Genomic DNA, 62,878 nt, shown 5'->3' with positions numbered 1-62,878 from the left:
TGGTGTTTACTAGCGTTATAGAGCAGTTGGAGGCCACGGAAGGAGTGTTGTATGGCATTGAAGCTCGTTTGGAGGTTAGAATAGGCACAGTGTCCAAGGAAGGGCCGGAAGTATATAGAATGGTGTCGTCTGCGTAGAGGTGGATCAAGGGACGCCCGCAGCAAGAGCAACATCATTGATGTATACAGAGAAAAGAGTCGGCCCGAGAATTGAACCCTGTGGTACCCCCATAGAGACTGCCAGAGGACCGGACAACATGCCCTCCCGATTTGACACACTGAACTCTGTCTGCAAAGTAGTTGGTGAACCAGGCAAGGCAGTCATTAGAAAAACCGAGGCTACTGAGTCTGCCGATAAGAATATGGTGATTGGACAGAGTCGAAAGCCTTGGCCAGGTCGATGAAGACGGTGCACAGTAATGTCTTTTATCGATGGCGGTTATGATGTCGTTTAGTACCTTGAGCGTGGCTGAGGTGCACCCGTGACGACTCGGAAACCGGATTGCACAGCGGAGAAGGTACGGTGGGATTCGAGATGCGTCAGTGATCTGTTTTGTTGACTTGGCTTTCGAAGACCTTAGATAGGCAGGGCAGGATGGATATAGGTCTGTAACAGTTTGGGTCCAGGGTGTCTCCCCTTTGAAGAGGGGATGACCGCGGCAGCTTTCCAATCCTTGGGGATTCAGATATACGAAGGAGAGGTTGAACAGGCTGTAATAGGGGGTGCGACAATGGCGGCGGACAGTTCAGAAAATAGGGGGTCCAGATTGTCAAGCCCAGCTGATTTGTATGGGTCCAGGTTTTCCAGCTCTTTCAGAACATCTGCTATCTGGATTTGGGTAAGGAGAAGCTGGGGAGGCTTGGGCGAGTAGCAGCGGGGGGGGGGCTGTTGGCCAAGGTTGGAGTCGCCGGAGGAAGGCCAGTGGCAGCATTGAGAATGCTTGTTGAAGTCTTCGATTATCACGGATTTATCGGTGGTGACCGTGTTACCTAGCCTCAGTGCAGTGGCAGCTGGGAGGAGGTGCTCTTGTTCTCCATGGACTTTACAGTATCCAGAACTTTTGGAGTTAGAGCTACAGGATGCGAATTTCTGCTTGAAAAAGCTGGCTTTGCTTTCCTGACTGACTGCGTGTATTGGTTCCTGACTTCCTGAACAGTTGAATATCGCGGGGCTCTTCGATGCTATTGCAGTTCGCCACAGGATGTTTTTGCTGGTCGAGGGCAGTCAGGTCTGGAGTGAACCAAGGGCTATATCTGTTCTTGGTTCTGCATTTTTTGAACGGAGCATGCTTGTCTAATATGGTGAGGAAGTAACATTTAAAGAATGACCAGGCATCCTCAACTGACGGGATGAGGTAATATCCTTCCAGGGTACCCGGGCAGGTCGATTAGAAAGGCCTGCTCGCAGAAGTGTTTTAGGGAGCGTTTGACAGTGATGAGGGGTGGTCGATATTGACCGCGGACCCGTGGCGGATACAGGCAATGAGGCAGTGATCGCTGAGATCTTGATTGAAGACAGCAGAGGTGTATTTGGAGGGCAGGTTGGTCAGGATAATGTCTATTAGGGTGCCCATGTTTATGGATTTAGGGTTGTACCTGGTGGGTTCCTTGATGATTTGTGTGAGATTGAGGGCATCAAGCTTGGATTGTAGGACTGCCGGGGTGTTAAGCATATCCCATATGTTACTTGCCTCGAGGCGAGCATAGAAGTTATTTCGCGCGTCTGGTAGGCTCGTGTCACTGGGCAGCTCTCGGCTGTGATTCCGTTTGTAGTCTGTAATAGTTTGCAAGCCCTGCCACATCCGACGAGTGTCGGAGCCAGTGTATGACGATTTGACCGTAGTCCTGTATTGATGCGGTGCCTGTTTGATGGTTCGTCGGAGGGCATAGCGGGATTTCTTATGAGCTCTCCGGGTTAGAGTCCCGCTCCATGAAAGCGGCAGCTCTACCCTTTAGCTCAGTGCGAATGTTGCCTGTAATCCATGGCTTTTGGTTGGGGTATGTACGTACAGTCACAGTGGGGACTACGTCCTCGATGCACTTATTGATAAAGCCAGTGACTGATGTGGTGCACTCCTCAATGCCATCGGAAGAATCCTGGAACATATTCCAGTCTCTGCTAGCAAAACAGTCCTGTAGTTTAGCATCAGCTTCATCTGACCATTTTTTTAATAGACCGAGTCACTGGTGCTTCCTGCTTTAATTTGTGCTTCTAAGCAGGAATCAGGAGGATAGAGTTATGGTCAGATTTGACAAATGGAGGGCGAGGGAGAGCTTTGTACATGTGGAGTAAAGGTGGTCTAGAAATGTTTTCCCTCTGGTTGCACATTTAACATGCTGACAGAAATTAGGTAAAACTGATTTAAGTCCCCGGCCACTAGGAGCGCCGCCACTGGATGAGCATTTTCCAGTTTGCTTACGGCGGAATACAGCTCATTGAGTGTGGTTTTAGTGCCAGCCTTAGTCTATGGTTGCATGTACAGTCGTGGCCAAAAGTTTTGAGAATGACACAAATATTAATTTTCACAAAGTCTGCTGCCTCAGATGAATTGATCAGTGATCAGATGAATTGCAATTAACTGAAAAGTCCGTCTTTGCCATGCAAATCAACTGAATCCCCAAAAAACATTTCCACTGCGTTTCAGCCCTTTCAGCCCTGCCACAAAAGGACCAGCTGACATCATGTCAGTGATTCTCTCGTTAACACAGGTGTGAGTGTTGACGAGGACAAGGCTGGAGATCACTCTGTCATGCTAATTAAGTTCGAATAACAGACTGGAAGCTTCAAAAGGAGGGTGGTGCTTGGAATCATTGTTCTTCCTCTGTCAACCATGGTTACCTGAAAGGAAACACGTGCCATCATCATTGCTTTGCACAAAAAGGGCTTCACAGGCAAGGATATTGCTGCCAGTAAGATTGCAGCTAAATCAACCATTTATCGGATCATCAAGACCTTCAAGGAGAGCGGTTCAATTGTTGTGAAGAAGGCTTCAGGGCGCCCAAGAAAGTCCAGCAAGCGCCAGGACCGTCTCCAAAAGTTGATTCAGCTGTGGGATCGGGGCACCACCAGTACAGAGCTTGCTCAGTAATGGCAGCAGGCAGGTGTGAGTGCATCTGCACGCACAGTGAGGAGAAGACTTTTGGAGGATGGCCTGGTGTCAAGAAGGGCAGCAAAGAAGCCACTTCTCTCCAGGAAAAACATCAGGGACAGACTGATATTCTGCAAAAGGTACAGGGATTGGACTGCTGAGGACTGGGGTAAAGTAATTTTCTCTGATGAATCCCCTTTCTGATTGTTTGGGACATCCGGAAAAAAGCTTGTCCGGAGAAGACAAGGTGAGCGCTACCATCAGTCCTGTGTCATACCAACAGTAAAGCATCCTGATACCATTCATGTGTGGGGTTGCTTCTCAGCCAAGGGAGTGGGCTCACTCACAATTTTGCCTAAGAACACAGCCATGAATAAAGAATGGTACCAACACATCCTCCGAGAGCAACTTCTCCCAACCATCCAGGAACAGTTTGGTGACGAACAATGCCTTTTCCAGCATGATGGAGCACCTTGCCATAAGGCAAAAGTGATAACTAAGTGGCTCGGAGAACAAAATATCAATATTTTGGGTCCATGGCCAGGAAACTCCCCAGACCTTAATCCCATTGAGAACTTGTGGTCAATCCTCAAGAGGCAGGTGGACAAACAAAAACCCACAAATTCTGACAAACTTCAAGCATTGATTATTCAAGAATGGGATGCCATCAGTCAGGATGTGGCCCAGAAGTTAATTGACAGCATGCCAGGGCGGATTGCAGAGATCTTGAAAAAGGGTCATCACTGCAAATATTGACTCTGCATCAACTTCATGTAATTTTCAATAAAAGCCTCTGACACTTATGAAATGCTTGTAATTATACTTCAGTATTCCATAGTAACATCTGACAAAAATATCTAAAGACACTAAGGCAGCAACTTTGAAAATTAATATTTGTGTCATTCTCAAAACTTTTGGCCATGTCTGTACTTTACTCCGTTCATCTTTCCCTCAATCCTGACTAGTCTCCTAGTCCCTGCCGCTTAAAAACATCCCCACAGCATGCTGCTGCCACCACGCTTCACCGTAGAATGGTTTTGGTACTGCCTGGTTTCCTCCAGACGTGACGCTTGGCATTCAGACCAGAGTTCAATTTTGGTTTCATCAGACCAGAGAATCTTGTTTCTCATGGTCTGAGTCCTTCAGGTGCCTTTTGGCAAACTCCAAGCGGGCTGTCATGTGCCTTTTGAGTGGTTTCCTTCTGGCCACTACCATAAAGGCCTGATTGGTGGAGTGCTGCAGATATGGTGGTCCTTCTGAAAGATACGTGCCTCGACACAATCCTGTTTCGGAGCTCTACGGACAATTCCTTCGACCACATGGCTTGGTTTTTGCTCTGACATGCACTGTCAACTGTGGGACCTTATATAGACAGGTGTGTGCGCATTTCCAAATCATGTTTCTACAACTTCAAATCCACAATGGAAACAGGATGCACCTGAGCTCAATATCAAGTCTCTTGCAAAAGGTCTGAATACTTATATGAATAAGGTCTGTTTATCTTTAATAAATGTGTAAAAAGAAAGATGTATTTAACCAATTTTAGAATAAGGCTGTGTCGTAACAAAATGTGGAAAAAGTGAAGGGGTCTGAAATCTTTCCGAATGCACTGTAATGGTCTTCAATTGATTATGCAATCTTAAAGCACATGCACTGCACAAATAAACCTTCCTTTGACAAAAGACTAACTTTGTCATTTATAATTTTAAAAAGACAAACAGTTTGTTCAACAATGCATAACAAAAAAGTAATTGAGGGAAACCATTTTAAATCACAGAAATTTTATTTTCAAAAGAATTCCACATCCTCAGATAAAGAGTTGGAAAATAAAGAGAAACTGGGTGGATGAGAGGCCAGGGGGATTTAGTAATACAGCTTCTGCAGAGGGGGCAGTGCTGGCAGGTTATAATACAGAAGGATCAGAAAAGCCACTACAGCACTGGGGAGGAGAACGACAGATCTGCTTTAGTCAAAAATCCAGAGCAATAGCATATCTTGAATCATTACATTTTCTTCCGGTTCATTAGCGTTTTGGCCAGCAGACAGTTTGACAAAAAACAAAACAAATGGATAAACCATGGCACCGAAAAAGCATGAAAAAAGGAAATAAAAAGCACAAATCTATTGGAGGAAAGGGCAGTAGAAGAGCAGCCATCTTGTGAGAAGAGCTGGTACCTCATCGATGGGGAATTCAAGAGACATCTGAAACAGAGGGATTGAATAATGGATGAAAACAGCATGAAGACAGAAATGAGATGACAAGATAATGCATTAGAACTCTGAACAGAGAAATCTATTTTATGTGGCTGTAGGGATTGCTTTGTTTACTCTTCAGAAGCAAAATTGTGTACGGGTAGAAAGTGAAGACTGAAACTCTGATACTTACAACTAGCAGGCCTTGCGCCGTATCTTCGCATGATCTGGTCTTGTGTGAATTTCACAAAAGATTCGTATTGTTCTGTAACAGAGGATCAAAATGGCTGTTGGATTAGTACAAAATTGTGAAGGTGCAGATTCAAGTACCAGATATGTATCAACACATACTGGTGTCCTTTCTACATGTGATGCAAAAAAATATATATTTGGTGCTTCTTTCTTCACTAAACGGTTGATCATTCCAGTCAGAGCAAATTTATATTCTATAAACATTAGCAGTCTTGGCTAGTAGTGTCTAGTCTATAAATCCATATCTGCCAAGAGCAGCCCTTAATTAAACAAAAACAAAATCAGCAGGACATTAGATAAAAGGCATTAAATGTGTTCTGGGGGAGCAGCAAATAGGCCTCTCCTATTGCACACAGGGTGCCATAACATTTAAGATTTTTCGTAAGACAGAAGGAACAAACTAAAGCCATTTTCACACTATCGTGCTGACCCGAACCACTGTGCTAGCTGACATTTTTAGCATGGTTCCAGCATCTACAGTTGATGCGTAACCATGCCAGCTCAGCTTGTTTGGCTCAGTAATGTGAAAAGCCCTTTTGACTGAGGTTTAAGGATGGTGATATGCAATGTGCTATCTGTACCTGCAAGTTTTGTGTTGAGGATCTGTTCATACTCCTCCCGGATCTTCTCCTCGTGGTCTTTGAGCAAGCGCTCACACAGGTAGCTCACCTGCCTCAGTGTGAACGACGGCTGGTCCTTCCTCGAGGCACCTGGGACACAGTGAGATTTTAAATAGGCTGACATTGCCCAGGTCAGAGTTCACAATGTCCTCTCTAGGAATAGATGTCTGCGCAACAATTTCTTGCTTGCCGTTTGTCGCCTTCGACTCAGCAGCAGCCTAGAGCAGTGGTTCCCAACCAGTGTGCTGCGTGCCTTGAACTCAGGTGTTTAGCCATGGGTGGGCATAGGCCCACCCACTGGGGAGCCAGGACCTGCCAATCAAATTGAGTTTCTACCCACAAGAGGGCTTTATTTGACAGAAATACTCCCCAGTTTCAGCTTTCCGGGTGGCTGGTCTCAAACATGAAAATGGCACATAGTTGCATCTGTATCTTGTTTTAAGTCTAGTGCGCTCAGGCTGTTACATTTGTATCACTTGAGGGGCACGCGTCACGAGCAAAGGAATTTGTATCATTTTACGTAGTCTGTGAAAACCATTAGCTCAGGCAAGTCTGATTAGGCCTTTTTTTTTTATATACATGGCTCTGGGTTAGCTATACCAGAGCCTCTGCTATAGAAACAAACTGAACATGACTTTGTGTCTGTGGTTGCACCTTCACAATGTAGAAAACATCTTGACTGTACCCCAAAAAAAACATTATAGTAAAAAAAAACATACCAGAGCTTAATTTCCTTATTTCTTGCGAAGATTCTTGGGACGCTCCTAAGGGGTACAAACAACTTAACCATCATGAGTAAGGAACTATCAAAACTATGAAAATATTTAAAATACACCCTATTTAATCTATTAAAAAAAACATTTGTCACAGAAAATAGATGGTTTGCAGAATGAATCAGATGGGAGGTCATTACCACTAAATGAATATGGACATTTTAGGTGTGCCGCAGAATTTAATATTCCATCGTGTGCCACGGTTCATAAAAGGTTGGGAACCAGTAGCCTAGAGGGTCACATGGCACTAACGAGGCCCCGTTGCCAAAGTCTCCTGACCTTGGAGCTGGATCCAGGGGAATGCTGAATGATTCATACCCTGGGCTTTTAAGTGTACTATGACCCATTCTGAATTTCTGACCAAAGCTTTCTAAAGCTAAATTCCAGGCAATAGTCTCCGAACTAGGAGAGAAAACTATAATTACTAGAACGGAGTGGCAGATATTCGCATTCAAGTCAATGGTCTCCCGAGTGACGCAGCGATCTAAGGAGGAGTCACTAGAGATCCTGGTTCGATCCCGGGCTCTATCACAACTGGCCATGATCGGAAGTCCCATAGAGCGGCGCACAATTGGCCCAGCGTCGTTCAAGTTAGGGGAGGGTTTGCCCGGGGTAGGCAGTCACCGTAAATAAGAATTTGTTCTTAACCGACTTACCTAGTTAAAGTAAAGTAATTGTCTATGTGTTGAGACATCAAAAAGAAGAGGGCACTGACTAGCTATACTTGAGCCAATGGGATCTATAAAAACGTATACCGACTCCAAGCATCATTATGTAACGTCTGTGGCTGAAATGTTTGGGGTTTGTATTACCGCTGCGTGCTCACACTGAACACCACCAGTGGTGATGGGGTTTGGCAGGGGACTCCCGTGTTGCCCCCCTGTGTGTGTGTGTCCCTCTCTCGCATGGTCTCACCTGGCGGGGAGCTGGGGGCAGTGAGGGAGGAACTGGGGGCATCGGTGGAGCTACAGGCAGCCTCACTCTGGTTGAAGGCCCCCTCCAGCTGCCGTCGCCTCTGGTAGCGGCTGTACTCCTGACGGATGTTCTGGAAGATCTGCTCTGTAGAGGGGACAGAACACAGGGGACACGGTCATAAACAGGGCCGGGAACAACCAGCACTCAGGAGGACAAATAATGCCAGGAGTACCTATATGAAAATGGTGCCCGTCTAGTTGATTTTAGAAGACAACAAGCCACAGCCTGCCTTGAAAGCCCAAACATAAAAGGTTTCTTTTTAGATATACTTTGATCATAGCAAACCAGCCATGTCAGATAGTTAGGAACATTCAGCTTCTGAGAATGCCAATGTGTTCCAAAATTGAATGTTGGTGATCACTACAAGCATGCTATAGGCCTAGTAGGCGTAGTGTTCAATGAGAACAGAATGTTTTCCCTCAAGCCTAAATGAAGGCCCACAGCTATGCACACATCCTGTGAGCTGCAGTGTTCAGCTGATGTGGTTTTCAAAACAAAACACACTAACAGGAAGGAGCGCTTTAAAGCTGGGCGAGACTAACATCAGCGACACACACACCAGCTGTGTCAACCCCCACAGCACACTTCCTCAAAAATAATCCACCCCTTCTGAGACCCCGTGACTGGCAAGAAGGGGAAAAGGAGTCAGTTTCACTTCTTCCTTCAAATCGTTCAGGAATTGTGACGAATCCATAGCTGACTAGGAGACAGTCAGGCTTAATAGGTCTTCATGTCTGAGGCAAAATAAGCCAAGACAAAAATAGTAGACAGCTTGTCTTGTACCAGCATGTCCGGCAATAACACAGCAAGAAAACTACTCTAATATTTGACGCACAGGTCTACTTGGCAGTGGTGCTAAAGCTGGAGATCTTTGTTGACAAGCAGGAGCAACAAGCACAAAGCAGAGTGATTTATTTAGATAGATCTGGGTGACATCTGACTGCAATAGAGGGCGGAAAGGAGCATGAAACAGGGCACCGGCCTGCCATGCTACAGCCTCCTTTCCAGAGAAACTGGGTTGGGTTTCATCCTCCAAGGTCTTTGATCACTGCAGAGCTGGGCCTCAGCCAGGCTGCATCCCTATGGCACCCTATTCTCCATGTAGGGCTCTGATCAAAAGGTAGGGCACTACGCTATGAAGGGATTAGAGTGCCATTTGGGATGAGGTAATCTAATGTAGCAGGCGTAAAGAAAAAACACCACAGCAGAGTTCCCACATCCGGTTTTCAGCAGAAAAGGTAGCTAGGTTGAATTAGCATTAGCTCCAAAAAACGGATGCATCCGGTTGTTGGCAACGCCGCTAAGCCTAGGGACAAGCCTAGAGATCTGTGGACAGAGCTAGGCCCTACATGTGCTCAGGCAGTGGTAGTACCCACTCTTTTTAGCCTAAGCAGTGGGACTGCAACTAAAGCCTTTTGACTTAATTTCAGGGCCAATTCCAGTATTCAGCAAACAACCCTGGAGGAAGTACGTAGCCCCTAATCAGTGAAGACTTTTTGTCAAGAGTCCATATCCCACTGGAAACCATTTCAAATCAGATCCACTAAGATCTGGCACCTCACTTGCACGGGTTTTGACTAGGCTATGTTCAATAAGAACATTAGTCAACATACAAAGACAAAACTAAACCCATCAACCTGGTGCTAAACTGAAATTTCACAGATTGGGTGTAAAGTTCAAAGATATATTGGGAACGAAAACAAGAAAAAAACATGTTTAGGCTATGCCGTTCCACTGACCAGTGTTGATAGCCAGAGAGAGAGTGTGACTTAAGTCCTTCACCCTTTGAGGTGGAATAAGGATGTTATCTAGGGAGGCCTGCCTCATTTATCTTGGGTTGAGAGTGCAGAAGCCATATCAAGGTATGAGCAAACATGCATGTCTCTGTGAGCTGTTCTGAGGGGGAAGCAAGCCAGCAGGCCAACATGGCACTTTCTCAGTTCATATTTCTTCACCTCCTCAAAATGCATTGTAAGCAGTAGTCTGAGGGGAGGGACATATTGAATATTTGCGTCCTAATGCGCTCTGAGGCAAGGAGAGAGCGGAATGTAGGCAAGACGAACTGTAAACTAGCCTTTCTCAGATGCCATTTTGAGAGGGAGGTAGCTAGCCATGTGACTGACTGGCCAGCCATGTATTATCAGGCTGGAGGCTTCAAATTTGCAGAGTACACCACCACAAGAAGAGCAGGACAGGAGCAGCAAGGGAGTTGATGAGCTGAAGCCTTCCTGTGTTAACAATGCAGCGCTAATCTGACAGGCTGTGTTTATTTAGCTACTGCTAAACGTTAACGTAATAAAAGCTGTACTTACTCCAGAAACAGGAGTATATGAAAGGGGCTTCCCTTTTGAACAGTTGAGTTTGGAGGCGTGACTCAAATGTTTCACGATGCTGCAAGAACTGACTAGTTGAAAGGCCACCGTGTGAGATCGTTTGCCAACGCTACCCCAAATAGATGTGTGAAATGATCCATTAGCTTGAGCATCACGTTGTTTATCTAAATAGCTTACCTACAATGAGGCTTAAGCCCAAGTCATAAATCACTCCTTAAAATGAAGTTGTCAAAAGGTTTGGTTCTTTATGTCGGTGCCATGACAGCAAAAGTCACCAGCATCTCAATTCCTGTAGGCTACATTTTGAAACACTCCATTTGATACAGGGGTGAAAGTAGATTCCATTTCTTCCCGGTACGGGACCTCCTGTGTGTTCATGAAATTAAAATCATTGAATTAATAGGGATTCTAATCGGAGCTCTGTGGGCCTCGTCGTAAAGATTTATCATTTAAGTTTTGAAATGCATTACCTTTTAATGTAGCATAAACAAGTCATGATATTTGCATCTGATTGTCAAACAAACCACTTTTTAAAAAAGGGCTCCTTTACTAAGCTATAAGGGCTGCAAAGGGTCGTAAACTTTACGGTAAATTTCCATGGGAAGTTAGGCCCAGGAATTTTGATTAAATTCATCAAAAAAACGTGTTTGTGGGACACAAGGCAATTCTAGCTCGTGGCACATTTTAGTTAAACTATCCCCAATTCAATGGAATTGCAACCCTCCGCATGCACAGTGCATTTTTCAATCACATGTGCAGCTGATTCTCAAGATCTTGCACACTAATGAGATGCTATTGAGCCCACACTACTACACTGTCTGAGCAAAGGACTACATGCTTTCTGGTAAGTTTTGATTACAATACTGGGTGGGATGAATATATTTTATGTGACACGATTTTATGTTAACTAGTAAATAGTAGCCTACAGCAAAGTGTGTTTAAATAATTTATAACTTGTTAACAACTTTTGCTAGTTATTTTTTGCTACCATGTGGGTTTTAGCTTGCTTGAGCCTGCTAACTGAGGAGTGTTAATTCACCTGTTCCCATACATGTTTCATTTTAAAACATCTTACAAAGGTGTTTAATTCAACTGTTTATTTATCTGTACATGGAATTGTAGAAGGAAACGCTGTGTACATTTGCAAATACTGTGCCAAATCATGTGAAGAATGCAACAATGATGCAGAACTACCTGGCCAAGTGCATAAAGTTCCCTCAGTGCTCACAACAAGCAACCTCTGACAAAAGTCCCTCTACTTCTATTCGAGGTAAAAAAAAATATTACTCAAGACACCGTATCGATAGCAACAGCTCATGGTCCTCCTGGAATCAGAAGGTTTTTGACTCAATGGAGGAATGTAGTCAGAGAAATGCTGATGAATGTCTTGCTCGAGCTGTGTATGCAACTGGGTCACCTCTGATGCTCACAGGCAATGTGTATTGGATTAGATTTCTGAATGTTCTCCGCTCAGCATACACCACTCCAACCAGACATGCTTTATCTATTAATTTGCTGGATGCAGAGTTCAACAGAGTTTAAGTGAAGGTCAAGCAAATCATAGAGAAAGCAGACTGTATTGCAATCTGATGGGTGGTCGAATGTTCGTAGGCAAGGAATAATTAACTACATCTCCACCCCTCAACCAGTATTCTACAAGAGCACAGACACAAGGGACAGACACACCGGTCTCTACATTGCAGATGAGCTGAAGGCAGTCAATGACCTTGGACCACAGAAGGTATTTGCACTGGTGACAACAATGCTGCGAAAATGAAGGCTGCTTGGTCTACCCTCACATCACAGCCATTGGCTGTGCAGCTCATGCATTGAATCTGCTCCTCAAGGACATCATGGCACTAAAAACAATGAATACACTCTACAAGAGAGCCAAGGAAATGGTTAGGTATGTGAAGGGTCATCAAGTTACAGCAGAAATCTACCTCACCAAGCAAAGTGAGAAGAATAAAAGCACCACATTGAAGCTGCCCAGCAACACCCATTGGGGTGGTGTTGTCATCATGTTTGACAGTCTCCTGGAGGGGAAGGAGTCTCTCCAAGAAATGGCCATATCTGTCTGCCGATATAGACAGCCCCATCAAGAGGTTCCTCCTGGATGATGTATTTTGGGAGAGAGTGGTAAGCAGCCTGAAACTCCTGAAACCTATAGCAGTAGCCATTGCACAGATTGAGGGAGACAATGCCATCCTTTCTGATGTTCAGACTCTGCTTGCAGATGTAAGAGAAGAAATCCGTACTACCTTCACTGTTGCTCCAAGCAGAGGAAACTGCAGTTCTGAAATACATCAAAAAGCGTGAAGACTTCTGCCTGAAGCCCATATAAGCTGCAGCGTACATGTTGGACCCCAAGTATGCTGGCAAAAGCATCCTGTCTGGTGCAGAGATCAACCAGGCCTATGGTGTCATCACTACCGTGTCTCACCACCTTGGCCTGGATAAGGGCAAGGTTCTTGGCAGTCTAGCGAAATACACTTCCAAGCAAGGGCTTTGGGATGGAGATGCAATATGGCAGTCGTGCCAACATATCTCATCAACTTTGTGGATCTGAGGTGCTTTCCCGGGTTGCCATTATCATCCTCCAAATCCCACCAACATCAGCCGCCTCAGAGCGCAACTGGTCCTTGTTTGAACACACACACACCAAAGCACTCAACAGGTTGACCAATACAAGGGTTGAAAAATTGGTGGCCATCAAGGCAAATTTGAGGCTTTTTAAGTCTGACAACAAGGCAGGTCGGCCAATAGGCTGTCAGTCAGAACCGTGCACTAGGCCCATCTATTGGCACTCAAAAGCTGCATCTCGCATTGGAACGCTATATCTTGCATTTCTTGGCTCGCAACTTCAGTAAAGTAGGGCCTATCATCAATGAATAGGCTAGAATATTCTACAAACAGACTGAACACGTTCACATCCCTACTTTTAATACATGTGCTGTATTGTCATGACAGATGGCATCAGCTCAGATGTCTTCAGTGGGTAACCGAGTTGATTTGTTGGATTTGGATCTATGTGCAGAATTTCTTAAGATTACGTTCCAGGTTCTTACCTTAATGGGCAATAAATTAATCTGGTTTGTGTTTGAAGAATACTGCAACCTGACCTACTTTTGTGCTAATGTTCAACACAGCGTTAGCCAAGTACTTCTCGCCAGAATTTTCCTTCAATTCATTATACCCTAACTTCAGTTAGTAAGCCCTGTGGCCAGTTGCCACCCATAGTCATGCTCTAGTAGCAACCAATGATGTCTATACTTTAAGAGGGTCTTTGCTACATCAACTTGGCCTGACCCACAATACAGCCTTCTTCCTGGCGGCTTTGGTGTCTGTAAGTCCCCCCCACTATACTTCAGCAATGGAGGGTGAAATGAGTCAGACGGCCTGTTTTTCCTCTTCACCGCCACCCCACGTACAACTTATCTGGCCAATCTCTTGCCTTGTACACTGTTTTTGTTTGTTCTCTCCCTAAGCTTTTTAGCTGAGGCTTTTCCCTCTCGTAGGAAGTTTCTGTGATTGATTGCTTTGGCCTGGCTGTGGCAGGGTCATTGTTGCTAGGCAACACCCCAAGATCAGTATTCTGGTGGTTGGCAGTGCTGGCCTGACTGGCAGTAGGGGAGGGATTTCACTTGTCACTCAAAAGGTTAACCTGGAGCTCTGAGATCACTCAGCACAGCACACCCAGATGCAGATATACCCTGATTCGGAAAAGGATGTCTCTTGTCAACTTAATGCGTTTGATCAAATCAGGGGTGAAAGTAAAACGGTCCAGTATGGTGTCCCAGCCAAATAAATAGCGGCGGTACACCATACTGGTAAAACATCATCAGCATATCACGATTTAAACAAAATGTAATAAACTAGGCTTTTACACACTTATTTGTCATTAGCCAACTATGTCAGAGGCATGAAAAAGGAGCAAATGGACTTGAAAATGGGTGTGGTATAGCTTTTGCTCCAAAATACAATGTGGTTGGATGAGAACACTGACATTTTGCCAAGGCAGAGATGAATGGCCGACGCGTGTGGACAGCAGTGGATGCATGAATTCTGGCCTAATGACAATCGGCAAAATGTCATTACACTTGGTGGTGTATTGTGTAACCGGTGTCTATTTCCATTCAACAGTGTTTGGATGCTGGAAATATGTTGCAAGTAGATGAATGTGTGTGGGTTGCACATTTTGGGGAATATTCAAAGGTGGAAACTTTCCATGGGAATTAACTGGAATATGGGAATTAATGGAAATATGCAAATTATTACCATTTAAAATGTGATTTTTGCATTGGATATATTTACCATATATGGAGACAAACATTTAACCTTATCATAAGTAGACATGATTAAATCCTTCCAATAGGAAAAAAAAACGATTTAGTTACGAATTGAACATTAATTAAATGAGTTGACTCTTCACATGGGATAATTTCCCTGAACAACAAAAGAAAGGGAGTATTGAATGATCCATCGCATCTCCCAAAAACGTTTTCAACATACATCTGTGAAATGACAGTCTAGAAACTAAAGCTTTGGTTGTCTTCCTCTCAGGCTTCCATGTCTTCTCCCTGGACCTCCTCAATGTCCACCTCTTGAACATCAGACTCTGAGGCCTCATCTTCACTCTCACTTTCCAACCTTGTTGAGAATGGCTATACTGTGTCCCTCGATAGGAAAGAGTTGAGTGTTTGTGTTCTCAGAAGTACGGCAACTAAATCAGTCCCCTCCATTGCAAAAACACTGAATCTTAGGAGTCGATTCCAAATCTTGATACTCAGAAATGGGAGTCGACTTACTGGACGGGGAGAATAGTCATCCATCTATGGAGACAATTTTTTAAAATTAAAACACTTTAGAATTTGAATATACAAATCTGGTTCTCATAAAATGTTTGATCTTTCCTCTATACAAAACAAAAATATTTTGAGTTTGGTGACAAACCATACAAGTTACTGGCCAGACAACTTTGAAATACAGAATGACAATGATTCAAAGTTAAATATGTAACTAGGGAATTACGCTCGTCTCCCAAGGACATCAATGACAGATTCCCATCTAAAGCAGATATTAACCCTTTAATCATGCACAACTTTTTGGAAGACTAATCTCCCTGCCCTGAACCAGGAGGATTCTAACTTCCAGAATAAGGAAATCTGAGAAATTCGAGAAACAATTCATCTCTAAAGAGCGACAAGACCCCGGGCCCAGATGGATTCCCTGGTGAATTCTATAAAACATTCAAATACATTCTCTCCCTACCTGCACAAACTGATTGTTCAGGCCAATGAGGATGGAGCTCTCCCACCTACTTTGAATTAGGCAGTTATTACAGTTATACATGAAAGGTAAAGCTCTGGAAGTAGGGTCATACAGTCCAAAACAGACCAGAAGATCTTTGCAAAAACTCTGGTTAACATGCTTAGCACTTTAGTGGGCAAATTGGTCCAGTCGGACCAGACCGGCATTATCCCAACAGAAACTCATTCTTCAATCTCAGGCGCCTCTTCAACATGATGTATTTCTCAGGTTACCCAACAATGACCTTGCCGTTAAATCTCGACGCTGACAAAGCCTTAGACCAAGTTGAGTGGCCGGTCCTACAGAAATGTAAAATTGGAGACGGGTTCATAAAATGGATCCAGCATCTATATACACGTACCCCATGTGCAAGAATACCCACTAACCAATCAGTCGCCCCGATTTAACCTTTAGAGGAACAAAATATTTCCCATTTAGGAATTGTAGTTACCAAAACACACACTATTTAAAGAGAATTTCCCCCCCTCTGATGCAAACATACACATTTTAGAGAACTCTCCCAATTTCCCTGCTCAGAAGAATGAATGCCCTCAAGATGGTCTTCCTCCGGCAAATGCTTTACCTATTCCAGAACATCCCAGTATTGATATCGAAGTCATTTCATAAATAACTAGACGCAACTATAAATCAATTATAGAAAAATGAAATAAAAACAGGATAGGTAAAAAAGAAAAACCTTTGTAAGTCCAAGATGGGAGGATTGAATCTCCCAAATTGTATATTTTACTATTGGGTCGCTAACCTCCATGCTGTTACGTTTTGGCTGCTCTCTTAGTATGGAGCTAGACGATTGCAGAGAAATAGGAATGTCTGAGCAGAGGGCAAGTGCGTCGAAAGACTTGCTTTCAGTTGCAAAAGCAGCAAGGACTTTTCACAAAACTGCATTCAGCAAAACGACAGAATTGCGAGAGCTAGCTATGTACTGTCCCACAAAATTGCTAAACATAGCAAGTCATTCGCTGAGGGCGAATTCATTAAAGGTTGTTTAATTGACTGCAGCAATACTTTGCCCTGACGAGCGGTTTGAAAATGTTCCCGTCAAGACGGCGCAGTTGTTGATATTCTTACAAGAAATAACCCCAGACTTGGAAATTACAGAGGAGCTTGCTTCAGTGCAGGCAATGAAGAGCGCAACCACATGGAACGATATATTGGAGGAGGTTAATAAGTGTGTGGCAAAGCTGGGATTGAGTTTTGAAAAGTTATGCAGTGTGACCACTGATGGGTGCCCAAATTTGACAGGAAAAAACATTGGCCCTTTGGAAAGGAACCAAGATCAAGTAGCTGAGCTGAACCCAGATGATAATTATTTTCCTGCATTGCATTATTCATCAGGAGGTGCTCTGTAAATGTGTTCTGAAAAATGACCCATGTTGTGGATAGTCACTAAAGTGGTAAACTTCATAAGCTCAAAAACTACCTGTGGTTTAAAGATTATCTCACTGTACGAAGAGACAGTAGGGTCATGCAAATCTCTACCACACAAACGCGAAACGGCTGAGTTTGGGGAAGGTGCTTAAAAGGGTGTGGGACCTGAAGTCAGATTTCTGAGTTTCTGCAAATGAAAGAAAAATGTGGATTTCCCTCAACAGCAAGATAAATAATGGTTGGCTGATTTTGCCTTCACTGTGGACATCATGGCACTCATGAATGAACTGAATTCCAAACTACAAGGGAAAGGTATTTTGCACGTCAGATGTAGAGCCTTGTCAAAGCCTTCAGGGGAAAAATTACTCCTCCTGACGCTCCAAGTAGAAGCCAACAATTTCATCCACCTTCCGACACTACTAGTCTGTTCCCTATCAGATGACCAGCGGGAGAAGTACACATCGCTGCCTCGTGCTTTAAACGGTGAGTTCATCATTTTGAGGATTTCAAAGTGTTGAAAAATGACATGCTGTTGGTTTGATTGAGTAGTTTAGATGTAATGTTGAGCTCTGCGTTTTTGTGCATACCCGTTCACAAGAGATCTGTCCGTGGTGCCGAATGCAGTGTACTTTTCCCTCTGTAGTTCATCGCATGTTAAGTAAAATATGTAGCATATCTGGACGCGATTTATAGTAGATATATCTGTCAGTCATACACATGATGTATAATCCTGTAATATATGTTTCTGGCCCTCAATTGCAAAAATATATTCTAATGTGGCCCTCCATGGAAAAGAATTGCCCAGGCCTGTCTTAGGAATGATATGGGTCTGCTACCTACAGCGATGAATCCCTTCTTTGCCCCCTCTAACCTCGATAACAACTTGAGCGATGGGGAGAGCTAGGGATCAATACCATAAGGGATCTATATATAGAAGGGACCTTTGCCTCCTTTCATTTGCTGAGGGAAACCTACAATCTTCCCAGAAGTAACTTATTCAGATACCTACAGATTAGAGACCAAGTTCTAGAACATCTTCCTACATCTGGAAAGGCTAAACCGTCCATGTTTGACAGTTGCATCAATTTGTCCCACTTTAGGTAAACCGATAACTCGTCTATATGACGCTTTCAAACTGTTAGCGCACCCTCTACAGATGCCCTTAAAGCAAAATGGGAGGAAGAACTAGGCACTGACATTTCTGTACCAGACTGGGAAGATATCTTGGGAGTATAACCACACCTCCTAAATTAACTCCAGACATTCAAGATCTTACACTCTTCCAAAAATGAAATGTGTATAGGATATAGGGGGATGTATGATAAATGTCATGCTGCGGAAGGTACACTACTCCACTGCTTTGTGCTATGCTCTAACCTGCACGATTATTGGTGTGGAATTTTTGGGATTCTCTGAAGTTCTGGAGACTAATTTACCAGATCTACTGCTGATCATCCTGGGAGTCTCAGAAACCCTACACAGATTATCCAAGCCCCAACACTAACTAATCTGTCTCATTAAAAGAATATATTAAAAAAAAAATTGTTTTGGAAAAAGGAGTTCGTACCCTCTACCAAATTATGGCTCAGTGATTTGGCAAACACTTAGGAAAAAAATATATATCTTTTGAGCAATGCATAACCCAAATTTGATCAAATCTGGCAACCTCACCACTCTTATTTGGACCATTCCGGGCTGTGAAATTATACATTACAATGCGCTCTCACCTGTGATCTTTCCATCTACCCTGGGGCAACATGTGCTTGCCCGTTATCCTAGCAATAGGGGGGAGGGGTGTCCTTGTTCAGATTTTTTATTTTACCTATAATTCTGCCTCTTTTTATATCGGTCTGCTCTTTTATGTTTGTATAAGAATTTCACATTTGTCTTCTCTACAAAGTACCTATACACCATTGTTGTGTGTTCAATAAAAAATATTTGCGCAAAGAAGTGGGAGTCGACGTGGAAAGACTCCCAAGGAATTCACTCTCCACCACTACATCATAGTCGCTAACTTCGTAAAAAATGGCAGAGAAAGGCAAGCGACAGCAGCGAAGTCCTGTATGGCAGGCAATACTTTGAAAAGTTAAATGAGAAGGAAATGCACCATGAGATCCAAAACGTTGCTGGCAGCTACATTGTGAATTTGCGTGGAATTTTAAAAGAAAATATTTAAAATGCATTTTATCGGTTAACATTTCTCATTTGTCACATCCCTAAATAAAATCACAAGGTATCTGTGCAGCTTGGATACTGACATACGTAATGCGGGCAAGACTAAATATGCTGTTTTCTAATTCTTGAAAAAACGTTTCAGGTGAACTACATTTATTCATTTGATGGTTCTCCCATCGATCAGGTTCCCGCATATAAATATCTGGACATTTGGATGGACAAAGACTAAAATGTTTTTAAAAAACATGGATGAGCTATTTAAAATTCCAAAATTTAAAGTGGTCTTTTTTTTCTTCTCTCTCTCTTTTTTTTTAATAGATCTTGGCTCTCCCTAAATAGAAAGCAGATTGTACAGTCAACTTCCCTGCCAGTTCTTGACTATGGTGACACCAGATTGCAGCAGCAGCTACTAAACGTAAACCTTTGGATGCCTTCTACCATAGCACCCTTCACTTTATCACAGGTGACAGTTTTAAAACTCACCACTGCATTCTGAATGAAAAAGGTTGACTGGTCTTCATTAAAGTCTCGTAGATCAGTTAATTATTCCAATCAAGTGGGCTGAAGGGGGAGGAGAACCTGTCCATGTGCCCTGGGATTTACAACAAAGGAAACCTGATTGGCTCGTGGGGGGGNACTCCCCACACCTGGTTGTCTAGGGCTTTATTGAAAGGAAAAACCAAAAACCTGCAGACACTAGGCCCTCCGTGGAATGAGTTTGACACCCCTGCCATAGGGGATCTATATATAGAAGGGACCTTTGCCTCCTTTGATTTGCTAAGGGAAACCTGTAATCTACCCAAAAGTAACTTCTTCAGATACCTACAGATTAGAGGCCAAGTTATAGAACATCTTCCTACATCTGGAACTGCTCAACCGTCCATATACACCATTCTTATGCGGGTTCAATAAAAAAATATTTGCGCAAAGAAATGGGAGTCGACATGGAAGGAGTCAAGGAATTCACTCTCTACCAGTACAGCATTGGATTGACAAAGACTTCATGTTTAAAAAAAACATGGATGAGCTAGTTAAAAATCCAAGATTTAAAGCAGGCTTTTTTGTTTTTGAAATAGATCTAGGCTCTCCCTAAATAGCAGAAAACAGATTGTACAGACAACTTCCCTGACAGTTGTTGACACTATTTACCAGATTGCAGCAGCCACTACTCTTAAACCTTCTACCATAGCGCCATTCACTTTATCACAGGTGACAGTTTTAATACTCTGCATCCTGAATGAAAAAGGTTGACTGGTCCTCATTAAAGTCTCGTAGATCAGTTAATTATTCCAATCAAGTGGGCTGAAGAGGGAGGAGAACCCGTCCATGTGCCCTGGGAACTACAACAAAGGAAACTCGACCGGCTTGTAGGGAATGCCAATAAATATGCAGGGGGGGGCTGGACAGAAGAAACTGCCTTCACTGGCAAACCAATGTCTGCAGACACACCAACATCTTACATTCCTTTCCCCTTTGCAGCTGCTATGCAGTATGGAATTTCGGCAAGCGAGGCGGATACTGAGTAAAATGCCAGTGTGCATGAAGCCGGAGGATAGCTGGCCTGTACATACAAAAAAACATTAAAGTGGTGAAAGAAAACACAGCCAATCAAGGGAAAGAGGCTCAAATTCAGAAGGCGATTGCGTGATAAGGGTAAACAGCCGCATGACAAATCCATTGCACACAAAAAGGCAGACAAGACGCCTCTTCCTCCATCTGCCCGTTACACAAGCTTCTTCAGCTGTTGAAACCTGCATGCGTGTGAACCTGCCAAAACCCTTGTGACGTTGCTAGATTTTCTGCTTTTTGGGTCAAAAGTGCCATCAGCCTTAGCTTGTGATGGATAAGAGTTTTTTCTGGATCAAAAAGTGGCTTAGGTGGGGGATGTGGTGGGTCCGTTGGCACAGCAGAATTTGAGATTTTTAGAGACCCCTCTTGACAGTGTTGCATTTAAGCAAATGTATTGCAATTCCACAAATGTCTCCATTGAGCTGAGAAATTGTGATTCTGTGATTCTACACATTCTGCTATGGAGCCGAGAGAGAATTGCCTTTTTAAAGCTAATTTCCTGCATTTAGCCATGGCTAATGCAGTTTTATTTTGCTCAAACACAATACAATGAATAAATGTACTGTTATGGAATTTTCAATTCACTGTCTAGCTTTATTTCAATGATTGTAGATATCTATCATCTTTTGAACATACTTTATATCTGGTTTCAGTTCAATTTGACACAGAAAGCATTAATCCCCATCCAGAAAATGAAGACACCCTGTTTGGACATAGGCTTCCCGAAAAAACACTTAGGCGGCCCGCCCAATGATTTCAATGGCAGATAAACCCTGGATACACAGATGTCCCCTTACAAAAGAGGAGGGAAAAAATGTAGCTATTAAACAAGTCCTTGTCCAAACAAAACAGGCTCAGGACTAGTCTACATGTCAGTTGCACAATCTGGTTTGGTACGATGGACTAAACAGGACCAGGCCAACTGTCTTTCTTTGGCTTTGTCCGGAACTGGGTCACCAGTCACACAGTTCCCCTTTCACGTCCACTATCATAGCCTATGTGGGAACCCACAGTTCAGGCCAAGCACAAATATCTCAAGGACAGATGACAAATTCAAAGCTACTCCCTAATATCCGCTCACCTTTTTTGATATCATTGTCATTGTGTAATAACATCATTAGAGAACAAAAGTGCTTGGGGAATGTTAGGTATTCACTCTGTGGGCATTCAATTAGATACATTCAAGGAGAGCGCTAACCCCTTTCAAAGGTCGATGGGCGCCCATGAAGAAAACTAAAACCAGACCAAAGGTGGGACGCTGAGCTGGTGGCCATGGGAATTCAGTGTCAGAATATTCTGAAGACAGGAATTTTGGACAAATACAGGGATGCAAACTGGTGAGGTCTCAAAAAGGTGATTTCAGAGTGGGGTTGTGACAATGCCAACATTTTACTAATGATGTGATACCGGGCCAAGTATCACGATACCAAGAAGTATCATGATACCACAGGGTTTGGGCCCACCGCCATCACGAAACTAAGTAGTATCATGATACCATTGGGTTTGGGCCCACCGCCATCACGAAACTAAGTAAGTATCATGATACCATTGGGTTTGGGCCCACCGCCATCACGAAACTAAGTAGTATCATGATACCATTGGGTTTGGGCCCACCGCCATCACGAAACTAAGTAGTATCATGATACCTCCAGGACACCTGTTCCAGTTCTATACATTCGGCACATGTGATGCACAAAAACCTGTCCCTGACATTCACATCTCTACTCAATCCAACACATTGAATGCTATTTATCCCTTTTTCCCTGTGCCTCCCAAATGTCTGTATAGCCAAGGTATCATGTTGTTAGCTAGCAAGGTAACATGACAATACAAGACAGTTTGTCACAGGATAAGGTAACTTCGGTAATATGGGGCATAACTTCAGCGGTTTTCAGAGACGTAAAGGCACAAGCATGACGGTCACTGTGGTCCGCTTTTCCTCTATGGCAGTGGCACTGAGGCTGCGTGGGAGCGAAGTCAAACTGGCCTGCTTGTTAAGGGCAAAATGAAAAGATATTGGTGCGGCTCGCATCGCATAATTAAACAAATGTAACAGAAAATAAAGCACTGCCTGCCCACCCCAGCTAAATAACAGACGGCGAAAAGCAGCTGAGTAGACTAATGGCTGGTTAGGGGATGCGGATGGCTGCCACACGTGATATTGGATGAAAGACTCATTCTGATATGACATATCTGGCATCATACTCTAAACTCTGATATTCTAGTTGTAGGACACTTAGAGATGCATTCTGTGCACAGACATTGAGAGATAAGGTAGTGATCACACCGGGGGAAGATCTGTTTATACCTCTTTTATAGCGCAATGGGTAATATACCGAGTCTGCAAACTTGGTCAAACCCAACCATACGGATGGATCTACACGATTCACATAGATGACCTATTTTGAGATCAATCTGGAGGTGAAATAAAAACACCTGTTTAGGCGAGGTGCTGGCTAGCGGAGTAGAACACTTGAAAAAGAAAAGGAGAGCTGCAAACTAAGAGCTCAGATGCCATGACCAACATTTCCATATTTTACAGATGCCATGACCAACATTTCAACAGACAAGCTGTCTTCATCAGGGTATAATGACAAAGAGATCAAAACAGTTAATACGTTTACATCCCTGCAAATATGTAAAAAGGTGCAACCACCAACTGCCTTGGTTAGTTGCTGAAGGAAAAGCAGTCAATTTATTAAAAAAATAAAAATAAAAAAAAGAGATAGGCCAGACAAAGACAAACCAGACAAGACAAACCAGGAGGGGGGTTAACCAGTTCAATAGCATTCACGTCTAGACGCAGGCCTGGGTAATGATAAGAGTGGGATAGCCTCAAAAACAAGATGACCTGGAGTGCCCAGTCCATACAAACTCTGGCCCAGGAGGCAGTCCATCCATTAGATTTTTGAGTCATTGAAATGATTTGTGTGACAGGAGCTGCCCGTCCATTGAACTGCAGCAGGATGCAGGGATTGCATTTTTTTAAGGATTTACTGTGGTGCACCAAACTAAAAAAAATCTGCATGAAATGAACAAGGGGTTCAAAATGAAAGATCAGCCCCCAGCATTGTAATCCTTGAATTAAAATATTATACACAAATCTCAACAAAGAAATAAGATCAAATTGTGCCAAGTGGGAGCAGGATTTTAATTAGGGTTTAGACAGCTGTGAAGATTAGATGCTGTCAAATAGCTCGCTTCTACTCCGGTGACGGCAAATTCAATGAGCTTTGTTGGATTGTAGTCGAGATATCCAGGTAATTATCTTGCCACCCCTGCAGTCCCCCACACTCGCTCAACTCTCACAGGGGATAGATAACATTTTCAAGCGGGTGGGCCGGATTGGTGCGAGCATAAAGCGTTAGAACAATGCCCTCTCAGCCCAGGGAAAACAGAGAAGGTATAAAAAAAAAATAGATATAACTATTCCCACACTTCTAAACAAGAAGTCTTGGACGTTTCAATGCAGCGTTCTACTATATTAAAATAAGTCTGATCATGGAATAAGTTGGTTAAATGTACCTAGTTAGGCAAACTCAACTGGTCATTGCTAACTTCGCATGTTTTAATTTAGTCACACGAGACCAATCATGGATTGTGGACCATGCAAGCATGTACGTTAGCTAGCTGGGTTAGGGTTGTTATGCAGCTAGCCAAATTAGCCATCTTCGCAAGCTGACGCCGAAACATGCATTTTTTTGCTTTGTGTCAAATAATGGTGCTAGCTAGCTAACATGCCAGGCAATTAAAATAAACTAATATATTAGTCACCGGCTAACTAGTTAGCCAGCTATAACGGTATGTTAGCTATCTGACTGCGTTTAGTTACCGAGCAAATGTTAGGCTAGTTACTGTAGGAACCTAACCAGCTAAGTTAACGTTAGCTAACATTAGCTTCTTATACACCAACCCCCATTCTCGCGAAACACCCATTCCACTCCACCCTAACCCCCTCCCCCATGTCACCCCCTTGAACTACAGCTTATTCGAACTTTTGGCCATTTCTTACCTGGAGTTAGCCTGTGCTCTCCTCCCATAGTCGGGGGAGACATCGAGTGCGATGGGCAGTCAACTGGCGGACGGAGGTTGCACCTTTGAGGGGACGGGGTGCTTGGAGCCCCCGGTAGTGCATTGCACCTTCTTCGCTTAGGAGACTGAGGACTGAGTAGGGCCTCAAACTCCATCGAGCGCTTTAACGTAGCTCCACACGCCATGGTGCCTGAGCAAAATAGACAACGAATATGTACAGTAGATAAAAAATCTTCTAAAAATGCTGTAGTCGACTTTCTCTTTCCGTTCCCCTCTCTTCACAACAACGGTTTGCCGAAACCTAGACAGTAAGAGCCAACTGCAGTATCCACTGAATTTCCAATACGTCACAATGAACGACCGTACCATTCTACAAAAAGAGGGGGAATTTAGGAAAATAAATGATTCACGTATAATGTATCGTATATAGAGCATAATTGTGATATGTAGATTTTATTTCATATTTTATCTATTCAACATGCATGTGTGCTAAATTTGGTCAATAATGTACAACTTTATACGTTTATTGTTGTCATCCACCCCTTTTCTTTTATGACGACTGTTTTCAGTTTAACTCAAATTGAGGTTCACGTGAGCACTCGATTGTTTTCTTATCGGGTGACGAGGGTACATTCTCTGCTCCTTTTAACAGGTAGGCCACAGTCAGTATCTGTTGTCTATCATGTTCTTTATAAATACTAAATCAAAACACTGTATTCCCTCTTTACATACATAAATGAAAACCAAAGGCATTTCAAATGTCCTTTCACTTCCCATCAATGATGTCTTTATAAATGACGGTTGAGCAACTCAAGCAAGATCACCAGATCTGTTGGTGCTCTTTCCAACTACATTGTTTATTGCCAAGCCAAACATGACAATGAGTGACAGTAGGCATGAATCATGATAGCAAAAACAAACTGGCATTAAGGCTAGCTCTAGATGCTCGATTTAATTAGTTCTTGTTACTTTGCAGTCTCACCTCCCCTCTTGCTTTTTGCCTTCATATTATTTCATCCATGTGTTTTCGATATTGCAAAGAATATCACAGGGAAAACCTTTGAACCACAAATTGATAGATTTGGCTAAGGTTTCGCATAGGTGAATATGTCACTGTCTGCAAGAATACATCCTAAACATTTGCTAATTGTGATGCATTTAATGAAATACTGGGTCCATTGTGACACTACAGGTGAAATTATACATTGCATTGCGTACCCTGTAGACTATAGCCCTCTGTACAGGGGAGATTTCTTTTTGCATGATGGACATTAGCATGTCATGTCATTATAGGTCTCTCCCCAGGGCTTATATCTCTACCATTGTCTATTAGAAGTTCACGTTGTCTAAGTGACCCTCAATGGTCACTGACACTGAGGCAATATGTTGTAGCTGCAAGCTCACTGTGTGTGGATAGAAGGGGTGATACTGCAGCACACACCAGACACATTGATTCATGTGATGCACAGAGGAGGCTATCAGTTAAATGAATCAAGTTGACATTTTATCACTTCACCCCCACAAAGCGTTAGTGGGGCCTGGCGCAATGTAGATCTACAGACTTTGTGTTCTTTTTCTGCTGAGCAATTGAATGTGTGTTTTTAGATTCATATATCCTTATATTTTTTATTCAGAGTGTAACATTTAATATATGGTTACACATAAACATTGAAGTGAAATCATTAGTGAGTTATCCATTGGGTTTCTGGTCCCTAGTACCTGGGAGGGACATGCTTTATGTATTGACATGGATTCATTATCTGTGGTCATCTTGTGTGCCACATTCCCTTAAAGGCCCAGTGCAGTCAAAAACTTGATTTCCCGTTGTATTTTATATATATATATAATATATATTTCCACACTGAGGTTGTAATAATACTGTGAAATTGTTAAAATTATGATAATGCCCTTTTAGTGGAAGAGCTGTTTGAAAATACATTTTTGCTGGGATGGAGTTTTGGCCTGCCTGCATGGCGACATCCCCAGGCGGTAAATGAGTTAATAGACCAATAGATGGGTTGGTTGTTTAGCAACAAAACCGACACATGTGCAACTATGGGGCAAAACAGATGGGGTTGGCTTACATTGTTGACAACATTTATCTATATCATCACCAAATGTTTATTGAAAACAAATACATTTGCACAATGAGCACTTATTGTCTCTCAAATACATTTTTACAGTTGTTGGTTAGCTAGCTGGTGAATTTGAGCCGTATTAACATTGACATGAAATAAGTCAAAACACCGCAAAATAAGACATGGTAGCAAGAACAAGATGCATCTAGCTGAAATGAGCAACCTACGATTCCACACATGGCAGCTTCTTGTCATTGTTACTTGCTATCTGACCATTCAGAATCATAACAAAACACTGCTTCAAATCAAATTGTCTTTGTCACATGCTTTGTAAACGACAGGTGTAGACTAACAGTGAAATTCGTACTTACAGGTCTTTTCCCAACAATGCAGCTGAAGATAAAGAAGTAAAACTAGAAATAGTGAGACAAGGAATAAATACACAGTGAATAACAATAACATGGCTATATACCAGGGAGTACCAGGACCGAGTCGCTGTGCAGGGGTACCAGGAAATTGAGGTAGCTATGTGCACATAGGTAAGGGTAAAGTGACTAGGCAACAGGATAGATAATAGACTGAGCTGTAGCAGCAGCGTATGTGAAGCAGTAGCAGCGCATGTGGTGAGTGTGAACGCGTGAGTATGTGTGTGTGGCATCAGTATGCATGTTGTGCGTGGACATATTTAGTGTGTTAATGTGTATGTGTGTGTGTTGGGGTGTGAGTGTAAGTATGTGTGTAGGTAGTGTCCAGTGTGTATCAGTGCAAGATAGTTAGTTCAAAAAGGGTCAATTCAGGTAGTCTGGGTAGCCATTTGATTAGCTATTTAGCAGTCTTGTTTAACAGTCTTATGGCGTGGGGATAGAAGCTGTTCGGGGTCCTGTTGGTTCCAGTCTTAGTGCAATGGTAACGCTTGCCGTGCGGTAGCAGAGAAAACAGTCTGTGGCTTGGATGGCTGGAGTCCTTGACAATTTCTGGGGCTTTCCTCTGACACCGCCTGGTATAAAGGTCCTGAATGGCAGGGAGCTTGCCCCTAGTGATGTACTGGGCCGTACTCACCACCCTCTGTAGTGCCTTTTGGTCCGGTGCCTTGCAGTTGCCATGCCAAGCGGTGATGCAGCTAGTCAAGATGCTATCAATGGCGCAGCTGTAGAACTTTTTGAGCCCATGCCAAATGTTTTTCGCCTCCTGAGGGGGGAGAGGCGCTGTCGTTCTCTCTTCACAATGGTGTGGGTGTGTGTAGACCATGTTAGTTCCTTAGTGATGTAGACACCGAGGAACTTGAACACTCTCGACCCGCTCCACTACAGCCCCATCAATGTCGTCTGTTTCCTGTCGTCTACGCTTAGCTCCTTTGTCTTGCTGATATTGAGGGAGAGGTTGTTGTCCTGGCACCACACTGCCAGGTCTCTGACCTCCTCCCTAAAGGCTGCCTCATCGTCGTTGTTGATCAGTCCTACCACCGTCGCGTCATCAGCAAACTTGATGATGGTGTTGGAGTCGTGTGCGAACACGCAGTTGTGGGTGAACTCCCTGTACAGGAGGGGACTAAGCACAGACCCTTGAGGTGCCCCCGTGTTGATGGTCAGCGTTGCAGATGTGTTGTTGCCTACCCTCACTGTTGCCTACCCGTCAGAAAGTCCAGGATCCAGTTGCAGGGGGAGATGTTCCGTCCCATGGTCCTGAGCTTGGTGATGAGCTTGGAGGGGCCTATGGTGTTGAATGCTGAGCTGTAATCAACGAACAGCATTCTTACATAGGTATTCCTTTTGTCCAGGTGGGTGAGGGCAGTGTGGAGTGCAATAGAGATTGGGTCATCTGTGGATCTGTTGGGGTGGTATGCGAATTGGAGGTATCTGGGATGATGGTGTTGATGTGAGCCAAACCAGCCTTTTAACGTATTTCATGGCTATAGCTGTGAGTGCTACGTCGGCGATAGTCATTTAGGTAGGTTACCTTGGCGTTCTTGGGCAAGAGGACTATGGTGGTCTGCTTGAAACAAGCTGGTATTACAGACTGGGTAAGAGATAGGTTAAAAATGTCAGTGAAGACAATTGCCAGCTGGTCAGCACATGCACTAAGTAAGCATCCTGGTAGTCTGTCTGGCCCAGCGGCCTACAGAGAATGAGATCACCCAGTCATTTCTGGTACGGAGAGTGAGATCACAAAGTCGTTCCGGCCACATCGATGCCTGCACATACTGTAATTTGTGACATTGTCAGACAATCCATCTAAACTCATCAAAAAAAGAAACGTCCTCTCACTGTCAGCTGCATAACATAACATAACAAGATTCAACAACTGAGACGTAAACTGATCAAGTTCCACAGACATGTGACTAACAGAAATGGAATAATGTGTCCCTGAACAAAGGGGGGGGTCAAAATCAAAAGTAACAGTCAGTATCTGGTGTGGCCACCAGCTGCATTAAATACTGCAATGCATCTCCTCCTCATGGACTGCACCAGATTTGCCAGTTCTTGCTGTGAGATGTTACCCCACTCTTCCACCAAGGCACCTGCAAGTTCCCGGACATTTCTGGGGGGAATGGCCCTAGCCCTCACCCTTCGATCCAACAGGTCCCAGACGTGCTCAATGGGATTGAGATCCGGGCTCTTCGCTTGTCATGGCAGAACACTGACATTCCTGTCTTGCAGGAAATCACGCATCCGATGATGCTGTGACACACCGCCCAAGACCATGACGGACCCTCCACCTCCAAATCGCTCCAGAGTACAGGCCTCGGTGTAATGCTCATTCCTTCGACGATAAATGTGAATCCGACCATCACCCCTGGTGAGACAAAACCGCGACTCGTCAGTGAAGAGCACTTTTTTCCAGTCCTGTCTGGTCCAGTGACGGTGGGTTTGTGCCCATAGGCGACGTTGTTGCCGGTGATGTCTGGTGAGGACCTGCCTTACAACAGGCCTACAAGCCCTCAGTCCAGCTCTCTCAGCCTATTGCGGACAGTCTGAGCACTGGTGGAGGGATTGTGCGTTCCTGGTGTAACTCGGGCAGTTGTTGTTGCCATCCTGTGCCTGTCCCGCAGGTGTGATGTTCAGATGTACCGATCCTGTGCAGGTGTTGTTACATGTGGTCTGCCACTGCGAGGACGATCAGCTGTCCGTCCTGTCTCCCTGTAGCGCTGTCTAAGGCGTCTCACAGTACAGACATTGCAATTTATTGGCCACATATGCAGTCCTCGTGCCTCCTTGCAGCATGCCTAAGGCACGTTCACGCAGATGAGCAGGGACCCTGGGCATTTTTCTTTTGGTGTTTTTCAGAGTCAGTAGAAAGGCCTATTTAGTGTCCTAAGTTTTCATAACTATGACCTTAATTGCCTACCGTCTGTAAGCTGTTAGTGTCTTAACGACCGTTCCACAGGTGCGTGTTCATTAATTGTTTATGTTTCATTGAACAATCCCTTTACAATGAAGATCTGTGAAGTTATTTGGATTTTTACGAATTATCTTTGAAAGACAGGGTCCTGAAAAAGGGATATATAGTTTTCAGTTCCCCCCCATTCAGACCACTCCCAGACAGTCGTAGCAAAAGTCTTGCTTCAGAAATTGCTCTTAGCTAAGAAGCTATTTTTGTTTATTTTTGACCATTTTAATTGAAAACAATCACAGTAAGGTACTTAATTGTTACCCAGAAATGACTCAGTCTTTCTCTCTATCTAGTCTCTGCCATCTCACCCCCTCACATAAACCATGCTGTCTGTCCATTTTTCCCACTGTTTTCTGACCTGAAATGGCAGACTCCCTGTCTCCAGGCTGTCATCTGTGTTCAGAAGGATTGTCCTCTTGAGGGATTGGGGGACTATAAACACACAACACTTTGTTTCAAATGCTGCACAGTAAAGCAGCAGTGCAGTTTGTCACTTTAACAGGAGACTGGGAGCTGAAGAGAAGAAATCGATTGACTAATTAAGGAATATATATATATATGTATGTATGTATGTATGCCCAGGCATACTTTAAATGGCTTAGAGCTTAGACTAGTACCCCCGCACGTCGACTCGTTTTAACTCGTTATTGTTATTCATTATTCACTGTGTATTTATTCCTCATATCACTATTCTATTTTTATCTTTAACTCTGCATTGTTGGAAAAGGACCCGTGGGTAAGCATTTCACTGTTAGTCTACACCTGTTGATTAAGAAGCATGTGACAAATAAAATGTTATTTTGATAACAAGACAAAACATCTACCTTTGTGTTTGTTTGTTTTGTGATTGATCTACTGAAATGACTTGTGAACTATAGTTTCTATTTATAGTGTTCTATAGAAAAGAGTGTTCTAGTCTCTGTGTTGTGTGACTCTCTATCTTTCTAAACTGTGCCCCACTTATCTCGACCAGTGGCGTAGCCAGAAATTTGTTGTTGGTTGGGCCTGTAGAAATCTGTCTGGGCCCCCAATTTTATTTTACACATTTTGCCATAGGGTAGAGAGGAAAATGTGCAGTTTTTCTTTAGCTCATCTCATGCTATTCTACACATTTTGCCATGAGGCTGAGAGAAAATGTCGAATTTTTAAAGCTCATTAAAGCTCAAATATAGGTGTGTAGAATGTGATAAAGGCGCTGGATTTTGAGCTTGTTTGCTAAATGAACAAATGAAATAGGTAGTGGCATGGTGCATATAGCCATAGAAGCACAGTGACATATGCCTCAATGCAGTCATATTCGTTGCTCATTGGGGGTGTGGCTTTCAGTTAGTTCTTTTTGGCAAGTGATGTCATTCCAGGTCATCTGTTTTGTTATATTTAATCAAATCTGACTAACCCAGTGCACTGCTTGCTATGAATTCTAATAGTGTTTGCGTATTTAGGTAAAAAGACAAATAATATCCCATTAGGAACACTGACAAGTAAAGAGCATAAACATTTTTTTTTAATAAATAATACAAAATCTGAGTGGATCTCTTTTTTTCCCGAGTGGACCCACCCAGGCTCAGCCTTGCCCACACCTCTGATCTCGACACTGCTTGCAGTCACATGTGGAGAACATTGTTTACAATCCACAGGGCCTCTGTTCAGGATAGGTATATATGTGCAGATGGGAACCCGGCAGGATCCTCTTCTGGACGCTAAAGGACAAACACTCAAGCTAAAACAAGCATAGGATACAGATAGCTATCTACATTTGCACTGCCAACATCAACAATGCTGTTCTTTTCCCAAAGGGGTTAATTTGGGATAATTCCCCTAATAACAATAATTCCCTTGGACAAATAATAAAATAGTATTATCTCTGAGTGACTTGGCTTGTAGGTGGGTCAACACAATTTATGGTAACATGGTCTATATCTTTGTTTTAGTCCCTGTTATCACAGTTCATTTGAGAGACATTACCTCCTCATCGCTATGAACACAACAGAAGAAACACAAGTTCAGAACACCCCACTACAATAACCCTGATATACAGTAAGCCTCTCACCCCTTCTCATTTTCCAGTCATGTCCAGTTGCTGCTTGCCAACCATTTCTGAGACTGTGTTCGGTCGGCAGCTAACGAGTCTGGGCGCCTCACTCTCGGAGTGCGCGCTACAGCTGTTGCCCTCGCCTAAGGGAAGGGTAGTGGTCGAGTCTACCCCCACGTGCCTCTGGCAGCACCCCAGCCCCTCACTCAGGCCCCCCAACAGCCGCATCAGTGCCACCCTCAGCTCCCGGCAGCGCAGGGCATACAGCAGTGGGTTGACGGCTGAGTTGACCAGGCACATGGTGCTGCAGAAAGCAAAGGCCCTCTGCTGGGCATGTGTGAGCTGCACCGAGACATCTGCCAACATGAAGGAGAGGGTCGGCAGCCAACAGCCCACCATGATGAGCAGAATCAGGCCCAGGGTACGTGCCAATCGGATGTCCAGCCGCATGCGGGCCTGACCACCGGTAGGCGCCCCCTGGAGGCCCGTCATGGAGGACTCATGCCGATTGGCCCTCCACAGGATCAGGGCGTAGGCGCTCAGGATGAGTGACAGCAGCACCAGGATGAAGCTGACCCAGCAGGCCAGGTAGCGGTGGTCGATGTATGGGAAGAGGCGCGAGCAGGGTGGGCTGAGCCCTGTGGGGCACCTCCAGCCCATCAGAGGGAGGAAGGAGATGAGGATGGTGGCGCTCCACAGGGCAAGGAGAGCCAACAGGGCCCTGCGGCGCGTCAACACCACTTTATAACTCGACGCCTGATGTATACACAGATAGCGGTCCAGAGCAGTCAGCAGAAGACTGCCCACCGAGCCGGTGAAAGCCATCGTCACCCCGCCCAGCTTGAAGAGGTAGGCGATGGGGCCGTCAAGGCGGTGGAACAGGTGGAAGTCCAGGAAGCTGGTGGTGAAGAAGCAGCTGGCAAAGACGTCGGCCAGGGCCAGGCTGCCGATGAAGAGGTAGGAGGGGCGCTGGCGCAGGGCGGCCGTGGCGGCGATCACACCCAGGACCAAAGCATTCTCCAGGAAAGTGAAGGGTCCGGCCAGGAAACAGATGGAGCCGATGGCTGTCTTCTCCACCTCGAACAGAACCATATAGCACTTCAGGTCCGCACAGGACCGGTTGACTGTTGACACAGGAACACAATTCAGACATCAGTGATTGGCTTATGTTGTATGGCAGCCAATGTCAACTCACATTACCAATCATTATCATCCTTATATTTCATGCGTCTCTAATACAAAGTTATTCTATTTAAAATATGATGACAATATTCTAATATACATACCCAGAGGTAATGTGGGGGTGCTGCCATTGTCTTTGGACATCATGGACCCTACAGGTTCGTCACATCCATCCATCTCTTACAGGTCAGGGGTTAGCTCTGAGATCTACTTAGAGGTGCAGAGGGGAAATGTATGAACATTGTTCTCATACTGTACATACCCATAGAAATGCAGATGGGTCACAAGTCATCAGACAGTACCAAATGTGACCACTGGATGGAGACATTATCTCTGATTGCTTAAACAGAATTTCCTGCATGGTGCATCTCAAATTGTACTTCCTTGACTTTTCGCATGCCCGTTCCTCGCTTCCTTCTCAAAACGCATCGGAGGAGACGGTCCAAGGGGAGGAACCTCTGACCCTTTCCTCCAATGCCTTGTGAGAAAGAGTTGCCTCCTAATTGCCTCCTTCCTGAATCATTTCAGGCTCTCTTTATGGTGAAAATGTGCTAATAAATGGCTTGTGAATGTGTTTAATTCAAAACCAATTATTGTCCTATTTTTTTTTATTTATTATCGTTTATATTTTTTTCTCTGCTGTAAATAGACAGAGTATTGTTTTGAAGTGATGAAACAGGTCCCTGTGTTAAAAATATATTCCTATTAGCAGAAAATGAAATCCACCAAAAACAAGCTTCAGACATTCTGCAGGAAACATAACCATTTAAACACAGGGACCTGTTTTATCACCTCAAAACAATACTCTGTCTATTTACAGTAGAGAAAAATCCATCCCTTCTAGCCCACCTCAAGAGGCACGGTAAAAACAAACGCATCATCAATAGACATAAAGATACCTCTAGATATCTCTCACTTTTCAAGCTCAACAGTTTCTCGTGTGTATCAAGAATGGTCCCCCAAAGGACATCTAGCCAAATTGACACAATTGTGGGAAGCATTGGGTCAGCATCCCTGGGGAACGCTTTTGACACTTTGAGTCCATGCCCCGACGAATTGAGGCTGTTCTGAGGGCAAAAGGGGGTGCAACGCAATATTAGGACGGTATTCCTAATGTGTTGTACACTCAGTGTATGTCTCTCTCTATATGCGTGGGAATACTTATGAACATATTTCCAAAATTAAAATTACTTTGAGCTGATTTCCTAGTGATTTTACAGGTCAACATCTAAATATTGCCCCCAGCGTTGATCAAAGCTCAGAACGCTTATATTCTTGATCTGACTGAGTTCTGATCGCGCTTGCCTCTATGGGAACAAGTGGAATCATGTTCGCCTGCGTCACCCTGGATTTGCCTCCCTGGACGTGAAACAAACTACCCCAGCTTGCAGTCGGCTCAATAGTCAACTAGTCTAGAGATGCTGCTGACGTTGTGCAAACTCACTGCACACCCCTCTACTCCTCAATGCAGAAGTGCAGAATAGATCATTTGTCTCCTGTGTACACACTTTTGTCTCCTGAATACAAACCAAGTAAACTTATAAGTCTACATGCTCCCTTGAGAACCTTTAGGATCTAGAAATGAAGTCAGTCGGCGCTCTTAAATTGAGCCAGATGAAGTGTGATGAAATGGGCCTACCTGCGGCGACAGGTGTGGTAGAGACTTCCAACTGTTTGCTCTGTGAATCCTGCCGGATATGATTTTGGACCGGTAAGAGTGAGATTTTTGGAAAGAGTGGATTCCTGCTTTTTGGCCTTGTGTCAAGCTGGGATTAAGGACAAACTGGGAATGGTTAGAACTGTGAAAGTTTTGAGAAGTGGAATTATTTTATTTTTTGTGCATCCTCTGCCCAGTGGAAGCGGGCGCTTTGCATCACGCGACTCGGGGCTCAACCTGTGTAGTGCTTTGCTCTCTGGAGCAGGGCGCCGCTAAAAGGACTGATCAGTGGGGTAGCGTTGATTGTAGAGGTGGATCAAATGAAAAATAATATTCCTGGTGTTTGTGACACCCGCCTTTTGGCGAGACTGAGAATACCTTGTCTGTCTTGTTGAGCTTTGACACAGAGGTTAAGTTATATTTGCTATCCTGTGAGGGCCTATGTTACGAACCCGCTACAGTGATTTAGGTGCCAATAATTTGGACATGTTGCAGCAGTGTGTAGAAGGGAGTTCCCATGATGTGAGAAATGTTTAGGAGGACATAGTCAGAGGAAGTGTACAGTTGGGATAGAGAAAACACTGTGTGACAACTGTGGGGGTGTCCATGCAGCAGGTGATCCAAAGTGCCCTGTGTAAGAGAGACAGGTTGAGATTGCCAGAGTTACAGTGGGACATAAAGTTTCCTGCGCTGTGGCAGTGAAGAGAGTAGAGGATAGGGTGAGTGACTCGACTGGGAGCCCCCCAGTGAGTAGGCCTGAAGAGAGGGATCCAGAGAGGATGAGTAAGGTTGGATTTATTGTGTTTATAGCCATGGTGATCAACTGCACTGAGCTGATTTGGGTGAAAGATTTTCGAGCAGAAGATCTACAGGAGGTTTTGAGAGAAGGGGTTCCAGCCTCCCAGGCCAATGGTGCATGATCCTGGTGTATGATCATTTAGGGATAGTGTATAGGTGCAGGGTTAGATGGGAGTGTAATTTAAGTGTGCAATCCGCACTCCGACCTGCGAAAAGCAGCAATTCGCAACACAGCATCTAGTCTGCCAGAAAGCCACACGAAGAAGAAAACGCTGTTTGCGAGACGCCGGACAAAAGGCAATTTTGTCAATTTGACCCTCCCGCTACTACTGCCGTGTCTACAAACAAAAACCGACTCTGAAGAATGAGCACACAACTGGTAAATACGCACTTATAGATGCACTATACAGTTCATTCGGAAAGTATTCAGACCCCATGACTTTTTCCACACTTTGCTACGTTACTGCCTTATTCTAGCACATTTACATAAGTATTGAGATTAATTGATCAGTACTTTGTTGAAGCACCTTTGGCAGCGATTACAGCCTTCCTAGGTATGACGCTACTAGCTAGCCAACCTGTATCTGTGGAGTTTCTCCCATTCTTCTTGTCGCTGCACAGCTATTTTCAGGTCTCTCCAGAGATGTTCGATCAGGTTCAAGTCCGGTTTCTGCTGGGCCACTCAAGGACATTCAAAGCCACTCCTGCGTTGTCTTGGCTGTGTGCTTTGGGTCGTTGTACTTGTTGGAAGGTGAACCTTCACCCCAGTCTGAGGTCCTGGGCGCTCTGGAGAAGGTATTCATCAAGAATCTTTCTGCACTTTGCTCTGTTCATCTTTCCCTCGATCCTAACTAATCTCCTATTCCCTGCCGCTGAAAAACATCCCCACAGCATGATGCTGTCACCGCCATGCTTCACTGTAGGGATGTGGGCCACGTTTCTTCCAGACATGACGCTTGGCATTCACGCCAAAGAGTTCAATCTTTGTTTCATTAGACCAGAGAATCTCGTTTCTCATGGTCTGAGAGTCTTTAGCTGCCTTTTGGCAAACTCCAAGCGGGCTGTCATGTGCCTTTTACTGAGGAGTGGTTTCCATCTGGCCACTCTACCATAAAGGCCAGATTGGTGGAGTGCTGCAGAGATGGTTGTCTTTCTGGAAGGTTCTCCCATCTCCACAAAGGAACTCTGGACCTCTGGCAGAGTGACCATCAGGTTCTTGGCCACCTCCCTAACCATGGCCGTTCTCCCCCAATTGCTCAGTTTGGCCGGGAGGCCAGCTCTAGGAAGAGTCTTGGTGGTTCCAAACTGATGGAGGCCACTGTGTTCTTGGGGACCTTCAATGCTGCAGAAATGTTTTGGTACCCTTCCCCAGATTTGTTCCTCGTCACAATCCTGTCTCGGAGTTCCACGGACACTTCCTTCGACCTCATGGATTGGTTTTTGCTCTGACATGCACTGTCAACTGTGGGACCTTTAAATAGACAGGTGTGTGCCTTTCCAAATCATGTCCAATCAATTCAATTTACCACAGGTGGACTTCAATCAAGTTGTAGAAACATCTCAAGGATGATCAATGGAATCAGGATGCACCTGAGCTCAATTTCGAATCTCATAGCAAAGGGGCTGAATACTTCTGTAAATAAGGTATTTCTGTTTTTATTTTTAATACATGAGCAAAAAATTCTAAAAACCTGTTTTTGCTTTGTCATTAAAGTGTATTGTGTGTAGATTGATAAGGAATGTTTTTATTTAATCCATTTTAGAATAAGGTTGTAACGTAACAAAATGTGGAAAAAGTCAAGGGGTCTGAATACTTTCAAAACGCGTTCTATATACAAAAGTATTTGGACACCCCTTCAAATTAGTGGATTCCGCTCTATCAGCCACACCAGTAGCTGACAGGTGTATAAAATCGAGCACTCACCCATGCAATCTCCATAAACAAACATTGGCAGTAGAATGGCCTTACTGAAGAGCTCAGTGACTTTCAAAGTGGCACCGTCATAGGATGCCACCTTTCCAACAAGTCAGTTCGTCAAATKTCTGCCCTGCTAGAGCTGCCCCGGTCAAGTGTAAGTGYTGTTATTGTGAAGTGGAAACGTCTAGGAGCAACAACAGTTCAGCCGTGAAGTGGTAGGCCACACAAGCACACAGAAYGGKACCGCTGAGTGCTGAAGCTTGTAGCGCGTAAAAATCATCTGTCCTCGGTTGCAACACTCACTACCAAGTTCTAAACTGCCTCTGGAAGCAATGTCAGCACAAGAACTGTTCGTCGGGAGCTTCATGAATTTGGATTCCATGGCCGAGCMGCCTAAGATCWCCATGCGCAATGTCAGGCGTCAGCTTGAGATGTGTGAAGCTCTCCACCAGCTGGACTCCAGAGCAATGGAAACGCGTTCTCTGGAGTGAGGAATCACGCTTCACCATCTGGCAGTCCGACGGACAAATCTGGGTTTGACGGATGCTAGGAGAACGCCACCTGCCCCAATGTATAGTGTCAACTGTAAAGTTTGGTGGAGGAGGAATAATGGTTTGGGGCTGTTTTTCATGTTTTGGGCTAGGCCCCAAAGTTCCAGTGAAGGGAATCTTAAAGCTACAGCATACAATGACATTCTAGATAATTCTGTGCTTCCAACTTTGTGGCAACAGTTTGAGGTAGGCCCTTTCCTGTTTCAGCATGACAATGCCCCCATGCACAAAGCGAGATCCATACAGAAATGGTTTGTCGAGATCAGTGTGGAAGAATTTGACTGGCCTGCACAGAGCCCTGACCTCAACCCCATCGAACACCTTTGGGATGAATTKGAACGCYGTCTGCGAGACAAGCCTAATCACCCAAMATCAGTGCCCGACCTCACTAATGCTCTTGTGGCTGAATGGAAGCAAGTCCCCGCAGTAATGTTCCAAATTCTAGTGGAAAGCCCTCCCAGAAAAGTGGACCAACTCCATATTAATGCCCATGATTTTGGAATGAGATGTTCGACGAGCAGGTGTCCACGTACATTTGGTAATGTAATGTATGTCAGTCAGCTGGCTATCTGCCGGCAGAGACTTCTATTGCAGTAACGTTGAATGGCTCTGGTTAGTACTACTTAACCGGCTATAAGGATGAAGTAAGAAGCTAACGTTAAATGGAGCCTACCTCAACAGGAGCAAAAAATATGCTACTAAGTTCTCATAATAACCTTGCTTTACAGAGAGTAGGCTACTGAGACAGACAGTGATGTGGCGCTCGGTGGTGAGGTTGAGTCAGGCTGCAATGCATGCAGGAGGAAGCAGAGAGAGTGGTTAGTACGGTTGTTCCCAAACTTGGGGTCGGGCCCCATGCGGGGTCCCCTGAGAAAATCTGTACTAATCTTCTCAAACAAGTTAGGAACTGAAAAAAACAAGATGTTTCAATATGAACATCTCCACATGGTCTATCTTCCCTCATAGGCCTAGGCATACATTAGAATGCAATCAAAATGCAAAYGATACAGTTTAAAAAATGTAATACTTTTTCCTTCGTYGCTGATGCTACGTGTCAGTGTAAATCATTTTTTATATTTCCCCCATTTTAGGGGTATAACGTTACAATTGCATAGGTAATAGGCTATGTGGGTTTTTTTGTATCGTTTTTTTATGTTAGCGGGTAGATCAGCTTTAATGTTACAGATAGACTGTGACTTCTATCAATATAATTGTCTGAATCATTTCCAATCCCCCATATACAGTGCATTCAGAAAGTATTCAGGCCCCTTCACTTTTTCCACATTTTGTTACGTTCCAGCCTTATTCTAAAATGTATTTCAATAATTTTTTTCCCTCATTAATCTACACACAGTACCCCATAATGACAAAGCGTTAGCTCTAAGTAAATGTTGGATTTGTGTTTTTTGTATATCGACTTAGGTGAATGAACCTACAGCAGCCAAGGTGATAATGGCTGGGTTCATTTATTTGTTTTTTCTGTTCTCCAAATAGCATTTTAAAGTTTTTAAATTGTATAGAAATGCAGTCAATGAGCTTCAACTTTCAAAAAGGACCTCACTAAAACTCAAACTCTAGTTACAGCCGTGCTGTCTCTATAGAAATAGGACATTCATAACCACACAAATAGGCCACTTTTTTTCAGCATTGCACCAGTGCCCCACTTTTTGCTTACATTTTGTTTTCATTTTATCTGGTTCTAAATGATCATCATTATTATTTTTTCATCACAAATATCCTGCTTTATGAAAGTATATTTTGGAATATGGGGGCTGGAGAAATAGGAAGTAAATTACTTTTCACAGAGACCCTTATTTGACTTTAGTGACAATATTTCTAAATCTGCTTGAGGGAGATGATGGCAGAGTATATGCACTCTGCTTATTACACCACCTCAGGCTTCCTCTCTCCTCTGTGTGGACCTGAAATATTTTTTGATTGGCAGGTCACAGTAGACTACTTTTCTTTCCCTCGAAGGTAGTTGGACCACTCATATATATCTTAATTAATGCAAAGTACACAAACCTATTACTGAGTAAGGACTCATGGGTAATATCTTAGATTTACAGTATGACCACAGAGACATTTCAACAAATGTTGAAACATACTGTGTCAACTGAGTCGTGATACTGCAACAAGGCAAAAAGACTTTCACAGACTGATGCATTTTAAACAGTCACTTTAAAACATGCAATGAGGTACCAATTCATAAATGCTATTAAGAAAAGAACACATRGGTCACAGACTGATCTGGGTCACAGACTGAAAATCAGACAGCATCATCTAACATCTAAATGCATGCAAAATCCTAAGGAGAGCATGCTTTGTGCTTCAGAACCTAACARTCATGCCCTCACGTTCAGCATTTCCCCTCATAACAGGTTTCAAACAGATTGTGCAAATAATGATTTGCTCTATGATGCTCAGAAAGCAGAAGGTAATGTTTCTGCCCTATATGGGGTGGACTGTATCGTAGTATAAAATAGTACAAGAATAAACGCAGGTGCTTACCTTGTGTGGATGCTTTTCTGTCAGTTCTGTTGTGGTGTAGGAAGAAGACAGACCAAACTGATGACCTCAGCTACAGCGCCACTGAGTTCCATCGAACTCCACTCCCCAGAACCAGTGAGAGTGACTGAGGGAGTGAGAGAGAGATAGAGAGAGAGAGAGAGAGAGAGAGAGACTGATGTCTGACCATTTGCAGTCCCTGAAGTACTAACATGTTCATGCTTTCTGCGTTTTGGGCTCATTGTAATGGCTGGAATGGGATCAATGGAACAGTATCAAATACATCAAACATATGGAAAACACATGTTTGACTCCGTTCTATGTATTCCATACCAGCCCGTCCTCCTATAGCTCCTCCCACCAGCCTCTACTGACGCACAGAGACATTGGCATAGTGTCTGCACAAATGTTGAAACATACTGTGCTAACTAAGTTGTGACACTGCAACAAGGCAATACAACTTTCACAGACATATACGTTCTAAACGGTCACTTTAAAACATGCAACGAGGTACCAATTCATAAATGCTATTAAAAAAATAACACATGGGTCACAGATTAATCAGACAGCATCATTATAACCCCTATATACAGTGCATTCGGAAAGTATTCAGACCCCTTGACTTTTTCCACATTTTGTTATGTTACAGCCTTATCCTGAAATTGATTAAATTGTTTTTTTCCCTCACCAATCTATACACAATACCCCATAATGACAAAGCAAAAATAGGTTTTGAGACATTTTTGCAAATGTATTAAAAATAAAGTGAAATATCACATTTACATAAGTACTCAGTACTTTGTTGAAGCACATTCGGCAGTGATTAGAGCCTCAAATCTTCTTGGGTATGACGCTATAAGCTCGGCACATCTGTATTTGGGGAGTTTCTCCCATTCTTCTCTGCAGATCCTCTCAAGCTCATTGGATGGGGAGCGTCACTGCTCAGCTTTTTTCAGGTCTCCAGATTTGTTCGATTAGGTTCCAAGTCCGGGCTCTGGCTGAGCCACTCAAGGACATTCAGAGACTTGTCCCGAAGCCACTCCTGTGATGTCTTGTCTGTGTGCTTTGGGAAGGTGAACCTTCTCCCCAGTATCTTATCTTTTACCAGATCTAATGTGTTATATTCTCCTACATTAATTTCACATTTCCACAAACTTCAAAGTGTTTCCTTTCAAATGGTATCAAGAATTTGCATATCCTTGCTTCAGATCTACAGGCAGTTTGATTTGGGTATGTCATTTTAGGCGAAAATTGGGGGAAAAGGGTCCGATCCCGGTAACTCTGTATTGTTGGGAAAGGACTCATCATAGTCTAAAATAATAAAATAATAAAGGCAAGTGTGGATTATTTTCTGTCAGTTCTGCTGTGTTGTAGGAGGAAGATAGACCAAACTGATGACAGCTACATCAGCCACAGCAGCGCCAGTGAGTTCCACCTATCTCCACTCCCCAGAACCAGTCAGCGAGTGAGTGAGAGTGAGACACTGGTCTACGATGAGAATATACTGAAACTGCTTGGGGAAGGATGAAGTAAAAAAGAAAGGGAAGCCATACATTTATGTCACCTGAGTGAGACTATACATTTAGGAGCTGAGCATTACATTTTACTATCCATATTTACATTTACAAATTCTGCAGGTTCTGAAGTCGTACAGGTCATGATTAAAGGTCATAAGAGATTATTTATTTCCGGGCGGGCCATCGCTCTGTAATGTCTTAAATAATGTCCTCCTAACACATATAATACTCATGAATACTCCAACCTCACCTTTCCATTTCTCCAATATATTTATTCATTTCCCCAATGTGCAGTAAAAGAGACTGTTTGCAGTCCCTGAAGTACTAACATGTTCATGCTTTCTGCCTTTTGTCAATTCCATTTGCGCATTAAGAGTTAAAATTGTGCCATGGGAGGAGACGGAGCACTCACTGTGAGAGTGGGCTGTGTTTCAGGATGTGTGAAGAAACAAGGTTAAAGAACAGAAAAGACCGAGACTGTGACCTTTGGCTACCCATAAACCAGCCAATAGTGATGCAGAAATTGCCTRTTAAGTGCAATGAAATATTGTGTTTACTCCACAGGGGTTGATAGTGATAACCTTTTCATTGATTCTAAAGTACTGCAGCCTTTATTCAGTATGGTACCATTGTTTTTTTATACAACTGAGAGCTCGAAACCTCAATTGAATATGATATGTTATTTGTTCTCTTCCCTTGTGGCATGATTGTGTCAAGAATCCCCTCATTGTGCAAAAGTTGTATTTCCTGCATATTGCTCAATACAGAAATTATTTTGGCCATGCACGATGAGACAACCAGGATGTAATGTTGTTTTTAAGCAAGAGGGGGCGACAATAACAACCAGTGAGTGAAGAAAAACTATATCTGCAAAAACTACTATACCTATTGGAGTAACTCAAGAATGGTAAAAGTTTGTAGGGGAAGTGGTATGATTGAGGCGAGCAGAAGTTTGTTGCGTAGAAATAATAAATTAGAGAAATCCCACAGGGAAGAAAATTACAATACTTTATTAGTCTATCTAAATTAAGAAACTGTCATTTAGGACATATTAAATCAAAAATATGTTCATATATTCTAATCAGGTTATAAGACCTAATTTACCCATAGGCAATCTGAAATAAATTCATGTTTTACTATTTTTTTTAGCTTTACAACACACATAGAAGAAAGTTATACAATACATTGAACACATTTGGACTGAAAAAGATGGCCTGGTCTGGCATTGACCCACTCACTGGAGTCGACCATGTCTGATGTAAAGGCAGTCAGTATACTATCCTCCTCTCCACTGCCCTGTCAGTGACCTAACCGATTTGGCTGGGCAGAGAGGGAGGAAATCTGATTACAAGCAGGCAGCTAGGCTCCTCCACTTTTTCATTTCTGGCAGTCTCAACAGGTGCACAAGCTCAGCATTTGGCACCTACTATACCTTTTATGGTTATTCATTGAATGATTTGAAATGTTATACAATAAGCGAAATAAACAGTCTCCCAACCCAGAACCAAATACAAAAAGTATCTTCTCCTTATACATTCAATCAAAAAGAGCTTCAGGCCAGGTTTTATATTTTTATGGCCATAATGTTGAGTGCTGTCTCCTCAAGATCACATTTCCTTCCCATCTCCCAACGCTTCACTTAAAGAGAGAAAAAAAGGCACTGATATGACCTCTCACTTAAAGTGTAGTCTGACTGTGTCCTATTCCCTCCTTTCAGATTAATGGAACAAAGTCAAAGTCATTGTATTACAGTTGGTCATTTGTTTACAACAGATKACCTAATGTAAAACGCAATTGCAACAGCCTGTTGGTTTTCCTTTCAGCTCTTTGTATGCATCACTAAACAATACATTTGTAGTCATCATTAATTCTACACAAACACACCCAACCTCTTGCCCAAAATAGGGTGAGTGTGAGAGGGTTAGCCTGTGTTCCCACGTCAGGAGAGTTTGACAACGTGGTTATGTGACATCCTGTGTGCACCTCCTCTATACTCCTGTGTGACCTAGAAGAGCCTCCCAATGACCTAAATACTATACATAGCTTCTGGCCTGAGGAGGCCCAACCCTTGAAAGGAGTTGTCACAGGGGTGTGTAGTACACACTGGGTACTCACTCAAGGTGTACGACTTGATAGACGGGCAAAATGTTGCAACAACCCTCTTTTACAGTGAGATGCACAGATGAGTGTTAGACATTGACGAGCACATTTGGAATTCATCCCTTCTAACCATTATACAATTGTTTTGTCCCGTAGACTTGGACCTGCTATAAATATTTAACACGTAAACCCGGCCTTCAAAATCTAGAACAATATGTTCTATACTAAGTCACAGACTCACAGTGTATACTGTCATCACTATACTATTACCACAGATTATAAACATGCTCTGATGTAAAACATGGAAGCTGAAATCAGACACAGGCGAGACATATTTATTGTCTTCATAGAGGTCTGGTCTGAGGTGCTGCTCTCGTCTCTGAAAACAGAAGATATCCTCCTATAATTGTATAAAATGAGGGCAGATCTCCTTACGTGTCCTGAAATAAACCGTCACTGTCAGACAGCTTGGAGAGAGCTCCATGGCAATGGTAAATGCAATTACTTAAAACGAACCAGACACTGTGTACAAATGGACAGTCCATTATCAGAGAAAATGCAGCACATTTACACCTAGTGGTATGATAGCAGGAAACAGTTTATAAATTCGGTCTTTGTGGTTTCTAGTGTAGTATCTTAGGACTTGCACTATTGTTGTTTTATGTTCCCACCCAAGTTAACATTAGGGATCATTTGCAATGGTAAAATTAGGTCAGGTTTAGGGGCAAGTCATTTGAGTGTCTTATCAAACAACAGAGACAACATGAAACACATAAGACACTGAGTGAGAAAATACTGTTAATAACAGACCTACATCTTGACAGTGGCTGACTATAGTGCCCCAAAACAAAAAAAAACTAAACTCAGCAAAAAAAGAAACGTCCTCTCACTGTCAACTGCGTTTATTTTCAACAAAGTTGTGTAAATATTTGTATGAACATAACAAGATTCAACAACTGAGACATAAACTGAACAAGTTCCACAGACATGTGACTAACAGAAATGGAATGGTCAAAATCAAAAGTAACAGAATCTGGTGTGGCCATCAGCTGCATTAAGTACTGCAATGCATCTCCTCCTCATGGACTACACCAGATTTGCCAGTTCTTGCTGTGAGATGTTACCCCACTCTTCCACTAAGGCACCTGCAAGTTCCCGGACATTTCTGAGGGGAATAGCCCTAGCCCTCAACCTTTGATCCAACAGGTCCCAGACGTGCTCAATGGGATTGAGATCCGGGCTCTTTGCTGGCCATGGCAGAACACTGACATTCCTGTATTGCAGGAAATCACACACAGAACGAGCAGTATGGCTGGTGGCATTGTCATGCTGGAGGGTCATGTCAGGATGAGCCTGCAGGAAGGGTACCACATGAGGGAGGAGGATGTCTTCCCTGTAACGCACAGCGTTGAGATTGCCTGCAATGACAACAAGCTCAGTCCGATGATGCTGTGACACACCGTCCTAGACCATGACGGACCCTTCACCTCCAAATCGATCCCGCTCCAGAGTACTGGCCTCGATGTAACGCTCATTCCTTCGACGATAAACGCGAATCCGACCATCACCCCCGGTGAGACAAAACTTTGACTCGTCAGTGAAGAGCACTTTTTGCCAGTTCTGTCTGGTCCAGCGACAGTGGGTTTGTGCCCATATGCGACGTTGTTGCCGGTGATGTCTGGTGAGGACCTGTCTTACAACAGGCCTACAAGCCCTCAGTCCAGTATCTCTCAGCCTATTGCGGACAGTCTGAGCACTGATGGAGGGACTGTGCGTTCCTGGTGTAACTCGGGCAGTTGTTGTTGCCATCCTGTACCTGTCCCGCAGGTGTGATGTTCAGATGTACCGATCCTGTGCAGGTGTTGTTACATGTGGTCTGCCACTGCGAGGACGATCAGCTGTCCGTCCTGTCTCCCTGTAGCGCTGTCTTAGGCGTCTCACAGTACGGACATTGCAATTTATTGGCCTGGCCACATCTGCAGTCCTCGTGCCTCCTTGCAGCATGCCTAAGGCACGTTCACGCAGATGAGCAGGGACCCTGGGCATCTTTCTTTTGGTGTTTTTCAGAGTCAGTAGAAAGGCCTCTTTAGTGTCCTAAGTTTTCATAACTGTGACCTTAATTGCCTACCGTCTGTAAGCTTTTAGTGTCTTAACAACAGTTCCACGGGTGCATGTTCATACATGTTTTATGGTTCATTGAACAAGCATGGGAAACAGTGTTTAAACCCTTAACATGAAGATCTGTGAAGTTATTTGGATTTTTACAAATTATCTTTGAAAGACAGGGTCCTGAAAAAGGGATTTTTTTTTGCTACGTTTATCTACATATGGGCCACCAGTGGGATTTATTGAGAGCGCAAAGTTATGTAGCGCAATCAAGTAAAAGGACTTTCACTTTATGATCTATAATCCTGAACCCTAAATACACCTTATTACCATCCTGAGAAATAACTGCAGCACACAATTTATTCATATAACGACACTGGCTGGAGAGGCCTGCTATACACATACAATAAACTAAATACTCTCTAATGAACCCAGTGAGTAGGATGAACATTTATTTTTCACCAAACAAAGTACATTTAAAAAAAAATGTAATCTTTATTTAACTAGGCAAGTCAGTTAAGAACAAATTCTTATTTACAATGACGGCCTACCCTGGCCAACACTGGGCCAATTGTGCACCGCCTTATGGGACTCCCAATCACAGCCGGATGTGATACAGCCTGGATACGAACTAGGGACTGTAGTGATGCCTCTTGCACTGAGATGCAGTGCCTTAGACCGCTGTGCCACTCGGGAGAATTTACAGCCCTGGGTTAGGAATAGAGGCCCTTTCAGCCATGCACTGTAACTGTGTGAGTTGTTGATTTTAACACGTAACAGCTGTCCAAACTACAGCCTTCCCTTTCTCCCCCAACCACCTGTGGAGTGAATTACCCCGCAGGCAGGAGGAACCAAGATAGCAATCAAGAAGCCCAGACTGGTGACTCGCTTTGACCAGAGAGAGAAACGAGTGGCCAAAACAACATCGTGTACGTGGTGATGGCCAATCAGGCTCCGTCCCCAATCATAGTTTTATGGGTGGGTAAGGAATGGACACCCTTCCTGCTGTTCTCAAGATTGACCCCAATTTCAACAACTCGGCCTGCAGGTTTTGATCTATGTATTGTCACACAGCGTGAAATCTGAGGATTTGGGAGGGGAGAGGGGGATGGTGATATACGTGGGCCCTTTGTTAGCAAGTAACCGCTGATAGTCATTTGCCCAGACTTGAGAAAGCCTGTTGCAGCTGCTCTCTTCCTTTCATATGAATCACCACCCACCCACTACTACAGGAAATCTGGTTAAATGTTGTTTCTTTTTTTCAAATACGAGATAAACCATATTAAATCCGTAATAAAAAATAAATACAAGCCACTATAAATATCTTAAGATTTGCTGTTATATTCAGGAATAGACAATGTACAAATCATGGCTGCTACTGAGTTGGTTTTGTGATGACATCTGAGATTACATAATCCTTTTTCAAATCAAATTGTATTAGTCACATGCGCCAAATAGAACAGGTGCAGACAGAGTGAAATGCTTACTTACGAGCCCCTAACCAACAATGCAGTTTTAAAAAATATGGATAAGAATAAGAAATAAAAGTAATTAAAGAGCAGCAGTAAAATAACAAAAGCGAGACTATACACAGGGGGGTACCGGTACAGAGTCAATGTGTGGGGGCACAGGTTAGTTGAGGTAATATGTACATGTACATGAACGTAGAGTTATTAAAGTGACTATGCATAGATGATAACAACAGAGAGTAGCAGCGGTGTAAAAGAGGGGGGCAATGCAAAWAGTCTGGGTAGCCATTTGATTAGGTGTTCAGGAGTCTTATGGCTTGGGGGTAGAAGCTCTTTAGAAGCCTCTTGGACCTATACTTGGCGCTCCAGTACTGCTTGCTGTGCGGTAGCAGAGAGAACAGTCTAGGATTAGGGCCTCCTGGATGGCATGAAGCTTGGCCCCAGAGATGTACTGGGCCGTTCGCACTACCCACTGTAGTGCCTTGCGGTCGGAGGCTGAGCAGTTGCCATACCAGGCAGTGATACAACCAGTCAGGATGCTCTCGATGGTGTAGCTGTAGAACCATTTGAGGATCTGAGGATCCATGCCAAATCTTTTCAGTCTCCTGAGGGGGAATAGGTTTTGTCGTGCCCTCTTCACGACTTTCTTGGTGTGCTTGGACCATGTTAGTTTGTTGGTGATGTGGACACCAAGGAACCTGAAGGTCTCAACCTGCTCCACTGCAGCCCCGTCGATGAGAATGGGGGCGTGCTCTGTCCTCTTTATCCTGTATTCCACAATCATCTCCTTTGTCTTGATCACGTTGAGGGAGAGGCTGTTGTCCTGGCACCACACGGCCAGGTCTCTGACCTGGCACCACACGCCGTGCAGTCATGAGTGAACAGGGAGTAGAGGAGGGGACTGAGCACGCACCCCTGAGGGGCCCTTTTGTTGAGGATCAGCATGGCGGATGTGTTGTTACCTACCCTTAACACCTGGGGAAGGCTCATCAGGAAGTCCAGGATCCAGTTACAGAGGGAGGCGTTTAGTCCCAGGGTCCTTAGCTTATTGATGAGCTTTGAGGGCACTATGGTGTTGAACGCTAAGCTGTTGTCAATGAATAGCATTCTCACATAGGTGTTCCTTTTGTCCAGGTGGGAAAGGGCAGTGTGGAGTGCAATAGAGATTGCATCATCTGTGGATCTGTTGGGACAGTATGCAAATTGGAGTGGGTCTAGGGTTTCTGGGATAATGGTGTTGATGTGAGCCACGACCAGCCTTTCAAAGCACTTCTTGGCTACAGACATGAGTGCTACGTGTCGGTAGTCATTTAGGCAGGTAACCTTAGTGTACTTGGGAACAGGCACTATGAGGTCTGCTTAAAACATGTTGGTATTACAGACTCGGACAGGGAGAGGTTGAAAATATCAGTGAAGACACTTGCCAGTTGGTCAGCGCATGCTCGCAGTACATGTCCTGGTAATCCGCCTGGCCCTGCGGCCTTGTGAATGTTGACCTGTTTAAAGGTCTTACTCACATCGGCTGCAGAGAGCGTGATCACACAGTCTTCCGGAACAGTTGGTGCTCTCATGCATGTTTCAGTGTAATTTGCCTCGAAGCGAGCATAGAAGTAGTTTAGCTCGTCTGGTAGGYTCATGTCACTGGGCAGCTCTCGGCTGTGCTTTCCTTTGTAGTCTGTAATGGTTTGCAAGCCCTACCACATCYGACGAGCGTCAGCCGGTGTCGAACGATTCGAACTTAGTCCTGTATTGACGCTTTGCCTGTTTGATGGTTCGTCGGAGGGCATAGCGGGATTTCTTATAAGCTTCCGTGTTAGAGTCCCGCTCCCTGAAAGCGCAGCTCTACCCTTTAGCTCAGTTAAACTAAACTACTGAACTATTGAGTCGCCAATCATATTGTAAAGACCTTGGGTTTATAAGCGCGGAAATCGACTCTGCCGCACGAGCATGCCTTTGCGGCAGTCAATAGCGCGCCGGAACTCGGGCTAGAAGGTCGAGGGTTCGAGACCTGCTCCCTGCTGTTTCATTACAATATCATAATCTCAGCAGGAATTGATCTGACAGATTTTCTTTCACAAACTAGGTTTCCATCCAATTGGCAACAGATTGTCATACGAATATTCTAAAAAACCCATATAAACAACATGCGGATTTTCCCACCAGTTCTGTTTCCATCAGATGGACTTGTTGTTGTTGATAAAAGGCTGTGCGTGATGACGTAGTGCACATAAAAATTACTTTTGCTGTTCAATTCCCACTTCACTGATGGTTTTGTCACAACACATKTCCCGTTATATAGGGAATGTGCACACTCTGGTCGTGGCACGTGCACTCTAGCCAACAGMTAGCATAAAAAGGTTGGATGGAAACCTGGTTAGTGTAGGCTACACGTATCATTAAAATATTTTGTCAATTGTTTTTTCGGGAACCCCAGTATTAGCTTTTGCCGACACAGCAGCTATTGAATACCAAGTTTGAAGGACAAATGTCGATTTGTTTTCTTTGATTTGAATCTAAAGGGTGGTTTTCATTATGTTTTTACCAGTTCTTCATGGAAATACCCTCAACAAAGGAAGCTTAGGGCGGGAGGTTTGTCTTTTGACGTCAACAGTCTGGCAACAGACATGAATGCGTCTGTGTATCGCCTCTCCGATTGGTCCTTCCGTCACATAGCTGTTGTGATTGGTGAGAGCTCAGCTAGCGCAGTTACATATACCTGCTCGAGCTTCCATTTTGTTGCAAATCRGACAGTCGAGAGGGAATAGAAGTATACACATCTTTTACACCGTGTAAGGTCCACACATTTCTAGATTCTCCATCCAGAGATTTCAGACTTCAATTAAAAAATATCTGACAAACGGCTTTTACCAACCAAGCCTGAGGAAGTCGGTAAGAGCCGGTGTTGTGTTTAGCTAAATTGGCTAAGTTCATTTAGCTAGAATTTGTGACGCCATACATATGAGTGGTGTTCTTTGTTTTGTTCCCAGATAAGTGACCTAGATAGACCTCTATTTAATTACAATGATGATAATAACCCTGAACACATAACTTTAGTATAGTAATGTTAACAAGCACACATTACGGTTAATCTAGGCGTATTTTAAAAATGTATGCAGCTAACGTTCACCAAGCTAGCTGACGAAGACGTTCGCATTCTTCGAAGCCAGTGAAAGAGGATTATTAGCTGTTTACGTGTTGGCTTTACATAGCTAAACATGAACGTTAGTTAACTACCTGCTTTATTTTCCAGTAAACGAATATCCATTATTTTACTACAGTACCAGTTTATATTTATTTTACATGACAGTTGCTACTTGTAGAATGTAGTTAGCTCGCTGGCTAACATTATTAGTTGGCTTTGTGACGATGCATGTTTGGCACACGAAAGCTGGCCCCATTCTCAGTTTGTAACATCAACAGTTTACATACTTAGAACACTGTGCGAGCATTATCGTGCTATTTTACCCGAAGTATTAATAAAAAGTATAAAAACATTTTTATTGTTTAGATCGCCTTGGAGCATTTTCGTGCGCTGAAGTGAATTGATGTTCTACTCGGCTTCACGGGAAAACGACGCTCATTGGCACATGACAACTCCAGATCTTGCTGGACCTAAAAGTGCAGCGAGAAGTAGATCGAAGACTACTTCGAGGACCTGGAGCCCAATTGGAAAGGAGAAATTAAGGAAACATCTCTGCACATTCAACTTTCTAACAACAAAGAGGTAGGCAATGGATGCGACACTGTTTTTCCAGTTGGGTGGGGGAAGGGCTGAGTTTTTGCACGTAGCCAATTGAGCTCTGAAGTAGATTCAGGTATGCACATTTGTTCCAGAAGTTCTGTTGCTTCTATTTTGCCCTTCTTAAATATAAATGAAGTGTATATATTTTAGACCTGATTGTTAAAACGGGTTTGTCAACCGGGGACAATTTTTTTTGGGGGGCAGCAGGTAACATTAGCCTAGCATTAAGAGCGTTGGGCCAGTAACTGAAAGGTCGCTGGTTCGAATCCCTGAGCTGACAATGTGGAACATCTGTATGCCCTTGAGCAAGGCACTTGTAAGTTCTGGATAAGCGTTTCTGCAAAACGACTAAATTGTAAATGTTAAAAATGAATTGCTTCAACGTTTTTTTAAACTTTGTCTTCCTCCTTCAGGTGACACACTGTGTGAAAAGTACAGTATGGGAGGTGGAGAGAGGTACAACATTCCAGTGTCCCACCCAGAGCGCCCATTGCCCAAGAAGAACCATCAGCTGGGCCGGGCCAAGCAGAGAGTTGTCCGCGATCAGAATGGAATGACAACAGTAGCATCCTCAGGGGCGGCGGGAGGTCCTCACCAACATGGCCACCGCAAGGGAGCAGCCTACCCCTGGTTTCCAGAGGCGCGGCTGGCCGCGTCGGCTGAGAAGAAAAATGCTTCTGTCCGTTTTGCCAACACCTACGATCAGAATTGGGAGGGCGCTGTGTCCCACCTGAACACACTTCTGGCTGCCCAGTGTGGCGGCCCGAGCTATGCAGGGGCCAAGTTCAGCGAGCCACCCTCCCCCAGCGTGCTACCCAAGCCCCCCAGCCACTGGGTCCCCATGGGTACCCGTGACAGCAGGGAGATGATGGCCTTCCAGCTGAAGAGCCTCCTCAAGGTGCATGCCTAGAGATGGACTCCCATAACCTGGTCTTTCAARGCCAACGTGTGAACGAATGCCCCTCTGAAGACTCCTGCCTGCCTTGAATGCCCCAGCGTTGTAATACACTTTTAGCTATTTTAGATTGAGGTCTTTGTGGGGTGAGAGGCATTTTGCTGGGAAATCTCTGCAAATGTTTGGCACCCTTTTTTGTTGAGAAACCACAGATATTACAGCGCTGCGGCCTTGTCGGTGGGGGAGAATGTTCTCATTGGAGTCTGTTTCTGTCACTAACGATGAACTGGATATCCTTCGTATTCGTGCTCTGTTCTTTTTTTGTTTGTTTTGTTCTTTTTTTGTTGGCCGTTATAGCAAGTCTGTTGGCTTCTCTTCCCAAACGGTAGGGTTGGATATTAGTATACACATGTTCATGCGGTCTCATTTACAGTCCATTTCTGTGGACAGGTAATTCTTACTTTGGCACGTTAAGTTCTGTTAATCATTAAGGATTTCACCTCTGACAACCTGGTGCTGCCTGAAGCACAATCTACAATAGTAGCATTTCTTTTTAGTTTGACTTATTATTTTCCATCTTGTTTTTGGGGGATGTAAAAGCCACTGTTCTGCAGGGAAACCAGAGCTATCTTTCAGGCGAGAATCAGCTGTAGTAGTGAGTACAGGTCACAAGTATAACCTCAAACTGAAGTGTAGAGGCCATGGCACACAGGCCTTGGACGTTCAACTCCTGTACTTTTTTATTGCGCTGTGTGCACTGCACTATGGCAGTTGTGCTGGTCCAAGGCCTGCAGCTCTATCATACAATTATTTTGTCTATTTGTGATGTAGTTATAAGTCAGTTTTGTCTTAACCAAAGCAATGTCTTTTGCTGTGATTTTCTTTCTTTTTCTCGCCATCTCTCCCTTGTATGTCTGACGTGGTTACAAGTGCCATATCAACCACGTTGGCTTGAGTGGCGCARGGAATTGGTCCTTTGGGTCACTTTTTCAATGCAATCAGTACTGCTATTAGCCACTTTCAAACTCTCCTTCCCTACTGAAACCCCACCCAGTAAACAATGCAGAAGAGGGCCAGATTCAACAGGGACTGTAAGTTTCGCAACCTCGGTCTCCTGTGTCATGGCCCTGTTTGCTGTGTGGCAGTTTCTTACAAGGAAGTGCAAAGTTGAGAGAAGTGCGTAACGTGGCACAGAGGACGTTAGGCGCAAGGCCAGTGTGGATCTGTTTACATTTAAAGTCTCCAGCAGCAATCTCCAGATACTCACTGCCTCCTGCAACCTACTCTTGCACTGCAATCAAAATTGTTTTCAGAAGTTACAGGCTGAGAGGCCCTTTTTATTGACTATCTCCCTCTAGGTTCTAATTTGAGGGGAGGCAGTCTTTTATTTTCTTTGCAGAATGGGAACTGTAATGGCCATCTTAGAGATGACAAAACGGAGCTCACGAGCTTGAAATAAGTTAAAGAGCCATGTAAATAATGAAATGTATAAAAAATACTTGTAGCATATGTACATTTAGCAGGGTGTTTTTAAACCTGCTTGATAAAGTATTTTTAGTAATAACACTGAATGTATAAGTCATGCTAAGGACATGTCTTGACTTCAAATACTGAATATTTTTGTAAAGAAGAAATCTGCCTATAGCATTTGTCAATGCCCCTGCACTGTGTAGTTATTGCCAGTAATCTTGCACATAATGTTTTTTATTTTKTATTATGCACAGTGTAGGGTAAAAAATGCAATGTGCAAAAAAACGTAACTTACATTTGACCTTTTGAGTTGACTTCGATATGTATGAATTGTTAAATTATTTTAGTTTCCAGGTGTGCTACAGCCTGAAGACAGCCACTGGGGGCTGGTTTCCCAGACAGATTGACCCCAAACCTGGATTAAAACAACTATTTCAATGGATAGTCTCCATTGAAATTATTTTTTTATCCAGGACTACTTATGATCTGTCTTGAAAACGTGCCCTTGATTGTGCCTACATTTTAACCCAACATTGCAAACTTCTGTTGTTGAACCAACATTGACTTATATTTTTGGATTAGGTAATGTTATTCATTGACCAAAAATGTATATCTTAAAATCACCTTCAATTATCTGCTGTTCTTCTGCTAGAAGATAATTGAATTTGGCCCTATGTTATTGTGAAACTGTTTTTCAACTGCTTTTGTTTTGATATGTTTTTTAATGCGTTGCTGTTTATTATTTTTAAAACAGATGTCCTGTTGGTTTCTGCTAATGATTCATACATGTATAAAGCTCTTCGTCCTAAATTTGAAACTGAAGGGTTTCTCAACAAATTGGCTTTTAATTTGTCCCATTTGTTTACTGTCACCGATGAATATGAAATTATGCCACATGTCCAGACTTGATTTGAATTCGACAACAAACAAAAAACTCGAGCACTGCTTTAATTGGTCTAATCAAAGTAACCCCCCAAAAAATAAAATCCCTTCCCTTTCCCCCCAACTTTGTGTCTGTCTTTTCCTGAATGCACTCATTATTCCAAACCTTTTCCCACATTTAGTACAGCTTACTGTATTTATTTGAAAGTTACACATGGTTATATTGATTACACATTCTAATAGAATATTCATATCCTCAGCAAATAAGTGAATTGAACTGTAGCACTCCTGTCATCATGAAGTGCTTTCAGGCTAGTTAAGGATCACGTCACCCTAGACCCACTACAATTTGCATACCGCCCCAATGGATCCATCTGGACTAGAGGAACACCTACAGTGGGGAGAACAAGTATTTGATACACTGCCGATTTTGCAGGTTTTCCTACTTACAAAGCATGTAGAGGTCTGTAATTTTTATCATAGGTACACTTCAACTGTGAGAGACAGAATTTAAAACAAAAATCCAGAAAATCACATTGTATGATTTTTAAGTAATTAATTCGCATTTTATTGCATGACATAAGTATTTGATCACCTACCAACCAGTAAGAATTCCGGCTCTCACAGACCTGTTAGTTTTTCTTTAAGAAGCCCTCCTGTTCTCCACTCATTACCTGTATTAACTGCACCTGTTTGAACTCGTTACCTGTATAAAAGACACCTGTCCACCCACTCAATCAAACAGACTCCAACCTCTCCACAATGGCCAAGACCAGAGAGCTGTGTAAAGATATCAGGGATAAAATTGTAGACCTGCACAAGGCTGGGATGGGCTACAGGACAATAGGTAAGCAGCTTGGTGAGAAGGCAACAACTGTTGGCGTAATTATTAGAAAATGGAAGAAGTTCAAGATGACGGTCAATCACCCTCGGTCTGGGGCTCCATGCAAGATCTCACCTCTTGGGGCATCAATGATCATGAGGAAGGTGAGGGATCAGCCCAGAACTACACGGCAGGACCTGGTTAATGACCTGAAGAGAGCTGGGACCACAGTCTCAAAGAAAACCATTAGTAACACACTACGCCGTCATGGATTAAAATCCTGCAGCGCACGCAAGGTCCCCCTGCTCAAGCCAGCGCATGTCCAGGCCCGTCTGAAGTTTGCCAATGACCATCTGGATGATCCAGAGGAGGAATTGGAGAAGGTCATGTGGTCTGATGAGACAAAAATAGAGCTTTTTGGTCTAAACTCCACTCGCCGTGTTTGGAGGAAGAAGAAGGATTAGTACAACCCCAAGAACACCATCCTAACCGTGAAGCTTGGAGGTGGAAACATCATTCTTTGGGGATGCTTTTCTGCAAAGGGGACAGGATGACTGCACCGTATTGAGGGGGAGGATGGATGGGGCCATGYATCGCGAGATCTTGGCCAACAACCTCCTTCCCTCAGTAAGAGCATTGAAGATGGGTCGTGGCTGGGTCTTCCAGCATGACAACGACCCGAAACACACAGCCAGGGAAACTAAGGAGTGGCTCCGTAAGAAGCATCTCAAGGTCCTGGAGTGGCCTAGCCAGTCTCCAGACCTGAACCCAATAGAAAATCTTTGGAGGGAGCTGAAAGTCCGTATTGCCCAGCGACAGCCCCGAAACCTGAAGGATCTGGAGAAGGTCTGTATGGAGGAGTGGGCCAAAATCCCTGCTGCAGTGTGTGCAAACCTGGTCAAGAACTACAGGAAACATATGATCTCTGTAATTGCAAACAAAGGTTTCTGTACCAAATATTAAGTTCTGCTTTTCTGATGTATCAAATACTTATGTCATGCAATAAAATGCAAATTAATTACTTAAAAATCATACAATGTGATTTTCTGGATTTTTGTTTTAGATTCCGTCTCTCACAGTTGAAGTGTACCTGTGATAAAAATTACAGACCTCTACATGCTTTGTAAGTAGGAAAACCTGCAAAATCGGCAGTGTATCAAATACTTGTTCTCCCCACTGTATGTAAGAATGCATTTTTTTATTAGCTTTTTTACTACAGCTCAGCCTTCAATGCCATGGTACCCTCCAAGTTCATTAAGCCCGGGTTCTGCAACTGGGTCCTGGACTTCCTGATGGGCTATCCCTAGGTGGTGACAGTATGCAACAACAACCCCACTACGCTGATCCTCAACACAGGCCCCAGTGGGGTGCCTGCTTAGCCCCCTCCTGTACTTCCTGTTTACCAATGACTGCGTGGCCATGCAACTCCAAGTTTGTAGACGACACTAGTGGTAGGCCTGATTACCAACAATGACGAGACAGCCTACAGGGAGGAAGTGAGGGCCCTGGCGGAGTGGTGCCAGGAAAATAACAAAGGAGCTGATCATGGACAGCAAAGGGAACACGCTCACATCGAGGCCGCAGTGGAGAAGGTGAAAAGCTTCCAAGTTCCTCAGCGTACACATCACTGACAATCTGAAATGGTCCACGCAGACTGAGGTGAAGGTGCAACAGCATCCTGTCGGGCTGTATCACTGCCTGGTACAGCAACTACACCGTCCGCAACCACAGGGCTCTCCAGAGGGTATTGCAGTCTGCTCAATGCCTCACCGGGGGCACACTGCCCTCCAGGACATCTGCAGCACCCGGTGTCACAGGAAGGCCAAGAAGATCAGTAACAATTTAACATGGATCGTGTTTTAGACGTTCCAAATGAACAATTAGTGGTGGGCCTGGACCATCATTTATAATTTGGAATGATATTTATATTGTTTATCGACACCAAGGCTTTTTAAAATCGGGTTATTCTTCACGATTATGTAAAAAAGCAAACGACTGTTCCTGCAGGCACAAAATCCTCAGACTTTCTCTTTGCAGTCTGATGATGGGCCATCAACTGGATGTGATTTCCCATTGTATTCAAACTGGTTACATTGCACCAAAAGGCAATCCACAAGCAGTTGTCTGGACTTCACCGAGTCGAGGAAGTGAAAAGTTCATGTTCACTCAGTTGCAAATTTGCCATGTATTTTAAACAAACCGATATCAAATGGAAAAATGCAACTGATAATGGTGCCCATCACTAGTAACAATATTCTCAGTAAATACACTATATATAGAGAAGTATGTGGATACCCCTTCAAATGAGTGGATTTGGCCATTTAAGTCACACCAGTGGTTGACAGGTGTTTAAAAACAAATCGAGCACACATCCATGCAATCTCCATACACAAACATTGGCAGTAGATTTGCCTTACTGAAGAGCTCAGTGACTTTCAATGTGGCACCATCATAGGATTCTACCTCATCAAATTTCTGCCCTGCTAGAGCTGCCCCGGTCAACTAAGTGCTGTTATTGTGAAGTGGAAACGTCTAGGAGTGCTGAAGCACGTAAAAATCTGTTCTCGGTTCCAATATCTCTGGAAGCAACAACAGCACAAGAACTGTTTGTTGGGAGCGTCATGAAATGGGTTTCCATGGCCGAGCAGCCGCACACAAGCCTAAGATCACCATGCGCAATGCAAAGTGTCTACTGAAGTGGTGTAAAGCACACCGCCATTGGACACTGGAGCAGTGGAAACACGTTCTCTGGGGTGATGAATCACAGTTCACCATCTGGCAGTCTGACGGACGAATCTGGGTTTGTCGGATGCCAGGAGATGCTAACGGCCCGAATGCATAGTGCCAACTAACCTTTGAGATGAATTGGAACGCAGACTGCGAGCCAGGCATAATCGCCCAACCTCACTAATGCACATGGCTGAATGGAAGTCCCCGCAGCAATCCTCCAAAATCTAGTGGAAAGTACTTTCTGAAGAGTGGAGGCTATAGCAGCAATGGGGGGGACCAACTCCATATTAATGACCATGATTTTGGAATGAGATGTTTGACGAGCAGATGGCCACACACCTTTGGTCATGTAGTGTATATTACACACAAAAAATATTACCAATAGGGTACATTTTTTTACTTTACAGGTAAGTGAGATATAGACCGAATTAAACCTATCCAACCATACTCACTGGCCAGTCTATTAGGTACACCACCCAGCTCACCAACAAAATGGATCACTCCTACAAACCGTGAGTCACATAACCCGTGGCTTGCTGTATAAAGCATGCAAACAGGCATCGAGACGTTCAGCTATTGTTTAATTGAACGTTAGGATGGACAAAACGAGTAACCTAAGCGACGCAGAACGGCATCTCAGAACACACAACTTGTTGATGCTTGTCACTGATGGGCTATTACAGCAGATAACCACACCGGGTTCCACTCCTATAAGTTAAAAACAAGTAGAAGTGGCTCCAGTGGGCACACGATCACCAACTGAGTGGAAAAACAGCGAGTTCATTTTACTTAGAGCATCTTTGGGATGAGATCGAACGGGCTGTTCGCTGCATGAATGTCTGCGCGTTGTCTCCAATCTGCTAGATGCCATTGCACTAGCATGGTCCAACATCCCAGTGGATCACCTCTGACACCTTGTAAAATGGCCCGAAGAATACTGGCTGTTCTGGGGGGGGGGGGGGGGGGCAACCCAGTAAGGAATAGGTGACCCCAACAAACTGTCCGGTGTCTCGTACCTTCAAGGGAGCGACATCTTTGCACAACTCAGATGATTAAGAAAAGTTAAAACATAACATTTTTAATCCACAAAAAGAAAACACTGCTGCTCGATTTGAACACAAAAAATAACAATTGATCTAGAAAAAAAAAATGCAGGAGATTTAAGCAACATCAAATGTACAAAAATAATAGCAGTTAACTTGATGGCTAGATATCACTGCAAACTCCAGATTTAACTTCTCTTTTCTTATAAATGTGTTTTTGGACTCTCAACCTCTTCTGTAGCCAGAGGTTAATACCCGTTAGCCCAAAACTGTACCTTTGCATTTCATAGTTGACCAATTCTTATGTGCTGAACTTAAATCCACTGGGTTCTCAATTAATAGAATTAAACCAATATGAATGTAAATTAAAAACATCCAATGTTTTTCAGAGGTGAATGAAACTGAACTAACATAAAAAACTACTATCCATCTGTAGGGACAACCAGCTCTCCTGTTGTATGGCATCAGCCCAGAGATATGATAACTCAACTAATGAACTGAGGTGGGGTGTGTAATAACCACTCCCTAGATACCATATTCATATGTTGTAGTGTTGAACAAAAATATCTTTAGCTACTGAATAACAGGGTTTGAGGGTGGTGGGGTCCTAGGATCTGGAGCGAGATCGGGACACAGATCTGGAGTAGGAGCGTCGACAGGCCTGTTTCTGGGAGCCAGAAGAGGGGTGGAAGTCCTTGACGGGGCTGGGGGATTTGGACTGAGACTTTGTGTCTTTGGGCCTGGATCTGGGAGAGGGGGAGCGGGATGCGGAGCGGTTACGAGATGGGGGTGCGTGGTGCATCCTGTGGTGTTCACGTGGAGGGCCCCTGTACCTGTAGAAAAAAGGAGGATGGCATATGAACAGAACAATCAGTCATCCCACTAATAAATACACTGACTTGACAACTGTGTAGTGTTTTGAAACCACATAGGCTTATGCATTTTAAATGCAATCTCACTGCACTGTGTCGTGTTAGACAAGTCAGAATAATGAGTCGTATATATATATATGTCTACCTGTCATTTTCATGGCTTCTGCTTCGCCTGTGCCTGCCATATGATCGAGAGCTGTAGAGAGAAAAGTTAAAGTAAGAACCAGTCTGTATACAAAGGCATTTCGGTCTGCAATGAAAGCCCCTTGGGAGGCTTACTTGACAAGCGAAACAGTGGTTTAGTTTCAGTGTCACAGGGGAACTCACTCTCTAGGGCTCTCTGACCTCCGAGGACGGCGGTCGCAGGAAGGGCTACGCGACCGGCGCCTTTCGTAGCTGCGACTGCGAGAGCGTCTGCGTCGGCCATCGCCGCGTTCGTAGTCGTCGTAACGGGAGAAGGAGCTGCTGCGGGACCCTCTGCGAGGAGAGCTCTCCTTAGTCTTCATCTGGTTGGGGGCTGGAGGGACAAGAGTCATTAAAATGAAATACTGGGCACAAGGATAGTTGAGCAAGTAGGGTTTAAAAAAAAGAAAATTTGCATGCAGGTTGGCAATGATTTCACTAGTCAGAGACCCGAGTCAAGATATTACCACTAAAAGTGAAGCTGTAGGCCGGCCTAGTCAGACTTTCCTACTTAGATTCTTGGGTAAACTGTTTCGACAGTGAAACTTGAAATTCGTCACATTGAAATGATTGGTAGGTAGTAAATAGTGCATTTATACAGGAAATCTAAATAAAACCCATTCTTACTTTTTCGGTCACCCTGTGCAAACTGGATCTCGATCTGTCGACCACACACCCACTTGTGGTCCAGGTTGTGGAGGGCATCCTCTGCATCTCGCACGTCCTCGAATGTGCTACAGACTGTTAAGGCTTTTTACTTTCACTTGTGGAAATGGGGAGACATGTATGCACACATACAACTACAAAAGTATTTTTTTTAAATTCAGTAAAGAGGCTGGAAGCTTCAAATTTGTAAGTCAATTGTGTGCCAGCATGGGCTAATAGTAAGCTAAAAGATTAAAAATATGAAGCTGAAACTTCTGTTCAAATTTCGGGAGGAAACGAGAACAAAGGCCATACAAATGCAACATTGAAATCTTATTTCAGCAGACTTGCTTACAATTAAAGCTATAATTGTCTTGCCCTTTTGTACAGAGAACACACAGAGCAAAATATTTGGAGGTGAAGAGCACGGGTTCTATTTGGTAGGATACAAAACATTAGGCTTGTTACCTTTAACATGCTTGACCTTTGAGCTTCAGCTTGACCTTTATGCTCTTTAACTGCGCGGCAGAAGAACTTGAGATTTCCGGCTCGTCTTCGCCCAATACATCCTTTAATTTTCCTCTCTTTGGTAGTCAAACAGCTGCCTTCGTGCCCTCTTTTCTCCTCCTTGTATCTTCATGCTTTAACTTTGCTCTTTGTGTTCTTCTCCCACTATTTCCTTTCGCCTGAAATCATTATGGTCCCTTTGGCTTGAAACTACTCTACACCAGTCTTTACATTCTTTGTTGGGGTTTCTCCAGAACTGTACGTCTTTAACATTTCTAGGGTAACAGAAGCAATTTTAGTTAGGAGAGATGTTGATTCATGTCTGTACACATTTTTACTGTGTTTAACAACATTCAATGTTCCCCTCCCATAAACCAGTATAGCCTACTTTTATGACAAATATACAATAAATACTTCAAAACAGTAGGCAAACTCAAGACGTGTGACATTGTCAATATGACCCCATGTGTGAATAATAATAATGCACCGAATGAAAGACATGTTCATTAATACATTACATGAGTATAAAGGATATTGAATGTAAGCAAATCCTCTTGGTCGCCGTGTAGAGAAGTCAAGTGGAATGTAGACATCTACAATAGGCCCATAACGACCAAATTCACGGCGTAGTTCCTCTGGCCTAAAGTGTTGCGAAATGACAGGACATTTAATCTAATGGCCAGCGAAGTACAACCTTTTTGGGCTAACATTAAACCAGTGTGATTCAGAGTTCAAACCTGCAACTGTGGCCAATAACCTTCAGATTAAACTAAATTGGCTTAATACTTACCATAGAAATGGGGGTATATAATGTGACATTGGACAAGAGATATTTCATGCATTACAAGCCAGGTAGATGGTAGCCTGAGTGCCAGTCTGTTTGTGCCATCATGCCAACTCCTGTCACTTATTGTCATGTTTGGCATACATGCCAGTTAAGCCCAGGTTCCATGATATGGAGTTGGYAAAAGAGCAGTAACAGTCAACCAGTGGTGTAAAGTACTTAAGTAAAACTAATTTAAAGTACTACTTAAGTACTTTTTGGAGGCATCTGTACTTTAATGTCATATA

General features: G+C 43.7%; 4 protein-coding genes across 6 annotated transcripts in view; 1 reads left to right on the top strand and 3 right to left on the bottom strand.

The window, feature by feature from the left end:
- Window positions 1-4,852: 4,852 nt before the first annotated feature.
- LOC111959148 (akirin-1) lies at window positions 4,853-25,063 on the bottom strand. 2 transcript variants are annotated; one of them, XM_023980619.2, is made up of 6 exons: window positions 24,690-25,063; window positions 7,842-7,985; window positions 6,873-6,917; window positions 6,115-6,243; window positions 5,475-5,546; window positions 4,853-5,290 (listed from the first exon to the last, which is right to left on the bottom strand). In XM_023980619.2, the coding sequence occupies exons 1-6, from the start codon at window positions 24,892-24,894 to the stop codon at window positions 5,280-5,282; spliced, it is 606 nt and encodes a 201-aa protein (XP_023836387.1). In that variant the 5' UTR covers window positions 24,895-25,063; the 3' UTR covers window positions 4,853-5,279. The 2 variants fall into 2 exon arrangements, with proteins under 2 accessions (XP_023836387.1, XP_023836388.1); XM_023980620.2 differs by lacking the exon at window positions 6,873-6,917.
- A 5,233-nt stretch (window positions 25,064-30,296) lies between these two features.
- On the bottom strand, window positions 30,297-41,169 carry LOC111959139 (cannabinoid receptor 2-like). Of its 2 annotated transcripts, none has more exons than XM_023980602.3 (3): window positions 40,827-41,169; window positions 33,496-33,601; window positions 30,297-33,333 (listed from the first exon to the last, which is right to left on the bottom strand). In XM_023980602.3, the coding sequence occupies exons 2-3, from the start codon at window positions 33,566-33,568 to the stop codon at window positions 32,234-32,236; spliced, it is 1,173 nt and encodes a 390-aa protein (XP_023836370.1). In that variant the 5' UTR covers window positions 33,569-33,601; window positions 40,827-41,169; the 3' UTR covers window positions 30,297-32,233. The 2 variants fall into 2 exon arrangements, with proteins under 2 accessions (XP_023836370.1, XP_023836369.1); XM_023980601.3 differs by having other exon boundaries at window positions 33,496-33,598.
- Window positions 41,170-50,755: 9,586 nt separating this feature from the next.
- LOC111959149 (proline-rich nuclear receptor coactivator 2) lies at window positions 50,756-53,283 on the top strand. Its single transcript, XM_023980621.3, has 3 exons — window positions 50,756-50,904; window positions 51,524-51,739; window positions 52,171-53,283. The coding sequence occupies exon 3, from the start codon at window positions 52,197-52,199 to the stop codon at window positions 52,665-52,667; it is 471 nt and encodes a 156-aa protein (XP_023836389.1). The 5' UTR covers window positions 50,756-50,904; window positions 51,524-51,739; window positions 52,171-52,196; the 3' UTR covers window positions 52,668-53,283.
- Window positions 53,284-59,619: 6,336 nt separating this feature from the next.
- The window catches only part of LOC111959147 (serine/arginine-rich splicing factor 10), a 4,289-nt gene continuing 1,030 nt past the window's right edge, over window positions 59,620-62,878 (bottom strand). The window contains exons 2-6 of the mRNA XM_023980618.2: window positions 62,343-62,447; window positions 61,283-61,386; window positions 60,800-60,989; window positions 60,618-60,668; window positions 59,620-60,433 (exon numbers count right to left, since the gene is read on the bottom strand). Coding sequence (XP_023836386.1) covers window positions 60,208-60,433; window positions 60,618-60,668; window positions 60,800-60,989; window positions 61,283-61,386; window positions 62,343-62,447 — 676 coding nt within the window. The 3' untranslated portion in view covers window positions 59,620-60,207. The remainder of the gene's footprint in view (window positions 60,434-60,617; window positions 60,669-60,799; window positions 60,990-61,282; window positions 61,387-62,342; window positions 62,448-62,878) is intronic.

The sequence above is a fragment of the Salvelinus sp. IW2-2015 genome, linkage group LG35 (genome assembly GCF_002910315.2).
Source record: "Salvelinus sp. IW2-2015 linkage group LG35, ASM291031v2, whole genome shotgun sequence".
Classification (NCBI taxonomy): domain Eukaryota; kingdom Metazoa; phylum Chordata; class Actinopteri; order Salmoniformes; family Salmonidae; genus Salvelinus; species Salvelinus sp. IW2-2015.
This window is presented reverse-complemented; position numbering and strand designations above follow the sequence as displayed.

Bases quoted from the DNA above. Each gene is read 5' to 3' on its own strand.
- LOC111959139 (XM_023980602.3), bottom strand. From the start codon at position 33,568: ATGGATGGATGTGACGAACCTGTAGGGTCCATGATGTCCAAAGACAAT. The intron at 33,334-33,495 runs GTATGTATATTA...CTGTGTCAACAG, and splicing joins CACCCCCACATTACCTCTGG to TCAACCGGTCCTGTGCGGAC.
- LOC111959149 (XM_023980621.3), top strand. From the start codon at position 52,197: ATGGGAGGTGGAGAGAGGTACAACATTCCAGTGTCCCACCCAGAGCGC.
- LOC111959148 (XM_023980619.2), bottom strand. From the start codon at position 24,894: ATGGCGTGTGGAGCTACGTTAAAGCGCTCGATGGAGTTTGAGGCCCTA. The intron at 7,986-24,689 runs GTAAGAAATGGC...TCCCCTCTACAG, and splicing joins AGAGCACAGGCTAACTCCAG to AGCAGATCTTCCAGAACATC. The intron at 5,547-6,114 runs GTACAGATAGCA...CCTCTGTTACAG, and splicing joins CCTCAACACAAAACTTGCAG to AACAATACGAATCTTTTGTG.